Source organism: Asparagus officinalis, chromosome 3, assembly GCF_001876935.1.
Source record: "Asparagus officinalis chromosome 3, Aspof.V1, whole genome shotgun sequence".
Classification (NCBI taxonomy): domain Eukaryota; kingdom Viridiplantae; phylum Streptophyta; class Magnoliopsida; order Asparagales; family Asparagaceae; genus Asparagus; species Asparagus officinalis.
This window is the reverse complement of record NC_033796.1, coordinates 44,981,390-45,037,686: the sequence shown is the minus strand read 5'-3', so window position 1 is coordinate 45,037,686 and position 56,297 is coordinate 44,981,390. Positions and strand designations below refer to the sequence as shown.

Here is a 56,297-nt window from a genome sequence, read left to right as displayed (position 1 = left end):
GGGAGAGAGATTAAAACATCAGCAATGGGGTATATATACCCTCTAAGAGACTCAGCAAAAACACCCAAAACAAAAGACCAAAAAGACCAAGCCAACGGTACAAAACTAGCCGTTTGGAAACAGTAAAAGCCATCGTCCAGGTCGACCGATAAATTCTGCTCGGTCGACCGGAATGGAAAAGTTGGTCGACGAGCGGAAATTCGGTCGACCGTTATCCAGGTCGAACAACGAGAACCACAAGCTGACGCATCTTCGGTCGACGGGTGCGGTCGACCGATGGAGCTCTCGGTCGAGCCGAGCCGGTCGACCGACAGACTCTCTGTCGGCCAATGCTGAAAAACAACTGATCGGTCGACGCGGGTCGGTCGACCGAAATCTGACACAGCTGAAAACCTGATTTGCTGATTTTAAAAAGCTGTTTAAAAAATATCAAACAAATTCCAAAAATGTAAAACTTTGGGGAATGATTGTAGACATGATAATAAACATGCTACAACGACTGGTTTCGGAAAAAGACTTCCCAAATGAAAAAAATATCATCATTTTAAAAAATAGTCCAAAACATGAAAATATGAAAATTGATATTTTGATATTTTGACTTAACCAACTTTTAAAACTTTGTGAAATGTTTTTGTAGACTTAGTAAAACATGTATAAACTGATATTGAAGTCTATAAACTAAGATACAAATATTTTCACACAAATTGCATATTCTAATGCAATGTTTCAAAAACATAATAGAAAATATGAAAATATAGAATTTCATATATATAACGCATAAAAACTCAAAACATACGTATGTATATATATAAACTATATATATTGCATAGAAACAAAACTTATATATATATATATGACTATATATATATATTATACGAAGAAACGCCATAATATGTGTGTGTATAGATATATGAGCTTAGAGTATAATAACACACATAATATAAACTCCTAAACTAAATTACCGCAAGCTAGATCTTGATCTTCAATAAGCTCTCTAGGTAATCTCGCGGATGAAGCTTTAACTTGATCTTGAACTTTGAATAGCAAGGCTTCACGCGACATTTCCGCCAAACCTCCTTTGGATATGATCGTTGAAAGCGCCAATCCATCCATCTCGCAAGCTACGTCTGATTTGTCTATAACAATCATAGGCATGCACAACACACTAGACAAACAACATTAGTAATAAATTGTTTGTTAAACATCATCAAAACAAGAAGGCCAACAAAACCCTCACCCACGTGAACAGTATTCCACCGCCGTTATAGTATTCTCTGCTACAGTGCCTTTTTTTCTTCATCTTTAATCTGGCACGACGTCGTCTTCTATCTTGCGAACTCGCTCCCGGATCCATCACCTTAGCTTTGATACCACTTGTTGGGGAAATTTAGTCTCCCCTCCTACTACGATTTGCACAACTTAGAAGCTAACCCACAATCAATAATATATAAAATAACCACAATCAAGAAGAAAGAACATCGAGATTTACATGGTTCGATCGAGCAACTTCGACCTCCGTCCACAGGCAACAATACGATAAATTCACTATTTATCAGGGAGAACTATAAGAGAAACCACTCAACTCTCGTCTCTCAATCTCTCAACCCCACATACATAATTAACTCTCATATTATCTTCAAAAACCACTCCTTACAATCTTTTAAACTGATAAAGACTGCGAAACTCTCTCCCAATATTGTAATCTTTTACACGGATAAAGACCACGAAACTCTCGCCTCTTGCACAATATTCTTAAATCAGCATACGCCCTCTGTTAACCCTAGATTACAAGAATATTTGCTATCTCCCTTCTCCTTGGTTTTTCCTCCAACGATAGAAAAATATATATAGGGAAATCAAAACCCTATCTCTTGCCTAACTTCCTAATTAGAATATGATTCAAACTCCTAATCATGATGAGACCCAATCTCCTAATCATGATAGATCTCTAACCTTATCTAATTCTCATAAAGTTATACAAAGAATCAAAGACACAATCCTAACAATAACTTCACTTTCAACTGTTTCCTTACTACCAATAAAAAAAAGTCGCATCAGGATTGCAGTTGCCTATAATTAGAACATTTTAGGTTACTTTCAGCTATTTCCCTACTACTAATTAAAAAAGTCGCACTAATTAACATTATAACTGTAGTTGCATATAATTAGAACATTTTATATTGCTTTTAGTTGTTTGTTTCATTGCTGCTAATTAAAAAAAATTAAGTCGTATTAACTAACAAATGACAAATATGAACCCTCTACATCATTAATGGCGGTGGATAAGTCTAATAATGAATCAATAATATTTTCTCATTATATGCACTAGTGCGTACCCCGTGCAAAACACGACCCTCTGTTTTTTTAAGCATTGTATTTTGAATCTGTCTCCCTCTAATGTTTAATATATTTAATTTAATCATTGTATGTTTAAACTAAAAACTATATTTACTGTAGCACGGACAGTAAATTTACTCTCCTAAATCTAGAGGAGGATACCAAAACTCAATAGTTATAGTATTTTTACTATAATATTTACTGTAGCATGAACATACCCTACGTAAGTATGAGAGGAGTAGATGCTGCGACGTTTCTCTTTAATTGCGGAGCCGACTTAACGAAACAATGTTACTGGTCCACATAATAACTACTATCAATACTTAATGTACGTAATTTGATCCTGATATTACGAGAATTTCGGATGATGTGGCATGAACAGCGAGCACTGTTCCTTGAATTTTGATGTAGTAGCACATCCGGCTCCTAACGCGTTCGCACGTGCATGCCAAGGGTCGTCGCGTCCTTTTCCTGTGTACTCTCACGTGTGGAGCCGGTCCATTAGCTAGACTAATTAAGAACACATGTGCATGTGTGGGGACACGATGTGACCTACGCGCACGCGCGGAGATGTCTGACTCGCAACTATATGTGCGAATTTTCTTCCGTGGCTGTTTCTTTGGTATTTCGCTCGCTAGCTATATATTAAAAGTTGCCGCTCTTCGTCGGCGAAAAGCGACGTATTTCGGCAATTTAATTATGATCGCTTGATGATGGTAACGGACGGCTGTGGATCCTAGATTTTGATGGACCCCACGTGTAATGTACGACAAAAATGAACAAAAAGTACGTTCAACTTCAGGGAAGTGACTCAGAAGTTGCAATCGTCCGAGCGTCAAGTTGGAGTAACGTTTGACCTGGTTGTTTTGGTGGGATTACCCGGATTAGGGTTGAAGTTGGGTTAATTAGGGTGGTCTGAGTTGGTCTGGTTTGAGCTTGGAGCACTTATTTGAACCGGCCGGCCGGTTCACCTTATTTGTGTTTTTTTTTTATAATTAATTTGTTGTTAACAGTTTTCACAATTAAATTTTATCTCTTACCACGATTAGTTTTAGATTTAAATAGACAATAATGATGTATTCGTGGTAGGCAACCTAGCTATCAGAGGAGTCTTCTTCTTTCTTTTAATTTGCATACTCCTTTTACTCTCAAATTAATTTTGATATATTTTGATATATATATATATAAAAGGAATAATTGAGTCGGATTATAATTGCACTGGGAGTGTCTTTAATTAGGGGTCGACTAGGCCCATCCTCGTGCGTGCTTTGACATAAAACTAGAGATATCTAGCAGTAATTGCTAATTAAAGGAGCATCAATATGTATATAGACCAATAGTTTAATTCATAAGAAAGCTAGGTTTTCTATTGAACTGGAGTGCCACGTGTGCATGTGTTGAAGAGATATCTTGGAAGCAGGTCTTGGGTCTGAGTATGGAGCCTAAATGATCATATTAGATTAATAGCAGATATGGACTGATAATATATATAATAGCGGTTCTGAAGGATCATATATTAATTAGATTACTAATAAACGGAGACTAATAATAGTGGTTCTTACAGGTCGATCAGTCATACAAAAGTCAATTAGTATTTAATAGTTCTTTTCTTTAAAGCAATTAGCTCTTTAGTCATGAACCGGACCAACAAATTAATTAAAGAGGGGTTTATTGTTCAACAGCAAGACTCAACCCCACATATATTGTTCTGATCGATCGATACCGTACGTATCTTCAACGTACGTAGCTACTGATGATATATACTTGTCGTCCAATCTCCGAGTCTACTCAGATTTCAACATGGACCCAAGCAAAGTCATCTTTGTATGCGCCCAATTACTTGTCAAACGTCAAAACCGACCGAAGCCCCCCTTCGACCATCAAAGCGACAACAAGACCAAACACCAATATATATACAAATTAAAAAGAAATAGTACGTGCACTTGAAAACAGAAGAAGAATCCTAGAAACTCCCCTATATCCTCCTCCTCCTCTCTCCTGGCCTCTCTCTCTATGTATATAATCAACACTCATCAAGTTCAATTGGGAGAAATTAATCTAGCTAACGAAATTTATTATCATGGGAAGGGGAAGTTCAATTATGGATCAAAGGTGCAAGAAGCATCCAAGCCACAAGCAATCCAAAGGAGTTTGCCCATCATGCTTAAGAGAAAAGTTATCTCATCTCTCAACCCTTTCCTCCTCTTCAACCACCAACCTTTCGAGTTCAACTACTTGCTCTTCGCTGTCTCCTTACTCGTTATCAGACTCTAATCTCTCCTCCATCGCCACCGCATCTCCTCCTGATAACAAGATTATGACCAAGACAAAAAGCTTCTCTTTTCTACTTAAAGGGTTGAATAGTACTAGCAAGCCTTTGAAGAAGAGTAGGTCTTTGGCTTTTGTGGTGGAGGAGGAGAAACAGAGGGATAAGAAGAAGAAAGGGAAGTTTTGGTCTACGTTGTTGAGGAGAAGATCGAAAGAAGAGGATGGGGGTTTGACGCACTCTAAGACAGTTAAGGGGAGGTCTTCCGCTAATAAGTGGATGCTGTTCTCATAGATTTTGCTAATACTTTGTTTTTCTTTGTGTTGATTTTGTACATATAGAAAAGAAAATAATAAGTGATGCTAGAGAAAAAGATTGAAAGAAGTTGTACAAGGTGATTGGGTTTTTTCTAGCTAGGGTAAATTACACAAAGCTCCAAAATACGTTCAGCATTTTGTAGTAAGCCCCCATTCACTTTCAAATCGCACTAAACCACAATGACTTTTGGATATTGTAGCAAAACCCAATAAGGTTTTGTATTTTTGCGATAGCCCGTACAAATTAGAACCAAAGGACGACAGCAAGGGACATTTTGTTGTTGGGGGTTTAGTGGAATTTATCCAAAAAGATATTGGAGATTTTCTGCGCAAGTTATTGGGATCAGTTAACTACGAATTTGGAAGTTACTGGTGGCTTACAGCAAATAGCTGAAATTGCTTAGGAGCCTAGTGTAGTTTACACTTTTTCATATACTATTTTTCGTGGAAAGTATTATGTATAAGGAGAAAGGTAAATGTGTTGGAAGGTTATAATTCAGATTTTATTGTAACTAAAAGTGGAAAAAACGGACATGTTTTTTCAATATTATAATAGAATTAGATAGTTGTTGTTTGATTCAATTTAATTATGGGCTTTGCTTTGGTGCTCCTAAAATCTTTTATTAATTTATTTTTAAAAAAGGGTAAATTTGGAAAAACAAAAAAATCTTCGTCCCCACCAATTTCTCATCCACAGAATTCCATCAAACGCGTATAAATCCGTTTAAATAGAATCATAGGTGAATTACGCTAAGAAAATTCCTTAATAAAGATATCAACAAGAGATCTAACATGTGATTGAATGCGATACCAGGAAATTGGATCCGAAGAAAATCGACCATCAACCATGTTGATGAACTTAAACAAAGCAATCATGTTCATTCAAAATCTCAGTTGTTTAGTTGAAAATTAATCGAATGAAGGTTCCCAAGGCCTAAGAGAAAGCCAATTAATGCCGGGCTCATACATACAGTTCCTCCATGCAAAAACAATTTATTTCCAGTCAGATTGGCCCGGTGGCGACACTCATGATCTCGGGCTCAATACTCTAGAGAAAGAAGACGCTCGTATGAAGTATTTCATAGGATCGATGACCATATCAAAAATTAATTTCCATTAGGTTTGACCATCCGCTCAATGAATTAGGGGATTGGAGAAGAAAACCACGTCAAAAAAATAAAGATCCCGAGAGTTTTTCATTAGTTGGAGAATTCTAACTACTTCCTATTTATCTTCTCATTTATACTTCCTAAAATAACCTTTTTATCTAAGTGAAATTACTTTTTTGGGTGTGGAACTACTGTCAACTATCTTATCCCTCAAATTTAGGATGTGAGAGGGATTTTTAAGGAAACAAACTACACCAACTGCTTGGGAGCACCGAAGCTGTTGGCTTTAATTATTTAATCCTCCTAACGAACGGTAAGAAATCTAGGATTAATTATTTTATTGGGACGCCTAAGACTTGTAATTACCACGTTTTTTTAGAGTCCTAAAAGCAATCTTACGAGGGGCGAAAATAGGAAAACAAAGGTGCTAGAATATCATTAATTAAGTGAGAAAGTTTGTTGTTGTTGAGAACTCTAGAAAAAAAATTGAAAACGAAATTTCCTTTTCCTTTTTGAATGAAATAAAGCACTACAAATTAATTAACAAAAATTAATGAAAGCTTAGAAGTCCCCTAAGGCAATTAAATTCTACTATAAGCTGGTGTTGGGCTCTGATACCACTTGTTGTGCGCGGAAGCCACCAATCGTTTGTGCTTCGAGGAACCAAACCAAACGCCGAGAGAGAAAACCAAACAATGCAAAATAACGGCACAAACACAAACAACCAATTTTTACGTGGTTCGGCAAGTTGTCTACGTCCACGGGGGTAAGAATGGGATGTGTTTTCACTAATAGAGAATGAGAGTACAAACTGAGATTACAAATCACTCAAAATAATCCAACTAATCTCACCAACAAAACTCTCAATCTCTCAAACAATAACCCTAACCAATAGATCAAAAAGATCTCTCTTTTCTGTGCTCAAATAACCCCAAAACAACCCCCCTTGTTTGCTCCAAAGAAACCCTAAAACGTGGTTGCTATTTATATCAAACAGCAATCCCAAACAGAACAGGAAACCGCAATCAGGCCCAAACCCGACTGGCGGTCGACCGTCGAAATCGTCGCGGTTGACCGGACAGAACGACAAAAACCAAAAAATACATTACAGGGTTCACGGTCGACCGCACTTGATGCCGTGATCGACCGGTCAGAAAATCAAAAAACACCCTGTAGTCGTGCACGTTTGCGGTCGACCGTGCCAAAGCTCGTGGTCGACTAGCAAGCACCCAAATGCCTGTCTGCATCAAATTTTCTGATCTTCTCCAATGTTTTCGTCGTTTCTATAATTATTCACCTCGGTGAAGTTTTCCCAAACTGAGCTGATACCAACCAAACCAAATGTCCCACTTGTTATGTCCAGTACGAAGTGAAACAAATTTATGACAATGGACTTAATCCACAACAAGTCGAGAACCCAAACAAGAATGCGAACAAACTCCAAATGTTAGTATTAACTCACCAAATCGGCTGCATCATAAATGAATGCCTACGTAACCTCTTGTCCAAAGAATCAAGCCTCACGTAGTTCACCCAATGGCCTCTAAAGGTCCTCAATCCAATAGAAGAGTTCTCACTCTTCACCAATAAATCTGCGGCTGATAGCTCTCCCAATGACCCCAAAGTGAAACAAACCAAACACCTTCACCTGAGGTGAACCAACGACCATGTCCATATCCAAACTATGTCCACCAGCTGCACTCGTATCAACCAACTCATCATCTGCATCCAAATCAACATGATCCCCAAACTGTGTCACCTCAGCTAGAATCTCAAACGATGTAGTATGATCTAGAATATGTGAAGTAATCTTCACCCAATATGAAGTAACATCACCCCCACCCGCTGTGATATCCCAACGATCTGATCAACACTCTCCACCTGTCGAGAGACAAATATGACATACCTGCTCAGAATAAAATCAAAAGCCAATACCTGATAATCAAACACGTCTCTGAATCCCAAATGTGCACTTGGATCAAATCTCACATCCTTGATGTGACCATATGCTGGGCGACCAAATATTCGAAGTAACCCAATATCTGAAGTAGCTCCACCAGATCCAAAATCTCTAAACGCGACAGTCGGCAACCTATGACTAAGATGACCCAAATATGTCGAAGCCCACCTTCTTTCCATTTTTTGAAACTTTATATGTTTAATACTCTTCAAATCATCACGTATCTGGGAACATCTGAACTGAATATGACCATTCTCTCCGCAATAATAGCACTTCTTTTCACTGTCGTCTCGGGCTTGAGATTTTGACCTTCCTCGATAACTGTCATATCTCTCCTTACTCCTCCCTCGATTAGAATCTTCAAAAGCTAGTGTACTCTCACCACTATTAGATGCGCTCATCTTTCCTATCATTCTTTCATTCTCACGTAGGAGTGGTGTCATATCGTCGAACTTCAAAGTTTTCTTCCCTACAATTATCGTCTGAACTAATGGCTTGTACGACTTCGGCAAGGAAGACAATAGGAGTAGCGCCCGCTCTTATTTTTAATCTCCTCATCAATATTCATAAGTGTGCAAACTAGATGATTAAAGGCATTGATGTGATCTTGAATTACAGTCCTTCTTCCATCTTCAACAAATAATGCTCCATCCTCAAACACAATCGGTTGGTCATCGACTTTGACGCATAAATCCCCTCGAGCTTTTCCCACAACCCCCTTGGTGTGGTCTCTTGCATAACATTATACTTGATCTCGAGGGCAAGTACCAAACGAATTATGCTAACCACCCTCTTTTGCATGAAACTCCATTCAGCATCATTCATCCTTCAGGTTTCTTCTCCTCCAAAGTTTGATCAATACCCTGCTACACAAGAATATCTTGAACCGTGTACTACCATATTGCAAAATTTGTCTTACCATTGAATAGCGGGATATCAAACTTCGGTCCCAAAGAAGTTATTATCCTCTAACCACAATCGAAATTCAAATTAGTCACTGTAGAGATTAAATTTGATAAAACTAACATAAAAAACGAACTCAACATATTGAAAAACCCTAGGAATGACTCCTGGATCACCAAAATTCGGCTTCAAATCCTCGAATAAAAGACAAATTAATCTCAACCATTGGACCCACGTGAACAGTACCCCCACTACATTATCGTCTCTACAGTAACCTTTTTTGCCAATGTCGATCACTGCGCTTCGACCGCTGACGCCTTCACGAATCGCGCACCGATCAAACCTCTACGAACCGTCAAACCCCCTCTGATACCATTTGTTAGGATTTTTAGATCTCACAAAAACCCTGAAAAGCCGCCAAACGCAGCAAATAAAATCACACAAGATTTAAGGTGAAAAACCCTCAACAGCGAAAAACCATGGGATTAAAATTAATCCACTATCACCTCCAAATTATAATTTTTTGCACGGACCAAGACTGCCAAACTCTCTCTCTCTCTCTCTCTCTCTCTCTCTACACTTCTTAGTTTTTTTCTCTAACAATAGAAGAATATATATAGGGAAACCAAAACTTTATTTCTAGCCTAACTTCCTAATTAGAATAAGATTCAAACTTCAAATCATGATAAAACTCAAATTCCTAATCATGATAGATCTCTAACCCTATTTATATCTCATGAAGTTATACAAAGAATTAAAAACACTATACTAACTTGGAGTTTGAGTTGATACCCAATAGATCCATCATCTTTGCCTTCCATATCATCCAATTGCGGCCATTCAAACTGATTATTCGAACGCCACCTATGGGAGTCTCCATCTCAACACAAGAAGATTAACAATCTTGCTCTGATACCACTGTTGAAAAATAAATAGGACAACAAGACCTTTCCCGTCTTTGTGATGAGATGAGAACCAAAAAAAAAGGAAAAAAAAAAGAGAAAAACAAACAGAGAGAAAAATTGCACACACACAAAATTTGTCAAGGTTCAGCTAAATTTGAGCCTACGTCCTCACCCGTCCATTCTTCACCGTTTCCACTATAATCAAATGAAAGCTTACAAAAGATCTTCTCTCAAATTGATATAACTTAACTTGAGGATCACTTTCTCTCAAATTTACTTGAGGATTACAGGTTGTATGTGGTGTTTCTTCTTGTTTCTTGTTGTTAATTTTCACCATCTCCTGTTTATTTATAGGGAGGATATGCCTCTTGGGTACACCACATTCGTTGCATGGAGAAGTCCAAAAATCAGCTCTTCATTCTCCCAATACATGGAGAAAGACAATACATGGAGAAAGATAATCTATATATGCATGCTTTTTGAATGAAAATAGGTGTGCATGCAATCAAAAATAAATCCAGAAAGCATGTTCCTTGAAAATTAATATTTAAATGGGGGTCGTGCTGCACGGAACGAATAGAAAAGAGAGATGAAAATAATATTTGAAAATTAATATTCATGTTACATTCCCCATTGTCCGGCCCAATGGCCTACATTTTTCCTTAACCTGCCTCATAAAAAGGTGACATTAGGTACAACAACCAACATAGTTGGTTTAGTGAGCCCAATTAGAGTGCCTTTTTTAAGGATTATCCGTGACACCACTGCGTCAATCGCGAAAGTGATAAATATCGAAATCTAACAAAGGTTGTTCTTTAAATTCTCAAAAAACGTTCTTGGAATCCACTAAAAACTTTAAATTCATCAAAAAAATATTAAAGAGGAATTTTATTGATAAAAAATTATGTCTCTAGGGCTTACAATATTCTGCTTAAATAGAAAGTAAATAAGACTCCTATTATGACTCAAACTTTACTAAAAAAAAATAACAAAACTCTTCTTAAAAGACTCTCTAAGATTAGGGAAGTAAATCGGTCAAATTTGAAATCAAACCAGATTTGCTTCCTAATCAAATCAGACTCTTAAAACATTACCTAAAATAGTAAAAAACTGATAAAAACTCATATATCTCTCAATCCGGAGGGAATTTCGTTAAACAGACAACGACAAACCTAACAACAATAGGTTTGGTTGTCCGGGTCTCGAAAAAAAAGCGTGATTTACATATAAATTTGGTCAATTCTGACGTACGGTTTGAAAGATATGACCTGTTTTTTGTTGCAAGTTATTTTCTTCGGTTGGGCCAGCGTTTGGGCTTTTGACAGTCCCGCTTCTCCAGAAATATATCCGCATCATGTTTTTCATCACTAATCACTGAATATTAATTTGGATCTAGTATTTGCAATTAACAATGGTGAAAAAGGCCCCGCGTCATCCGAGAACGTAATACATAATCTTAGGGGGAGATGTGTATAAATTCATCTCATATGTTATTGAATTATGGATCCGAAAAGTTTACAAAGTATACATCTATTTCCACATAGAGAGCTTAAGATGGGGTTCCACACGTAGTGAGCAGACAGGGACGGGACGGAGCGCATAAATTGATTCAACAGTTGGGTGAGATTGTGAGCTTCCATACTGTACGACATGGTCACAACAGTTAACACACGGTTTAAATTAGGTCAAGAAAAGGACTCTGAGTTTAATATGGACATCCCTATCTAAATGCTTGGTTGCATCTCAAATAAGCTATATTTTAAGTCACATTTTAAGAAATTGGGATTTACGAACTTTTAAAAAACTATCTTATAAGTTCATATAAAAAGCCACCAAAAGCTTGCATAGCCTATAAGCTTAAAAAGACAAGCCCTCCCAATCACCCTCTATATTTCAAGATGGCACGGGATGAAGTACATGTGTAATTTGTCAGCCACTTTATTTTATATGTGTGGTTGCTATGGCATGTATTTTGTTCCTTCTTTTTTCACCACAGTTTGTATAGCTTCTGTTCTTTCTTTCAATTTTTAATTTTGATTATTTTCTTCTCGTAAGTTTTGGGTTGGTTTCGTTAAATTCTTGTTAATGAAACACGAGCGGCAGTACCCATCATTATTCTGAAAAAATTCCTATACATAGTACACAAGAATTTGCATTACACAGGTTAGATTTAGTTACTGTTTGCTACGGTAGCATGACCGTTATAATTTATAAATCCAAGAAAAATAGTGAGTACTCTGTAAAAAGCAAGTATATAAATATCAAATATAATTTCATCTAAGCTAATAAAATTAAGTGGCCTACAAATTTACATGTACATAAAGAATTGCTAATCCGTCAATGAAACTCCTTATATTCTAGCACCCTTCAAGTCGTGTAGAGATTCTAATTCAGTTGTACGTTTTTACCTTTGTTTCTCCATCAACTACGGTTTGGTAGATACTCTACATTTGAAATCAAGGTGACAGATACGTACGTGTAGCAGATCTTGTTTATGTATATGCTGAAATGCGTATCTAAACTGAAACAAGATTTGCATATCCAAATTAAAAACAAGTTATCTGTTCGTCTGACATTTTGTGATAAATTTGATGCTTTACCTTACCTTTGCGGGCTTTGCCCTATTTTTTTTAATCCCCTGTTTCCCAACATCAAATTCGCATTGTAATTCATAATAATAAGTAGAAAAAGTACTATATGTATATATTTTACATTTGACTTAAGTTTCAAAGTTGAAATCTTGGAGCATAATATATAATAAGAATTAAGAAACGCATGGCAGCATTGGCAGGCAACAGCATGCCTCTTCCATTAGTTAATTTTTCGTACCAATAACTTGTAAATAAGGTCTTAACTGGAGATCCACATATTTACAGCGTGTATCGTCCAACAAATTTGTGTCCCTTCATGCTCCCGTAGAATTAGCATAAATAAGATACAATTTTATAGGAATTTTTGATATGCACACCATAAATTGTAGATATTTTTTTATTTTACACATCAAATACTTGTACATGCAACCGTCCAATCCTTAAAGTCCCTAACCACCTACAGGTTGACCACCCTTTTATTTTATTGGCCGGAACCTACACTTTCACAACAATATCAATTCTTAGAAAATCTACTTCAAATTCGTGGCTGATGAGATTTGAAGCTAGATTACTCTAATACCATTTTAAGTGACCAACAATTACACTAAAACTCCAAAGTTGTGATGAGGGTTGTGAGATACAATTTTATATTCTAACACCAATAAAATTAGTTTAGAAATATATTTTGCGTTTCTTGGTTTGTAACTTCTTGAAGATATGATTAATTAAATGTATGGCTGCTACCTGGAACCAGTTACAATGTAATAAAAATTCAATCAGGTCATTGATTAGGGAATCGGCGGATGATGACATCTAGTCAAGTACATAAAATGAAACTTCTTGATGACATTGATAACGCAGCATGAAACCCTGCCCTTATCAATTGGTAATTGAAGTCTGTAAGATGATTGAAAAATATCATTTATTTTCCAATTAGGAAATTCATTGTCTTTTATATATATATTTCTTGCTACATGCCTTGAGAATCAGTAAAGTTTCATTTCGTGCTCTCCCGCATGCCTTCAATTTTATTTAGAAATAGCTCCTATAGCCAAAACCAGGCGATCATCATCAAAGAGAAATGTTTTAAATGAAAATATAGTAGAAGTGGATTAGGAAGAGTGGAATCTTTATTGGAAATTAAATACGCTAATACTACATTAATGGAAATAGTTCACATTGGTTTAATAATATTTTCATAATTCCTCGTACTTATAATCTCTGGTTGACTGAACATATGAACGAGTAAGAGTCGGCCAGCTCTGTTCCCACTGCTAGTAGAATTCATTCAAGTCGACCGTGTTTTTTGAAAGGGCGAATTACGGAAAATCCCCTAAACCTTTGCATGATTAAAAGGAAATCCTTATAAAGTTTTAAAAGTGACAATTTACTCCCTCCATTTTAATTCCTATAAAATTTACTTCGATGTAAAATGTAACATGATAATCTTATGCACTCTTATACAAACATATCCATGGTTATTGTATTAAAAATTAATGACTATAGATTCAAAACGAGGGGTTGAAGTGCTACAATTCTAAAGGCCGCAGGGTCTTCTGTTAATCATGCAAATCTCAGTGGAATATTTATTTTCTAACTTACCCAAAATAGTCAGATGCCAATAGGAGTTAAAAAGCTCAGTTTCTTCACCAACAATTAATAAAACAGACACAAACATAAACATTAATTACCATCAATTTCCTTGTTCATCAATCCTTTTCTTTGTGGCTCCTAGCTAGTCACCCTTCTAGACATCAGCACTTTCATTTTATAAAGCAACAGAGACCAAAAAAAAAACACCAACAATAATAGACAAGCGCAAAACAAGAATCAACCACTAAACTACTCTCCACCTATATATAAAGATACCTGAACGCTGAAGGAAAACAAGATGCCTCCTCTCTAAAGATCTATAGTAGAGACCATGGATAGGAGATGCTATTGTAGACAACATCCAAGCCACAAGCAATCAAAGGGGGTCTGCCCATTTTGCTTAAGAGAGAGGCTCTCAAACATCACATCATCTTCGTCTTCCTCGACTACGAATCTCTCTAATCCTTCTACGACCTCACTTTCTCCGATATTATCATCGGAGTTGGATTATGTATTTGCTACTAACAAGGAGGAGGATGAGAGGGAGAAGGAGCCATTGAAGAAGAGTAGGTCTTTGGCTTTTGTGATGGAGGAAGAGGAAGAGAAAGATAAGAAGAAAAATAATAATAAGAGGAGGAAGTTTTGGTCTAAATTCTTGGTGAAGAGGAAAGACGAGGGGGATGATAAGGAGTTGATGCACTCAAAGACAATGAAAGACAAGTACTCTTCTACTAAATGGGTTGTATTCTCTTAGCTAATTTTTCATTTTCAAATTTTTAGTTTGGTTTGTGTATGTTTTTAGAGGAAAAGTTTGTATTCTCAAAATTTTATACAAAGGAGGATTCATTGTTGGAATTATTTTGTATATTTATTAATTAGATCTTCCAAAAGATCGATGAAGATATTGAACGATAGATTTTTTTTTTTTTTGTATATATGTAAGTGATATAATTATATGCAATTTCTTGCTTCAAACTTAATTTTGACCTCTTCTTTTAAACGTTGTTTATGTTTTGCGGGTCAAATAAGATCATTTAGCTAAAATTTCTGAGATTTGGATGAAATAGTAGGAATTGATATATGGCGTGCTTATGATAACAATACCAAAATTTAAGAGATTCTCACCTCAGTTTTTTGACAATGTTTCCAAACATATGTTCATCCTATTTGTTTCTATGCTTTATGTGGATTTTGCACAACATCAATATCCACTTGAGATCGAGAATTGAGGTTTAAGACTGTTTGTTATGGAAAGCAGGGCGACAATTTGACTCTAATTACTAGCTGGTTAAAACGTTCATACATATATATCAACTAACCTAAATAATATATGTGAATCGTGAGCTTCTGTATACCCACCAATTCACATTCCGGAAGAAAAGGAATTGGAGGTCGGTAGTTTTCAACCTAAAAGTATTAGTTATCCGATCTTACATGTTGAAATTTTCAATATTATTTGAATATAAAAATGATGTATATTCCAAAAAATTTAAACATTATGTAAAAATATCCTATAAAGAGAACCACTCCGAAATCATATCAAAAGTAAGAAGATTCATGTCATGCTATATCATTTTTAAATTAGTCCAATTAATCAATATAATAGAATAATAATGTATTGGTGTCGTCAACAATCAAAATATTATCAGTACAATTAATGGCGGAGCCACATAGTGTTCAGTAGTGTCACCACATGCTTGTCTACTTTATACATGTTCTATCCATTTTTACTTGTATTTACTATTTAGGACACCATTAAAATAATGGTAGGATACCACTAAAAGAGAAAAAAGTATAAAAAATATCAATATATAATGATTCATAATATATCTATGATATACATAAGGACACATCTGACACAAAGTCTTGACCCCGCCACTGAAGAACATCAACTTTGAAATTTGTACTAATTAACACATCTTTTATTCCCCTTCTTCGTGTATTATTTTTTTTAAAGAGGGCCCCAAAGGGATTTTGTTTTATTAAGGAATTATTGATCCTCGCGTGTTGACTGTTGAGAAGGACTTGGTCAAATGATGTGTTCCATGTGTGATGACAAGTATCGGTCACCTCGTGAGAAGAAGAGTACTTAGGGGCTGTTTAGTTCCCTGTTTTTAAGAGAAAGTTTCTCTTAAAAGTCTATCAAAAGTGTCAAAAATATCACTTTTTGGCAGACTTTCAACCAAAATCTTCTTTTTTAGAGATGATTTGGGCTGAAAGCCTGCCAAAAAGTGACACTTTGGCAGGCTTTCAAGAGAAAAAAATTCTAACCAAACAGCCCCTTAATGTGTTCCTCTTGGAAAAGTTCTTATTTTAATTTTAAATTCCACAATATTATGATAAATTAAAAAGGTTGTTTCGAAGAAAATATCCGGATACAACCATACAATACATGTCCTAAATGCTCTTACATAGAATGTTTGAATTTTTTTACTATGTTATAAAAAGATCGATTTTTTCCTAGAAATCACCTTAAAAGCAGGGTAATTGTATGAAAATTACCTTTTATTTTTAATTTATGTATAAACCATCTCTAAAGTTGGTTTTTTGTTACAATCAACCACCCCTAGTCAAATTCTTCACTTAAAATCCAAAATTACCCTTAGAAAAATAGAATTTAAAGTACATGACTCATTTATTTAGTGTTTAGGTCTTATTAGGATACAATTCACGTACCTTGAACTTGAATTTTTTAAAGCTTATTTTTATTTTTCAGCGAAAATTTGATTAAGAGGTGGTTTTTGTATAAATTAAAAATAAAAAGTGGTTTCCATATATGCTATTATTAAGGTGATTTCTTGGAAAAAAAACCTAATTAAAAGGGAGTGGTTTGTTTGAATAGAAAGGGGAAGAACCATACGCAACAATTAACTCTAAACCAAGCAATATTCCATATCTTAATTGTACATAGCTTCCCAACAATCTCAGATAATGGTGCTTACTAGTAGGACTGGAATCAAATGAAATGAATATTGATGTTCACATTGTTGGATTTAATCTAATAAATCTATTTGTGGACACATATGATTAAATAAATATGTATTGCTATCTTTCAGGATAACCCACTAAAGTGATCAATTAAGTTGGGTTAATTTGGTATTTAAATAAGTCATGGGGTTATATGTGCAGATACCAGGTTGTAATTGTGATTTATTGAGGGGCTAAATTACAAAAGTACAACATCTATAAATAAGGGGTTATGGTCCCTAACCTAGGGTTACATTCTCTAATTCTCTACACCCCCATCTAGAAAGAGAAATTCGGATTTAGAGAAACCCTAAGGTTAGAAGATCATTAAAACCCAAATCAAGATTTCTTCTATGGATTCAGGTATAAACTTCCGCCCTTTTAGATTCTTGTTAATCTCTTTGAATTAATCATGGTTATATGGTTTTAGATCTCAAGTTTTGGTTTAGATCCAACAAGTGGTATCAGAGCCACCTTGATTAATTCTTAGGAATTTAAGTTTTATTGGGTTTTTTGATCTTAAATCTCTGGTTAAAGATTCAGTTTTGTTTTTCGGATGAACAGTAATTTTTTTGTTGTTCGGATGAACAGTAAAGGTTTTTTCGGATGAACAGTAACTGAAAAATCATCGATGAACAGTAACTTTTTGGATTTTTTTCTTCAATTTTTCTTGGTCTGGATCTGATTTTGAAAAATAAAATCGAGGAATTTTTTTTTTTGGTTTGTCGGCGGCGGTTTCGGTTTGAAACCCTAAGGGTTCGTACGTGAAACGTGCCGAATATTAAGGAGGTGGTTACCTCAAATTTTGGCTAAGCTGAAAGCTTCAAACGAACCTCGCGTTCGTTCTAAGGTGAACCTCGCGTTCAACTCAGGTGAGCGTCAAGCTCAATTTTAACGAACCTCGCGTTCGTTCTAAGGTGAACCTCGCGTTCAACTCAGGTGAGCGTCAAGCTCAATTTTAACGAACCTCGCGTTCGTTCTAAGGTGAACCTCGCATTCAACTCAGGTGAGCGTCATGCTCAATTAAGTCAAACCTCACGTTCGTGCTTCAGTCGAACCTCGCGTTCGTGCTTCAGTCGAACCTCGCGTTCATTTTTTTTAACGAACCTCGCGTTCGTTCTCAAGTTGAACCTCACGTTCATTTTTTTTAAACGAACCTCGCGTTCGTTCTCAGACGAACCTCGCGTTCGTGCTTAAGTGAGTCTCGTACTCAATACAGTCGAACCTCGCGTTCGAAGTTAAGCGAACTTCGTGTTCACTATGGTTAATCCTCAGCTTTTCATGGGTCCACTTTGGTATACTTAATTTATTCAATTAAGTTATGGGCCCTAATTAAGCTGTGAGACCCCAATTAAGTTTTTGGAAATTCAGTTGATTTAAATTTTTTAATTTAAATCTAATTCGGTTTTTAATCAATTATTTAATTCAAATATTATGACACTAAGGTATTAAGGTTGTCTCTCACTCCAATTGATTAATTGAAACAAGAAGTTGCCAAAGTAACCTCTCTTGTGTAGATTGTTCATGAGGAATGTGAGATGTTTGTGTGTATGCTTTCGTGTAAATATTTAATCGGCCCAAAGGAAGGTTAATATTTATTTAGACTGTATACACATCTGCGATGATAAGCGTGTGACAATTATAAGGTTTACATGTGAATAATGAATCGATCCAAAGATAGTTTCATTATTTGACATGAGTTATTGTCAATGTTTGATCATTGCAACAAGGTATCACTTACAAGTTAATATTACTGTCCAAAGACTTGATATTAATGTTGTGCCGGTATCTTGGATGGGGATTGTCATTATTTGAATTTTATTGATTATGGTTATTGATGTGAGTATTTTTGTTTTATTTCAGCTAATGCATCTGCTGCAACAATTTCTGCTAACATCAACTCAATTCCCATGCTAAATGGGACAAACTTCAAGGTTTGGAAAGAGAACATATTAATTGTTCTTGGCTGCATGGATCTTGACTATGCATTAAGAACTGAACAACCCCAACCTCTCAATGCGGAAAGCACTCCTGATGCAAAAAAGGAGCATGAGAAGTGAGAGCGTTCAAATCGCATGAGTCTTATGATCATTAAGCGTGGCGTTCCGGAAGCCTTCAGGGGCATAGAATCCTAAGGGATTACTAAGGCTAAAGATTTTCTTGCCGAAATTGAGAAGCGTTTTGCTAAAAACGATAAGGTGGAAACAAGCACGCTTTTAGCTCTCTTGATTTCGATGAAGTATAAGGGCAAGGGAAACATCAGGGAGTACATTATGGAAATGTCTCATATTGCTTCAAAACTTAAGGCACTTAAACTCGATCTTTGTGATGAGTTATTAGTGCATCTGGTTCTGTTGTCTCTTCCTACACAGTTTAATCAATTTAAGGTCAGTTATAACTGTCAAAAGGAGAAATGGACTCTAAATGAGCTCATTTCATACTGTGTGCAAGAAGAAGACAGGTTGAAGCAAGATAAGACAGAAAGTGCTCATTTGGCCTATGCCTCTAAGGATAAGGGCAAGAAAAGGAAGAATGATAAGGAAGCTGCTAAGGGTCCAGTTGAGAAGAAACAACATAAGGATAATCAGGGTTGTTTCTTCTGTAAGAAGCCTGGACATGTAAAGAAGGACTGTACAAAATATCACGCCTGGCGTGATAATAAGGGTACGTTCCTTGCTTTGGTCTGTTCTGAAGTTAATTTAGCTTCAGTACCTAGAAACACTTGGTGGTTAGACTCTGGTGCTACTACTCACATAAGTGTTTCTATGCAGGGTTGCCTGAGCTACCGAAAGCCAAGTGATGTTGAAAGACACATCTTTGTGGACGACGGACAATCGGTAGATGTGGAAGAAATTGGGCACTTTAGGTTGTTGTTAGGAATTGGTTCTTATTTGGACTTAAAAGATACTTTTGTAGTACCGTCTTTTAGACGGAATTTGATTTCAGTTTCTGTATTGGACAAATCAGATTATTCTTGTTCATTTGGAAACAATCAATTCAGTTTATCTTTTAATTCAAATGTTGTGGGAACCGGTTACTTGAGTATTTATGACAACCTATATTTGCTTGATACAATTGCTTCTTACAATGAATCCTTGCATGTGGAATCACGTGGTACTAAGCGTAAATTAAATAAGGAAAATTCGGCGACATTATGGCATAAGCGCTTGGGTCATATCTCAAAATGTAGAGTTGAGCGTCTTGTGTCTGATGGTATTTTGGATTCCCTTGATTTTTCGGACTTCGACGTATGTGTTGAATGTATCAAGGGAAAACAGACCAAAGTGAAAAGATTAGGTGCCAACAGATCTTCGGATGTCTTAGAATTGATACATACGGATATTTGTGGGCCATTCCCTACGGAATCCTGGAATGGTCAACAATATTTTATATCATTCATAGACGATTACTCACGTTATGGGCACCTATATCTTATTCATGAAAAATCTGAGTCTCTGGACATGTTCAAAGCCTATAAAGCTGAAGTTGAGAATCAACTCAACAGAAGAATTAAAACCGTTAGATCTGATCGTGGTGGTGAGTACTACGGTAGATATGATGGTTCAGTGAACAACGTCCAAGGACCATTTGCTAGATACCTAGAGGAATGCGGTATCGTCCCACAGTACACTATGCCGGGTTCACCTAGCATGAATGGTGTAGCTGAAAGACGAAACAGGACTCTTAAGGATATGGTAAGAAGTATGATTGCTCATTCTTCTTTACCAGAGTCACTCTGGGGAGAAGCACTTAAGACAGCAGCTTACATTCTGAATAGAGTACCAAGTAAAGCAGTTGCTAAAACACCTTATGAGCTTTGGACTGGTCGAAAGCCCAGTTTAAAGCATTTACATATTTGGGGATGTCCAGCTGAGGCAAGGCCTTATAGGCCAAATGAAAAGAAATTGGACTCCAAAACAGTTAGCAGCTACTTTATTGGATACTCTGAACGCTCTAGGGGCTATAAGTTTTATGATCCCACTATAAGGAATATTTTTGAGACGGGAACAGCAACATTCTTTGAGGATGTTGAGTTTGGGGGGAGAAATAAGGTTAGAGACATTAGTTTTGAGGAGGAATTGGCTTCAGATCCAATCCATACAGTTACTTTTGACAATATTCAGGTTCCTATACCTGTTGTTGCTCAAGAAGTAAATCCGGAACCTCAAGATGATAATGTTGAACAACTCCCTGTTCCAGAAGAACAAACTCAACAACCTCAAGAACCAGTGCCATTAAGGAGATCCACGAGAGAAAGGAGAAATGCTATTCCGGATGATTATATTGTATTTCTCCAAGAACATGAGGAAAGTAGTGGAATGTTAGAAGATGATCCAATCAACTTCTCTCAGGCCATGAAAAGTTCTAACTCTCAACAGTGGATTGATGCCATGAATGAAGAGTACAAGTCTATGCAAGACAATAAGGTTTGGGAACTTGTCCCATTACCAGAAGGTGCAAAACCAATTGGTTGTAAATGGATTTTTAAAACCAAGCGGGATGCAAACGGTAATGTGGAGAGGTATAAGGCACGTCTTGTGGCTAAAGGCTATACTCAAAAGGAAGGCATTGATTATACAGAGACTTTCTCTCCGGTTTCATCGAAAGACTCTTTCAGAATAATCATGGCACTTGTTGCTCATTATGATCTTGAGTTACATCAGATGGATGTTAAGACTGCATTTCTCAATGGAGACATTGATGAGATGATTTATATGGTGCAACCAGAAAACTTTGTGTCAGGAGACCCAAAGAATATGGTTTGCAAATTAAGGAAATCCATCTATGGACTCAAGCAAGCTCCTCGTCAATGGTATCATAAGTTTCAACAAATAGTTATCTCGTTCGGTTTTGAGATGAACATTGTTGATGACTGTGTATATCACAAGTTCAGTGGGAGTAAGTATATTTTTCTGGTTCTGTATGTCGATGACATCTTGCTTGCCACTAATGATATAGGCATGTTGCACGAAACCAAGAGATTTCTATCAAAGAATTTTGAGATGAAAGATCTTGGGGACGCCTCTTTTATATTAGGGATCCAGATACATCGAGATCGCTCTCGGGGTATTCTTGGATTATCACAAAAGAGCTATATCGATAAGGTACTTAAAAGGTTTGGCATGCAAGATTGCAGACCAGGTGACACCCCTGTTGCTAAAGGAGACAAGTTTAGTCTCAATCAGTGCCCTAAAGGTAACCTTGAAATTCAGGAAATGCAGAAGATTCCTTATGCTTCGGCTGTAGGAAGTCTAATGTATGCTCAGGTATGTACGCGTCCGGATATTGCGTACATTGTTGGGATGTTAGGCAGATACTTAAGCAACCCTGGTATGGATCATTGGATAGCAGTCAAAAGGGTTATGAGGTATCTTCAGAAAACAAAAGATTACATGCTCACATACAGAAAATCAGAGAAATTAGAGGTCATTGGGTATTCGGACTCTGATTTTGCTGGATGCCAAGATAGCAGGAAGTCTACATCAGGCTACATTTATATGTTAGCAGGAGGAGCTATATCATGGAAAAGTGTCAAACAAACACTAGTAGCTTCCTCCACTATGGCAGCAGAATTTGTAGCTTGCTATGAGGCATCCAATCAGGGAATATGGCTGCGAAATTTTGTCACGGGACTGCGCATTTTGGAAAATGTTGAAAGACCACTAAGGCTATATTGTGACAATAAATCTGCAGTAATGTATTCCAATAACAACAGGAGCTCAACTAAGTCAAAACATATTGACATTAAGTTCCTGGTTGTGAAAGAAAGGGTACAGAGTGGACAGATATCCATAGAGCACATTGGGACAAACTCCATGTTAGCTGATCCTCTTACTAAGGGATTGCCACCTAAGGTCTTTCATGAGCATACTGCTCATATGGGTGTGGTATTATTTGAGGATATTATGTTTTAGTGGGAGTTTGTATTTGTGGTGCTTTATGTTTGGTTGTATTGTCTGATCAGAATAAAGTATTCAGTTAAGACACTCTGTTACATTATGTTTGGTTTTGACCTCACTAAGGAGGACCAGTTAAAAATAGACATGTACTGATCACATTGCATGTAATTTTCATGCTGCACATCCATGATTGATCTATGTCGTTTGATTGTATTGGTATATGTGACCATTGATGGGTCAAGTCACGATAAATGTGATGAAGGCCGCTTTGATCCTATATTGATATAGTCAATGGACGAGATTGTTCGGAAATACATTTTCAGTGATAGCAATTTTTGAGCTCATAAGGTTATACACAATTTAAGGAATCATATGGTGCCCAAGTGGGAGATTGTTGGATTTAATCTAATAAATCTATTTGTGGGCACATATGATTAAATAAATGTGTATTGCTATCTTTCAGGATAACCCACTAAAGTGATCAATTAAGTTGGGTTAATTTGGTATTTAAATAAGTCATGGGGTTATATGTGCAGATACCAGGTTGTAATTGTGATTTATTGAGGGGCTAAATTACAAAAGTACAACATCTATAAATAAGGGGTTATGGTCCCTAACCTAGGGTTACATTCTCTAATTCTCTACACCCCCATCTAGCTAGAGAAATTCGGATTTAGAGAAACCCTAAGGTTAGAAGATCATTGAAACCCAAATCAAGATTTATTCTATGGATTCAGGTATAAGCTTCCGCCCTTTTAGATTCTTGTTAATCTCTTTGAATTAATCATGGCTATATGGTTTTAGATCTCAAGTTTTGGTTTAGATTCAACACACATTTATATTTGTTTAAAGTGTTCGAATTTGAATTCATTTCTTTCAATACCGGATTGGAATTTCTTTCTATTGTTCCAAATTTGGATATGATTTTTAATTGTCCAAGTATTTATCAAATATGAAACTAAATTTCACTTGAATTTTTTATGGTAAGTAAGAAAATCTTATTACCATGTTAGGATATGTGAAGCCTAACTATCAAGCATGCCCTATACTTCAGAAGAGAGGAGGAACAAAGTTGGAACAAGAGAAACAGGATCGACGATGGAGAAGTTCAAGTAAAAACAACGAAGGAGACAGTTTTCTACATCGCGGTCGACCGGCCATGGCGCGGCGGTCGACCGACGTCGTGCACAGCTGGGTGCACAGGCCAGGAGCTCATCGCGGTCGACCGAGCATGGCGCTGCGGTCGACCGGCAAAAGTCCAGAGAGCAAGCCCAGTCTGCAGTCAGCTTCGCGGTCGACCGCACATGGCGCTGCGGTCGACCGCCCAAAGTCCAGAGAGCTCGATCAGGAATAGGATTCGTCGCGGTCGACCGCACGTGGTGCGGCGATCGACCGGAGTCGGGTTTTGGCCCAGTTTCGAATTTTAACCTGTTTTGTTCTGTTTCCTTTTTTATTGGTTAAACCCTTAAGTCTATAAAAGGGTTGATTAGGGCATGATGTAAAAAAGATAAAAAATAGTGAATTTTTCTCCTGCGGCGGCGGTGGACGTAGTTTCTCACATTGAGAAGCGAACCACGTAAATCTTGTGTATTTGAGATTGGTTATTTTTCTCTTCTCTCCTAAATCTCTATTTCCAAATCGCATCAGGGGGGTTGTGCATCCCCAACAAGTGGTATCAGAGCGACCAGGTTCGGCGCGAGCGATTTAAGGTCAGAGACAATGGGATCTGAGAAGGAAACATCCAAGATTGAGAAGTTTGATGGAACAAATTTTGGGTTCTGGAAGATGCAGATGGATGACTACCTCTATCAGAAGGATTTATACCTACCATTGGGAGAGAAGCCGACGGATATGAAAGATGCGGATTGGAAGCTATTGGATCGAAAGGCCCTTGGAGCGATCAGGTTGACCTTGTCTAAATCAGTAGCGTTCAACATCAAGAATCAGAATACGATGGCGGATGTCATGGCGGCGTTGTCCAGTATGTATGAGCAGCCATCTGCGGCGAATAAGGTACATCTCATTAAAAAGCTGTTTAATTTGAGGATGTCCGAGAACCAGAAATTCAAGGAACACCTGAACGAGTTTAACGAGATCACGGATCAACTAAACTCGGTCAATATTCAGTTTGACGATGAAATCCAAGCCCTCTTGATACTTGGTCAATTGCCCAACAGTTGGAAGGGTACCGTTATCTCGATCAACGGATCATGTGGCAAATCAAAACTGAAGTTTTCAGAGGTGGTGGACATGATTATGACTGAGGAGATTAGAAGGCAAGAGGAAGAGATTTCTAATTCAGGGTCGGCGTTGACAGAAATAGAGGGAGTAGCCGAGGAAGATCTAACTCGAGGAACGGAAGGCCAAAGTCCAGGAACCGCAAGGGCAAGAAGGAGATCGATTGCTAGAATTGTGGCAAGTTTGGCCACTATGAGAATCAGTGCCGAGAACCCAAGAAGGATAAGGAAAACAATACTGAAGCGAACGTGGCCTCAGGAGAATCAGATGATGCCCTAATCTGTTCGTTGGAGAGCAAAACTGAATTGTTGGTGCTGGATTCAGGAGCTTCGTTTCATGCTACCTCAAATAGAGATTTATTTGAGAACTACGTTTCAGGACACCTAGGAAAAGTCTATCTTGGTGATGATCAGCCTTGTGATATTATTGGCAAAGGAGTCGTGCAAATCAAGCTCAATGGGTCTACATGGAAGCTGAGTGATGTGAGACATGTTCCTAGATTAAGGAAAAATCTGATTTCCATAGGACAATTGGCGAAAGAGGGATACATATCAACCTTTGCATGTGATACATGGAAGGTTACAAAGGGATCCATGGTTGTTGCCCGTGGTACGAAGACGGGATCTCTCTACATGACGATAGATGCACGAGGTTCCATTGCAGTGGCTGAAGGCAGTGAAGACCCAAATTTGTGGCACCAGAGGCTAGGTCACATGAGTAGCAAAGGCCTAAAGGTTATGCAATCGAACGGGAAGTTACCAGGTTTGAGATCGGCTGATATTGACCTATGTGAAAGCTGCATTCTTGGGAAACAAAAGAGAATAAGCTTCAAAAGGGTTGGCAGAACTCCTAAAGAAGAGAAGCTTGAGTTAGTTCACACAGATGTGTGGGGCCCAGCATTAATTCCATCCACCGGTGGAAGGTTATATTTTGTGACCTTTATAGATGATCACTCGAGGAAGACTTGGGTCTATTTCATGAAACACAAATCAGAAGTGTTTGAAGTCTTCAAGCGATGGAAGGCTATGGTTGAGAACGAGACCGGTTTGAAGATCAAGAAGCTTCGTTCTGACAACGGCGGCGAGTATGAAGACTCAGAGTTCAAGAAGTTCTGTTATGACAGCGACATTAGATTAGAGAGGACAGTGCCAGGTACACCCCAGCAGAATGGCGTAGCAGAACGCATGAACAGAACATTGACTGAGAGAGCCAGAAGTATGCGGTTACAAGCAGGTTTTCCAAAGCAATTCTGGGCAGAAGCAGTCAACACAGCTACCTACTTAATCAACCGGGGACCATCAGTGCTTTTGAAGCACAAAATACCTGAAGAAGTATGGAGTGGAAAGCAGGTAAATCTCTCTCACCTGAGAGTATTTGGATGTGTTTCATATGTACATCTGAGTGATCATGCTAGAAGCAAACTCGATCCTAAGTCCTTAAAATGTTTCTTTGTTGGCTATGGCGGCGATGAGCTTGGCTACAAGTTCTGGGACGAGCAGAACAAGAAAATCATCAGAAGCAGGGATGTGGTCTTTAACGAATCAGTCCTCTACAAAGACCGTGATGCAGTTCAGCCCACTAGCTCGATGCAGAGTGATCCTACGTATTTTGAGTCAGATGATGCCTCAGGTGGAGGCAATCCCGAAGCTAGTTCTGATGAAGAAGAAGAGATGATGGATGAGACCACTTCAGAGGGGGCAGATGAAGATGAAGAGCCTGTTTCGCCCGTTAGAGAGTTGAGGCGGTCAGCTAGAGTCCCCAAGCCTAATCCAAAGTATCCATCACTACAGCCCAGAGCTCATCTCAACTACCTATAGAGACTGTTTCGCCCGTTAGAGAGTTGAGGCGGTCAGCTAGAGTTCCCAAGCCCAATCCTAAGTATCCATCACTACAGCCAAGAGATCATCTCAATTACCTACTTTTGAGTGACGGTGGAGAGCCAGAAAGTTATGATGAGGCTCTTCGAGTGGATGATGTGAGCAAGTGGGAGCTCGCCATGAAAGATGAAATAAAATCATTGGACACCAACAATACATGGGAACTTGCGAAGCTACCAACAGGGAAAAAGGCCTTGAGCAATAAATGGGTGTACAGAATCAAAGAGGAACATGATGGTTCCAAGAGATACAAGGCCAGATTGGTGGTTAAAGGATTTCAGCAGAGAGAAGGAGTTGATTACACAGAAATCTTCTCTCCAGTAGTCAAACTGACTACCATCAGAACAGTCCTGAGTATTGTTGCAGCTGAAGATCTACATCTCGAGCAGCTAGATGTAAAGACAGCTTTCCTCCACGGTGATCTAGAGGAAGAGATATATATGCAGCAGCCAGAGGGGTTTACTCAGAAGGGAAAAGAGAAGATGGTATGCAGATTGAAGAAGAGCTTGTACGGCCTAAAACAAGCTCCAAGGCAATGGTACAAAAAGTTTGATGGATTCATGCAAAGAACGGTTACTCCAGGTGCAATGCTGATCATTGTTGTTTTGTCAAAGAGTTTGACAAGAGTTACATCATCCTGCTCCTATATGTCGACGACATGCTTGTGGCCGGCTCAGACATGAGAGAGATCAAGAAGCTGAAGAAGCAGCTGTCGAGTGAGTTTGACATGAAGGACCTAGGCACAGCAAAGCAGATATTGGGAATGAAGATCAGCAGAGACAAACTCTTAGGCACACTACGACTATCTCAGGCCGAGTATATTCGACGGGTGCTTGAGAGATTCGGGATGAGTGGTGCTAAGGCCGTCAGCACACCGTTAGCTAGTCATTTCAGATTGACTAAGGAGCAGTGCCCCGAGACTGATGAAGAGAAAGATTACATGGCTAAGGTTCCTTATGCTTCAGCCATCGGAAGCCTTATGTACGCCATGGTATGTACGATACCTGACATTGCCCATGCAATGGGAGCTGTGAGCTGATTTATGTCAGATCCAGGAGAGCAACACTGGGAAGCAGTGAAGTGGATTCTTAGATACCTGCGAGGTACGATAGATGACTGTTTATGCTTCAGAAGAGGCAAGTTAGTTCTGCAGGGTTTTGTTGATGCAGACTATGCTGGTGAGATAGACCAGAGAAGGAGCACTACAGGATACGTATTCACTTTGGGCTCTACAGCTATTAGTTGGATTTCTCAGTTGCAGAAGATCGTTGCTTTATCAACGACAGAGGCTGAATATGTTGCTGTGACAGAGGCAAGCAAGGAGATGATATGGTTGCAGGGCTTCTTGGAGGAGCTGGGACAGAAAAGTGAGAAGAGTGTCCTACATTGTGATAATATGTGAAGCCTAACTATCAGACATGCCCTATGCTTCAGAAGAGAGGAGGAACAAAGTTGGAACAGGAGGAACAGGATCGACGATGGAGAAGTTCAAGCAAAACGATGAAGGAGACAGTTTTCTGCATCGCGGTCGACCGGCCATGGCGCGGCGGTCGACCGACGTCGTGCACAGCTGGGTGCACAGGCCAGGAGCTCATCGCGGTCGACCGCATGTGGCGCTACGGTCGACCGCTCAAAGTCCAGAGAGCAGTCCAGAGTTTTGTCTTCGTCGCGGTCGACCGCACATGGCGCTGCGGTCGACCGCCCAAAGTCCAGAGAGCTCGATCAGGAATAGGATTCGTCGCGGTCGACCGCACGTGGTGCTGCGGTCGACCGGAGTCGGGTTTTGGCCCAGATTCGTTTTTTAACCTGATTTGATCTGTTTCCTTGTTTACTTGTTAAACCCTTAAGTCTATAAAAGGGTTGATTAGGGCATGATGTATTAAGACGAAAAATAGTGAATTTTTCTCCTGCGGCGGCCGTGGACGTAGTTTCTCACATTGAGAAGCGAACCACGTAAATCTTGTGTGTTTGAGATTGGTTGTTTTTCTCTCTTCTCTCCTAAATCTCTATTTCCAAATCGCATCAGGGGGGTTGTGCATCCCCAACATACCACTAGCAAATGAGAACAAAACTGTTAATATGTACGAGGTTATGTCATCCTCCAAAACATGAGGATGCACCAGCTCAACAAAAAAAGAAACCTTTCCAACCTAATTCAGGTTAATTATCAACTCCAAGAGATGGGCAAAATTCAAAACGCATTACAAATTCCTGCGTTTAGAAACAAAAACCAGTTCAATTTTCATTGCCGAGCACCAATCACGGTTTGTTTTAGTATCCTGTATCCTTGAGATCTTGCTACAAATAATTTTGATGTCAAATTGTATCATCAGGATACATTCTTCCGCTGTACGTTAGCAGCTTCTGCTGGAAAAACAAAGTGTTTCTCATGATCTACAAGTGATATATACAAGCTGCTGCTGAAGCTTTCTTAATTGAAGACCATTAATTTTGCTTCCCATTTTTGTTTCATCCAATCAAGAGCATCACTCCCTCTTCTTCGCATAAAATGAACTTGAACAAAATTCATAACTGAAGACCACACATTGAAGTAGGAAAAAAAAAGAACAAATGGTTGACTCTAGATTCAGGTTGCAATCCACAAATAGGACACAACTCATTCCCTATAATGCCATATCTCTTCAGTTTAGTTCTTGTAGGAAGTTTATCTAGGCAAACTATCCAAAATATGAAAGCATGTGTTGTGCGCAGCGGAAATTTCGACAGAGTTTTTGGTGCACAATAAGAGAGAAAGATCCCAATAAGAATTCTCGTCTCACCAAGGAAACAAGAATCTGAAGCGAATATCTCAACAAGGTGAGATATCGACTCTTCCTCTCATCAGTTCTAGGAATGACTTGTCGAGGGATCCTAAAAACTATTACAATGGCCACAAACACAAACAAACTAATTTTACGTGGTTCGGCAAACTGCCTACGTCCACGGGGCAAGGAGGGGGAATCTACTATTAGAGAGAAAAAGAATACAAATGGATTTACAACTCTCACAATTTAAACCCTCAAATAATCTCTCACACACACAAATATCTCTCTGTTTTTCTCTTTCAACACCCTGCACACAGCCTTTGCCTCTGTCCTTGCTCTGCCGAAAAGCAACCACAGCCGCAAAAAAGGCCTTCTTGCACCCCCTCACTTCGCTACGAAACCCTAGGCTAACAAATCAATTTGTTATTTATAGGAGGGAGGAGGATATCAGGTGGGCCTTTGAGAGAGATTCCTTGATCTCGCCACGCGCACGAAGCCGCAATTTTGATTCGTGGTGGCCCCCACGCGTTGAAGACAAACGCGTCCACAATTCTCCACCTCGGTGAAGTTTTCCCAAAACTGAGCCGACACCAACCAAACCAAATGTCTCACTTGTTGCGTCCAGTACGAAGTGCAACAATTTACGACAACAGACTCAATCCACTACAAGTCAAGAATCCAAATGAGAATGCGAACACTCTTCAAATGTTGGTATCAACTCACAAATCGATCTCATCCCCATTAAAATCAACAATCCAAACCGGCTGCATCATAAATAACTGCCTAAGTATCCTCTTGCCCAAGAAATCAAGCCTTACGTAGTTCACCCAAATGGCCTCCAAAAGCCTCAATCCACTAGAAGAGTTCGCAATCCTTCTCCAATATCATCAACTCTGTGGCTGATAGCACCTCCAATAGCCTCAAACACCTTCACCTGAGGTGAACCAATGGTCATATCCAAACTACGTCTACCAACTGCACTCGAATCAAAACCCAACTCATCATCTGCACCTAAATCCAAATGATCCCTAAGCTGTGTCACCTCAGTTGGAATCCCAAATAATACAGTATGATCTGGAGTAATCTTCACCCAATGTGAAGTAGCATCACACTCTACCCGCTGCGATACATCTAAGGTCTGTCCAAAACTCTTCACCTGCTGAGAGTCAATTAACTCCCTCATCGAAGCCTCAACTAAAGTGACACAATCAGACCTATCTTCCAATAGAGTTTTACCTCCAAACACAGCAATTGAAAACTCTTTAATAGGATGACCCAAATATATCGAAGCCTCGATCAAGAAACTCTTCTGCAAACCATTGCTCAACCACAAACATCGATCCTCCTCCAGCAAGGCATGGTTCTCCAAATTTGTTATCCTATCTAGTTGCCCCAAGATTTCCTTTCCAACGAAGTGTCTCGAAATACCGTGAGCTCGGCTCCAATACAGAAATAGGTCCATCTTGTACCTCCTACCAAAACCAGAATGAAGTACCTTTACCTTTCTATCTATCTTACACTTCTTCAAACTATTAAAGACTACTAGGACTTTATCCATAGGGGATTTGGTTGCAACCCAAACACGTCTAAAACAGTCACCAATAAAGAAAACCAAACGTCTATTACCTCCCAATGATGCTCCCTTGGAAGGCCCCCAAACATCAACGTGAACACCTCCTGAACGACCCTTAGCACGGTGAATAGAGGTGCCAAACTTCACCTCGGTCTTCTTGCTCACATCAACATGTTCACTGGATTTCAAACTGCAGGTCTTCACACCCTCTTTCAATCTATGCGAGAAATCAATACTGGAATGGCCAATCCCCAAATGCCATAGTCTAGTCGAATCAATAGAAGTCGCAAGTTCTCCACCTGCCACTATACCTCCAGTCAAGTAATACAGCTTATTCCTCCTGACACCCTTCATCACAATCCGAGAGTCTTCCACAATCTTGAGAACTATGTCCTCAATTCGAACATTCAGACCCTATCTAACCAAAGCTCCAATCGAGATCAAGTTCTTTCTCAAAGAAGGAACATATCTCACATCATTTAACTCTCTAATAGTCTCGTCAAACATTTTGATGTGAATTCTTCCTATCCCAAGGATCTGGCATGCACGGTTATCAGCCATGTACATCACACCACTATCCAGCTTCTCAAAACTGGAGAATCATTCCCTTCTAGGGCACACATGATAGGTCACACCACTATCCAACATCCACTCGGATTCATCCGAATAGCTACACGTAGGACTGATAGAAAGCGAATAAATAGAGGAGTCAGAAATATTAGCATCCGATACGATGTTTGTTTCTGATGATGGTTGCTTTCCTTTTCCCTTCTGCTTATTCTTCATCAATTCGTCGAGCTTTGGGCAGTCTTTCTTCCAATGACCAGTCTCCTTGCACCAAGCATACTGATCTTTTCCTACTCTAGACTGTGACTTCTAATTCTTTCGGTTTGAACCCTTCCCTCTTGCGGCTAACGCCTCTGCTACCGACTCAGTCGAAGTCTCCTTATCATTCTTCCGAAGCAGATAATTCACCAGTGTAGCAGTGACCTCACTATACGAAAGAGATACCTTCTTATTAATCAGAGTAAGGACGAAGGTCTCATATTCCTTGTCGGGCAAGAAACTCAACAATAACAACGTCTTGTTCTCATCTTCAATTATGACATCCACATTCGCCAAATCCGCAAGAAGCTTTGTGTAGGTGTTCATGTGATCTCTAATTGAGGTTCCCTTCTTCAACCGGAAACGATAAAGTATCCTCTTCAAATGCAAACGGTTCTCAACACTCTTTGTCAGATACTTGCTTTCGAGAATCTCACAAATCTTCTTCGCAGAAGTCTCATTCATCACATCATATTTTAGATCTTGAGTCAAACAAGATCTAATCACACCACACGCCGTTCCATTCATCTTCTTCCAAACCTTCTCTTCAACGTCATCTGGCTTGCCATCTAACTCCAATGTATCCTCCAAATTATGCGCGTTCAGCGCATCCAAAACCTTGCATTTCCATAATCCAAAATTGTTTGTGCTATTAAACTTCTCCACATCTATCTTCATAGAGTGGATATTCAAACTCTGAATGGTCTTCGCGCTAGAAGCACCACCCTCGACACCCGAAGCACCTTCTTTCCCCGACATCTTTCTCAACGCACCAACGAAGGAAGAATAGATCCAAAACTGAAAAGATAGAGTCTTTACCAAAAGATCTCACATTTATCACCAAACAAAGCCCTAGACGAACCTCTAATTTGATCTACTCCTCCAAATAGCTCAAGCATAGCCCGAGCTCTGATACCACTTGTTGTGCGTAGCGAAAATTTCGACAGAGTTTTTGGTACACAATAAGAGAGAAAGATCCCAATAAGAATTCTCGTCTCACCAAGGAAACAAGAATCTGAAGCGAATATCTCAACAATATGAGATATCGGCTCTTCCTCTTATCAGTTCTAGGACTGACTTGTCGAGTGATCCTAAAAACTATTACAATGGCCACAAAGACAAACAAACTAATTTTACGTGGTTCAGCAAACTGCCTACGTCCATGGGGCAAGGAGGGGGATCTACTATTAGAGAGAGAAAAAGAATACAAATGGATTTACAACTCTCACAATTTAAACCCTCAAATAATCTCTCTCTCACACAAATATCTCTCTGTTTTTCTCTTTCAACACCCTGCACACAGCCTTTGCCTCTGTCCTTGCTCTGCCGAAAAACAACCACAGCCGCAAAAAAGGCCTTCTTGCACCCCTTCACTTCGCTACGAAACCCTAGGCTAACAAATCAATTTGTTATTTATAGGAGGGAGGAGGATATATGGTGGGCCTTTGAGAGCAAGGGCAGCAAGCTCTCTTCAGAGCTCTCAAGGCTGACGTGGTCATGGAAAACTTCTTCCCCCCTCCAGCAAGCTTCCAAACCCTCCCAAGCCTCGCTCTCAAGGCTGACGTGCCTCCTGAGAGCTTCCGATCTCCCAAGCGCTCCACAAATTTGTGGAGCGCTTGGGAGCTCCTAACTTTAACAAAAAAACCCTCCCAACAAGTAATCTTCGCAGATCTACACAAAATTGAAGTAAAAATCGAACATTTTTGTCTCAAATCGATGAGATCGGCGGCGACGGACTTCAGCTTCGCGGGCGTCTGGTCTGTACTCCGATGGGCGGCGGTGGTTGAGTCTCCGAGGCCGCGGGTTGGGGAGCCAGAGATCCGATGGTCGGCGGTGGTTCAGTCTCTGGGTTCGTGGGTTTTTGAAGTCTGGTTTGGGTTGGGGAGAAGAAGAAGAGGCATGGGTTTGGGGGAAAATGAAGAGGTTTTGGTTTGGGGGGAAATTCGTGGACAGTTCTCTGGGTTCGGGGTTTTTGACGAAGATTTTTTTTTATTGTGTTTTATTCATTGGACAGCTGAGTGAAAAAATGAACGTTTGAGTGAAAAAATGAACGTTTGAGTGAAAAAATGTACCGTTGTGTAAAAAATGAAACGTTGAGCGAAAAAATTCTTACCGTTGAGTTATGAAAATGACAGTTATGAGCTCCATTTTCTTACTGTTGAACAGTAAAAAAACCTCTATAAATTCACAATTCACAATTCACAATCCACAATTCACAATCCACACAACTCTCTCATAAAAAAAACTCTATATTTTCCTATCAAATTACAAATCTCATGGATCCCTCCCAAAACAACTACTATTCGCGCCCCCTTACCGGTGAAGGATCGACCTTATACTCACCGTTCTATACAGAAGTCGTAGAAGAAGGTCATCCCATCGAGTTATCACAATCCGCAACACAACAAGTGTCATCCCAAGAAACACCGATCATAAAGAAGAAGAAGGCTTACACGCGGTCCGAAAATTGGACTGTCCACGAGGATAAGCTTCTTGTGTCTGCTTGGCTGAACACGAGCCAAGACTCCATCCAAGGCACGGGGCAACACAAAGATAAGTTCTGGCACAGAGCTAACGACTACTTTATCCAATACTCCACCGATCCAACGAGTCGCACACCAAACCAAATGATGCACCGTTGGTCAACGATTCAACTGTCGGTCAACAAGTTCTGCGGGTGCGTTGCTCAGATTGAAGGAAGACAAAGATCTGGTACGGGAATTATTGACCAGGTAAATATTTAACTTATATGTTTTTATGTAAATATTTAACTTATATGTTTGATTATTCTAAATTTAACTCTTGTGTAGACTGCAGAAGTAAAAGAATTATACCAATCCCTTTATGGTAAGCCATTCGTGTTTGACCATTGCTGGGTTGAGTTGCGTCATCACCAATCAACACTCAATTTAGTTCAACGACAATACTTTGAAATGCGTCAGGCAGAGATATTGGAGAGGTGGATGTCCAAGGGTTCTTCCTAATTATCATATATTGTACTCGCATCGCATCCTCATTAGTTCTTCCTAATTATCAAATATTATCTTATATTAGATTTATGATTGTACTTGAAATTGAAAATTTTAGCATTGAATGAAAACAACTACTTTATTAAAAATAAAATTGGCATAGTACAACAACTAGAACTCCTTTTCTGAAATTACATTAGACATAAAGAAACTTAATCCTCAGCGATGGATCCCTTAAGCTGCCACAGATGCTCGATCAAATCATTTTTTAGTGATTTGTGTGTTTGCGTGTTCCTGATCCGATGATGATTTTGAATGAACTCAGTTAGAGGCACCGTCTGCACATGAGAAGGTTCAACGACTGGTACCGAATCGGTAAAGTCGAAGTTGTTGTCCAATTGACAATCACGTTCATCTTCAACGATCATGTTATGCATTATGATACAAGCTGTCATGATATCTTTCAGCACACAAGGTTGCCAGAAACGTCCTGGTCCACGAACAATCGCAAATCGAGCTTGCAACACGCCAAAAGCTCGCTCAACATCTTTTCTTGCGCTTTCTTGTTGTTGAGCAAAGTACTTATGCTTGTTTCCTCGAGGTGCTGGAATAGTCTTCACTAATGTGGACCACTCTGGGTAAATCCCGTCGGCGAGATAGTATCCCATATTATACTCGTGGCCATTGACAGTATAGTTGCACGGTGAAGCTCTTCCCTCCGCAAGTTGTGCGAAAACCGGTGAACGATGTAGAACATTAAGGTCATTGTGAGACCCCGGCAGTCCAAAGAAGGCATGCCATATCCAAAGATCTTTGCTAGCTACGGCCTCCAAAATAATTGTGGGTTCATGAAAATGTCCAGTATACATACCTTGCCAGGCAGTTGGACAGTTCTTCCATGTCCAGTGCATGCAGTCGATGCTCCCAAGCATACCAGGAAAACCTCGTTGTGAGCCTTCCTCGAGCAGGCGTGCAACGTCTTCATTAGTCGGTGCACGAAGGTATTCCTCTCCAAAGATGTTGATAATCGATCGAACGAACCTCTTCACGCTCTCAAGCGACGTACTTTTACCGATCCGAACGTAGTCGTCAACGGAGTCAGCGGATGCTCCATATGCGAGCATCCGCATAGCTGCAGTAATCTTTTGAAGACTAGATAGTCCTAACTGTCCAGCACCATTCCTCTTTTGGACGAAGTACTTGTCATGTTCGACGACTGCGTCGTGGATTCGAAGGAATAACGAACGCCTCATTCTGAACCTTTGACGAAAATAATAAAGAGGATAGGTTGGTGCGTCAGCAAAATAATATTGGAATAACCGATTGTGGCCTTCCAGTCGGTTTCGATGGAGCACGATACGTCGTTTGTGTTGAACTGAAGTTGAACATTTCTTTTGTTCTTCTTCCTTAACGACAGCAGCTCCCATAAGAAAGAACGTCTCTATCATTTCATCATCGCTAGAGCTAGATGAGCTAGACATTTTATTCTGAGAGATGATGGGTTGAGGAGAGAAGCCGTCGAATTTTATAGGCATCAGTCGGTTGACGGTCAAAGTTTGTGATACCTCGAACTTCGTGCCCAGCCTCGAAGACCGCGGGTTACCTCGAAGACCGTGTGTGCTCCCTCGAAGACCGTGGGTTACCTCGAAGACCGTGTGCGCTCCCTCGAAGACCGTGGGTTGCCTCGAAGACCGTGTGCGCTCCCTCGAAGGCCGTATCCAACGGTTAGAAATAAAATACAAGAGGTTTAAATATAATTAAAAGTAATGGGTAAAATATTAAAATAGAAGAGGGGTTTTTTTTGATATTGTTGGAGCTCCTAACTAGGAGCTTGTTGGAGCTCCATAAAAGAATGAGTGCCTCCCAAGGCTTACTTTTTTAATTTTTTATTCCAAAAAGGTTGAGAGCTCTTGAGAGCTTGCTGACTAGGACTCCCAACTGGGAGCTTGCTGCACTTGCTCTGAGAGAGATTCCCTGATCTCTTCACGTGCACGAAGCCGTAATTTTGATTCGTGGTGGCCCCCACGTGTTGAAGACAAACGCGTCCACAGCATGTTTTTGATATAGTATAACTACTCCAAACCAATTTTGTCCAAGCCTTCTTTTCACCAGGATTGATAAGTAAAGAGTAAGCTGGTGATGTGCTGAAATAAGGCTTCTCTCCTTTCCAGTAAATGTCTGAGCATCCACTCATAAGTCTTAATTAGGATCTTTTTGAACTGCCATGAAAACTGTTATCTAGCTTCAATATTCTAGAAATCGTAGGTTTTAATGTATTTTCCATGAATCCGCTTAACCCACATTGAGTCTTGCTTGAGCACAAATGCCCAGCTATGTTTGAGCAAAAGAATGAGAATGCTACCGCAAAAAATCTGCATACTATACAAAACTGATTTGATTAACTGTAGTCTACCAGCAAAAGATAGGAGCCTTGATGTTCTAAGTGATTCCCTTAGGGGGTGTTACTTGTTCAGGATTGTTTTGTAATACTAGGATTGTTGTCTAAGAATCCTACATTCTAGTATTCTGATTAAGACTAGGAGTTTTTTTGTTAAAGTCTTCGACTTTTATGAACGATTTTTAAGCTTTTGATTGGATTCTTGGACTAAATGTTAAGCAACTATTAACAAGCATACCTACTATCTTATTAAGTTATTAAGAAAATATAATTATTATTTAATTAGTAATTTTCTATAATTATAATTTTAAGATTAAAATTTACTTGTAAGATGTATATTTAAATATGTAAACATTAAATATAATACAACAATTTGTCAAACATTCACTATAAATATAGAACTATTTAATATGGAATATTTGATACTTTACTATTAATATATGAATTAATTATATTTAATACTACGAATTTTCTATATTTCTTATCTACTAGTTAAATAAATATTAAATATATAAATAGTATATTTAATAAATTATTTATATATTATGATAATTAATAAATATATTTAAAATAAAATATATTAAAATATTAAATGTATAATATTAAAATAAGGATAGAAATGATTAATAATAATAAAAATATTAAAGAGTATAAAATGTTAAAGAATATTTCATTTTAAATGTATTAAATATATTTAAAGAATCTCATTAAAAAGTATTAAAATTAAATATATTAAATAATTAAAATGAATATTTAAATCATTTAATATTTTCTTAGATAAATTTTTAAATATTATTTATATTTACATATTCACTATTTTTCTTATCTAATATTTTCTTATATCCATGTATTTAATATTCATATGAAATATCTAAATAGTGTTATAAATTTAAGAAATTCTAAATAATAAATATATTTAATATTAAACTAAATAAATTATATTAAGTGATTAAATAAGATTAAATAATATTAAGTATAAAAATTATCAAATAATATTTATAATTACATATATTTCAATATTTAAATTAAAAATATTTAAAATTGAATATGTTTGATATTTATTAAATAAGTGTATAATATTTAATATTAACTAGAAATGTTTGGTAGGTATAATTAGTTTGTTAAAACTATGCCTCAAAACCATCTGATTGTTCAAAACAGCCAATGGATCATCGATGGTCAATGAGAGATCATCGATGGTTACTTCGATTGTTGATGGGCTACAGTGAACAATAGGGGATTTTGAACCATCGATTGCTTGTAGGAGATTATCGACGGTCATGTTTGACCATCGATGGTTACAACGCGGATTGTAGTTTTTGATGATTTAATCTCAGCCATTCGTTTTTCTTTTGGTCTCACTCCTATCAAGTTTTGGATACCCATTTTCTGATCTAGTTTTTTCTTTGAGGATTGAAGAATGAGAGTTTGAGGGTTTAGGTTTTTGCCTTGTTTTTGTACTCTTTTCTCTTTTGATAGTGGAATTTTTTTCAATGCCTCTGCCATGAACGTAGCCCAAATTGGATGAACCATATAAATCTCTATGTTTGCGATTGCTTGTCGTTTATTCTCTTGCTTGTTCTTCGTAATTATTTCTGCCTTATTGTGTACTTGTATTAACAATCTGGTATCAAAACCTCGGTTGTGATTTGTTTTGTGTGCAAAGAAGATGTCTGTGAAATACAATGTAGAAAATAGAGAAAACCCTAATTGTTGTTTATTGAGATAACAAGGGAGATATAAATAGCCATACAAATAGGGTTAAGGTTAACGGGTAACAGCCCATTAACCCAATACTTAATTTAACACTACCCGTCAAGCTGGAGCATAGATATCCATCATACCCAGCTTGTCACATATAGTAGAGAACACCTTTGAAGAAGTAGCATTGGTAAGAATATCAGCAAGTTGCTGTGAGGACGGAGTGAATATGAGAGATACTATCTTCTTCTCCCAAGCATCTCTGACAAAATTACAGTAAACTTCAATATGTTTTGTCCTCTCATAAAACACAGGATTCTGTACAATATAAATGGCAGACTGGTTGTCACAATACATTGGCATGGGTCTAGGCTGAACAAAACCAAGCTCTGTCATAAACTTTCGTAGCCACACCATCTCACAAGCAGTGTGAGTCATTGCTCTATATTCGGCCTCTGCACTAGATCGTGATACTACATCTTGTTTCTTGCTTCTCTAAGTCACAAGATTACCTCCAACAAAAGTACAAAATCCTAAGGTCGACTTTTGGTCTCTCATGTCTCCTACGTAGCCAGCATCAGAGAAAGCCGAAATGTGAGTATGCTCATGCTTCTTATATTGCAATCCCTTGCCAGGACAACTTTTGACATATGCCAAAATCTTCAGAGCTGCTGTCCAATGAACCTCTCTAGGTTTGTGCATAAACCTGCTCAGTACACTTACTGCAAAAGTAATATCAGGTCTGGTAACTGTCAAATATATTAGCTTCCCAATGAGTCTCCTATATCGTCCAACATCATCTAGTAAAGAGGTATCATCACGCCACAAATCAACATTTACCTCCATTGGAGTGTTTGCAGGTTTGCATTCCAAGAGACATGTTTCTTCTAGTAAATTTAGCACATACTTTCTTTGGGACAACAACATGCCATGCTTTTGATATGCAACTTCAATCCCAAGAAAATACTTTGGCTTTCCCATGTCCTTAGTGACAAAATGACGGTTTAGATACTCCTTAGTCTCAGTTAAGGCAACAGAGTCACTCCCAGTTAGCAAAATATCATCAACATATACGTCTAAAATAACCAAACCAGTAGTTGTGCGTCGAAGAAAGACAGAGTGATCAGACTGACAACGTTAGAAACCAACACTAGAAATAACCTTGCTGAACTTATCAAACCAGGCGCGAGGACTCTGTTTTAACCCATAGATGGCCTTCCTCAGCCTGTAGATAATATTCTCCCCCTGAGCAACATACCTAGGAGGTTGCTCCATATAAACCTCCTCGTCCAAATCACCATAAAGGAAAGCATTCTGCACATCTAGTTGGTGCATCGCCCAATCCATATTAACAGCTAGAGAGAAAAGAATTCTGATGGAGTTGAGACGAGCAATGGGAGAGAAGGTTTCAAAATAGTCAATGCCATATGTCTGGGTATAACCTTTTGTAACCAGACGAGCTTTATATCGGTCTACAGACCCATCGGGGAGATATTTCAAGGTATACACCCATTTTCAACCAACCACAGTCTCTCCAGTAGGAAGAGAGACCAAATCCCAAGTCCCTCTAGAAAGCAGTGCACTCATTTCCTCATCCATAGCCTGCTTCCAGGCTGGTACTAACATAGCTTCCTCATGTGACCTGGGTATAGATACAGTGGATAAGGACAAAGCAAACTGACGAAAAGATGGGGTGAGATGATCATAAGAGACAAAAAGAGAGATCGGATATTTCGGGCAAGACCGTTTACCTTTCCGAAGAGCAATATGAATATCCAAGTCAGAAGGAATAGAAGTCTCAATATGAGATGGACCGGCAATTGGAGATGAAGTGTCAGTAGGAGCAGAGTCAGGAGCATGTACTTTTGTGCGGCAAGAGTATGTCAGTAGAGGCTTCGGTGCAGGAGCCACAGGAGCAGGTAATGGAATAGTAGTAGGAGCAAAAGAAGGTAGTGGTACATGTGGACAACTAACAGTAGTAGAACCAGAGGAAAAATATAGGATAGACTCAAAAAAGGTAACATCAGCAGACACAAAAAAATTCCTGGTTGACGGATGATAACACCTATACCCTTTTTGAGTACGAGAGTATCCAACAAAAACACACTTAATAGATCTAGAAGACAACTTATCCAAACCAACTGTCAAATCCTGAACAAAACATGTACAACCAAAGACGCGAGGAATCATAGAAAATTATTTTTTATGAGGATGAAGATAATTGAATGGTATTAGACCATCAAGGACAGAAGAAGGCATGAGATTAATCAAATAATAGGCAGTGAGAACAACATCAGACCACAAATACTTTGGAATATTCATATGTATCATCAGTGTTCTGGCAACATCTAGAATATATCTATGCTTCCTCTCAGAAACTCCATTTTGTTATGAAGTGTGAGAGCAAGAAGTTTGATGAATAATACCATTAAGAGCATAAAATTTTGAAACATCATTTTTCATATATTCCAAAGTATTATCAATACGAAGAATACGAACAGAAGCAGAGAACTATGTTTTTATTTCATTATAAAAGAGCTCAATAACGTGCGAGACCTCAGACCTCTGTTTTAACAAATAAAGCCATGTCATGCGAGAGAAATCATCAACAAAGATAATGAAATATCGAAAACCGTTCACAGAGGGAACACGATAAGGACCCCAGACATCAGAATGAACCAACTCAAATGCAGAGCTACTGCGTTTATCGACACGACTCTGAAAAGTAGCACGATGGTGCTTACCCAGTTCACACAACTCACAACCTAAAGAGGAAATAGATGGCTTAATAGAAACTACCGATCTAAGTTTTTGTAGGGAAGGATGACCCAGACGTCAGTGCCACAGTAAAGTAGATTCAGGCTGTGATGCAACAAGACCAGTCTCTGGCACACTGTCATCCAAATAGTACATACCTCCTTGCTCATGCCCCAAACCAATCGTCATCTCAGTTGCTAGGTCTTGAAAAACACAATAAGATGGAAAGAAGGTGATTTTACAGTTATTTTGTTTTGTAAACTTGCTAATGGATAATAGGCTAACAGGGAATTTGGAAACGTATAACACATCAGTTAGTTTTAAAGATAAAGTAGCATGAACTACTCCATCACTACGAACTGGAGAAAGTGTACCATCAGCAATCCGGATAGCGGGAAACTTAGCAGAAAGATGTAAAGATACAAAGTGATCCTTTATACCTGTCATATAGGATGAGGCTTCAGAATCTAGTATCCAAGGTTTGTGAGAAGAAGCGATGTAAGCATCCATACCTGAAGAGGATGCATGAGTAGCAGAGTGACTGTTCTGAGAGAGTTCTAGCTGGCGTAACCTCTCATAATCTGCTTGAGAAATCTGAATAATAGTAGCAATAACAATTGGACCACCAGAAGTAGTAGCAGAAATAGACGAGTGAGTTGACTCGGCGTCAGCTACCTGGGCCCACTGAGGTCGACCAAACTTCTCCCAACACTTCTCAGAAATATGTTTGGTTCTCCCACAGTGACCACACTAACGTGAGCCCTTATCAGATTCACCTTGTCTCCCACCAAAGGAGCCACGTCCTCCCCCTGAATCACGACCACGACCGCGGCCTCTGCCTCGACTAGAGAACATGGCAGACTGATCCATTGTAGGTGGAGACGGTGTAGTAGTATCAGAAGTAACACCAGTAGAGACATGCATGACTCTGGAGAATGTAGCAGTCAGTGAGGGAATGGTATCGCCACCCAATATCTATCCTCTCACCTGGGACTATAAAGTAGGGTGTAATCTAGAAAGAAATTTGGACACTACCAGGTCGCGGTGATATCCCAACAGCATCGCTGCATCAGCTACTGCAGGTTGATGCATCTTCAGTTTATCTATCAGTCCCTTCAACTCACCAAAGAACTCCGGAACTGACTTATCTCCCTGTTTGAGTGCAAACAGTCACTAGATCTCAAATACACGGGAGGCATTCTTCTCATTCCCGTACATAATGTTCAGGTTGTCCCACATCTCCTTCGCAGTGGTTAAGAACATAACACTGCTACTGATCTGTGCTTCCATACTGTTGAGAGTCCCACATCTCCTTCGCAGTGGTTAAGAACATAACACTGCTACTGATCTGTGCTTCCATACTGTTGAGAAGCCAAGTCATAACACAATAATCAGACGATCATAACACTGCTACTGATCTGTGCTTCCATACTGTTGAGAAGCCAAGTCATAACACAATAATCAGACGATAGCCAGGTATTGTAGGTAGGATCTGTGGTGAGGGGTGGAGATGCCAGTAGATGTGGTAGTTTGCTCTGATCGCCAATGAAGATGTGGAGAGCTTGTGCCCAGAGCAGATAGTTTGCACCATTCAATTTAATAGTAGTCCCCAAGACTACCTTGGGCGCAGAGGTCTCACCAGCAACAATAGAAGGAGTAGTAGAGGAGGAGATGTCCGACATCGAAGTAGTAGTCATTTTTTTAGCAACAATAGGAGACAGATAGTAGTCAAATAGGCAGATTAGTAGTAGAGATCCGTTCTTGAAACATAAACCAAGAGCAGATCAGGAGTAGGATTAGAGGCAGAGTGGTAGATAGTCATGCCCTCACGCCGCGTAGGCGAGATCACCTGAGGGAGAGAGCCCTAGCTTTTGTTTGCACAAAGGTTCAATTTTTATAATCTTGTTTCTTGAATGAAACAAGAATAAAAGTGAAATATCTTAACAACGTGAGATAGACACTCTTCCTCTCATCAGTTCTATGACTGAAATATCGAGGGATACAATTGTCATCTCATCAGTTCGAAGACTGAGATGTCGAGGGAATAGGCAGCACGCTGTAGGGGGGCACTGTAGCAGCAACACTGTAGCGACGGCGGCATTGTGGCGGTAGTGCCGGCGGCAAGGAGAAGAGGCGGCGGCGGCTAGGGTTTTTGAATGAGGATTTGTGGCGGCTAGGGTTTCATGCTCTGATACCATGTAGAAAATAGAGAAAACCCTAATTGTTGTTTATTGAGATAACAAGAGAGATATAAATAGCCATACAAATATGATTAAGGTTAACGAGTAACAGCCTATTAACCCAATACTTAATTTAACATACAATATTAAGAAGTTCGACTATGATGCATCACACCCCGGGTCTATTGGTACGTGTAAGCCATGTGACCCACTAAATGTAACGCGTTGTTTAGCTCAATTCACTAACAAAATCGACTAGCCGATGTTACACTTGAGTCTTATACTTACCTATTTAAGCCACTAAAATTTTTACTTATTTTGTAATGTAGGACTATCCACACTTGGGCATCACAATCACCCTACCTTATAAAGGCAACATCCTTATCACGTCATGATAATTGGCATATTCCAGTATCGCTATGCAATACGAACTCTAGAGGTGGCTCCTATGGCCTCTAGAGGTGGCTCCCACCACCCTCACATATTGTAGCACTTAGTCTCTGTTTGGGGTCAAAAGTTGATGTTTTCATTGGTGATGAACTCATTACCATTTTAGCCATTACAATAAGTTCAAAAAAGAAAGAAAGTTGATCTTTTTATAAGATCTCCTTACAGAATGAAAATAAAGATTACAACTTTGTCAAACAACACACAGCAGATGTTTATCGCCTGCTATTTGCGTGGGAACTTTGCCTGTGCCGGGGACGTTAATATCCATGGACAGTTGCGGATCAGATCCGATTGATAGATTGATAATCAAAGCTCCTACTTCACAAAGGAAGTATTCGCAGAAGTGGTAATCCCGGCCAAGCGAGATTACGACTCTTCTCGGGATTAAGACCAAGCTTAAATCCGGATGAATAGGGGGAATAGGTCTAATATCTCTCAAACTCTCTCTTTTTTATTGAGGAACTTCGCCAAGATCTGCTAACCCTCTGAAATTCGTGCTTCACTCTCCAATTTCGCAGCACCTCGCCCTGTTGATGTCCGCCCTTGTGAAATGAGCTCCTAGGCCTGTATTTATAGGCTTCGGTTGGGAGGTTTTTGGATAAGAACGATGGATTTGGCCTTATCCTCAGTTGACAATCATGTAACTATGTTTATAGATAACATCTAAGCAGTTAGGAACCTCTGGAACAGAAAAAAATCCCGTGAAAACTCGTCAAAATACGTTTTTGGGTCGAATCTGGCTGAACCGGGTACAAAACGAGTTCGGTCTGGATCCTGTTTCGTCAGTTCTACGTGCATTCGTCGCTTTTTATTGACTTGTACACTTGTTTGGCGGTCATAAAAGATGCCTATGGGTTGCCGCACACAAGCTCAGACAAAGAGAAGGTGCGTGCGCCTCCGGATGGTGACATGAACGTCGTTATCCGAATCAAAGGGAGGATTATCCAACGCCTTTACAGCGCATGAAGCGGGAATCGACAAACTGGTTGAGTGCACGACAAACGAACCACCCACAATGGAAAACGCCAAGGTGGGGACTTGCACGCGTTAAATCAACTCAAAGCGTCACAACGCGCCCAACGTCAGTTAACACGCACTCATCATTCAGCCTCGTGCATGTCACATCAGTGCGGGTCATCAGTTCACGATGGCCGTCAATCAATGTACATATTAAATAACTTGCGTGGAGCATACAAGTCAACACGACGGATGACGTAAACAAAAACGGGAGAAACTTACAAGTCCCGGGGCAAGGATCGGAAAAGTCTAAAAACACAAGAAATCAGCGAAGACAAAAGATCTCAGCGCGGCCGCGCTGGACGCCGATCCAAACCGACCGCGCCCGTGCGGGGTCGGAAATGGATCCGGCACCCGCGCCGCGCGCAGTCGGAGATGATCCGACCCGCCGGCCCCGTGCGGGTCGGAATCAACCGACCGCGCCGGCGCGGGTCGCGAGCACAACCGACCACGCCGGCGCAATCAACCGACCCGCGCCGGCGCAGACGTGTCGGACAACAACGGCCGGACCCGGCGCCGGCGCGGGTCGGTTCCATCCGACCCGCACCCGCAAGCGCGGTCAGACTATTCCTGGGCGCCTGTTTCGACGGGCTTCCGGTTTATTGATGGGTTTTTCTCGAGATTTGTTGGTTCCAGAGGGTTCCCAACTGACTGAATTCATCTACAAACGTGGGTGTAGGCCTGTTGTTAACTGCCAAGATAGAGCCAAGATCACTTGTTCTCATCCAAATAATCCGCTTCCGAAAGCCTATAAATTACAAACCTAGGCCTCCTTTCAGGCGGGGCGATGATTATCAGACGAGGAGCGTGCGGCTGCCGGATTGTGGAGTCAAAGGAGCACGAATTTCAGCGAGGGTTGACAGATCTTGGCGAGTTCTTCGGCATAAAGAAGGAGAGTTCGAGAGATCCGACGCCCGTTCCCGTCCGTCCCTTGAGATTAGGCTTGGTCTTAATCTCGAGAAGAGCCCTGATTTCGCTTGGTCGATCTCAGCGCTTCAAATCAAATACTTCCTCGGTGAAGACGAAGCTCTGCCAAATTTTTCATCAACCGGATCCAGATCTAAGGCGGTCCACGGATAAACCCCGGCACAGGCAAAGATCCCACGCAAAGCAGCGGGTGATAAACGTCCTCTGCGTTTGTTTTGACGAGAGTTGTAAACTTTTGTTTTCATTGTGTAAAAGTCTTATAAAAAGACAATCTTTTTTTGTTTTCATTGTAACGATTGAAGTTGTAATGAATACCGCAATGAATACATCAATTTTCGACGCAAACAAACTGGCGACCACAGTGGGAGCCAACAGCTTCGCTTCCGGAGCTGTCGTGTCGCAACCTCGGATCTGCATCCCGGTTGAAGAAGTGGTCGAATACGAGTTCGACCAACTGAAGTTCGAGGAATATCTGTCGTCCTCCTCCTCCAGATCCTCCGCCTCTCGCAAGCGAAGGAAGATCAACGCCCCCGTTGTTGCGGTAGCTGAACCTTGCAACGTCCTTCCGGCCTCCAATGAGTCTGGATCTGCAGATCGCCACCCCTCCTCAATCAAGGAGTTGAGTACAGAAGGCGCGCCTATTTTATTGAAGAGAACTCGTCAAAGGCAGCGCCAACACTGTGCGCGCCAACTCGCTAGAGCGTTGGAGTCAATTGACGGGATCCGTTACGAGGCGGATCTAAAAATTAGGCAACGCCAAGCACCCCAACAGCGGACAGATGTCCTCCCCTCCAAACCAATAGCAAACGAATGGATCCAAATCAAAAAGATCCGTTCAACTCTGGAGGAGCGAATTCAAAAGCGTCGCAAGCTTACCCGCACGTGAATTCTTGTGCAAAAAGCACAAAAGATGCAGAAGAAGGACATAGCTAAGAAACAACCAAGACTGCATCAAACTTGGAGGCCAAAATCCAAAACGGCAGCCAAAAAGATCGAGAATCGCTGGTCACTTGAATCCGACCCGTCGGCGCGCGGGTCACTCCGATCCGACCCGCCAATTTGCAGGTCACTTCAATCCGACCCGCCAATTTGCAGGTCACTTCAATCCGACCCGCCCATTTGCAGGAAATCGCAGGTTACTTGAATCCGACCCTCCACTTCGCAGGTCACTTGGATCCGACCCTCCACTTTGCGGGTCACTTGGATCCGACCCTCCACTTCGTGGGTCACTTGGATCCGACCTTCCAAATCGCGGGTCACTTGAATCCGACCCTCCAACCCGTCGGTCACTTAAATCTGACCCGTGCCAGGGTCGAGACAGAAGATGTTCTGCACCGGTTACGTCGATCCCTTCGAGTTCCGCACCTCTGGTGGAGCCCCACGACAACATGGATTTGTCCCGATTCAAGGTGAGGATAGTTGATCGCCTGGGTTCTTTGCATGAGGATCGAGGCAAAGTTTTAATAGAAGGACACTTGGGTCCGATGATTGAACCCCGAACGACTCGTCGAGCTGGGGGTCGCACATGCCCTCACAACAATTTCAAGCCTTCGTATAAAGGGAAAACTCCAGTTTTTACCCACCTGGGGGTGTGTATTAAAATCCAATAGCCCGTCAAAAGTTCACGCTTACAAATGCGTGACTCTAAACGCGTGACTCTTGAGAACGCCAACAAGGAGTTGCATACTCAGAAGAAAACGCGTAAGATAAACGAACGCATTATACCTGAGGATTCATGTAAACAGTCGATAGGTTACTCCGACGGCAACGTCGATGAGTTGTACTATCGGGCTATGGGTATGAACAAGTCTCGGAAAAGAAGCACCCCGGAATTGGAGTCTCACTACCCGTGCGCTAAGATAATCAGGATAGTATTATCAGCATGTAGTTGCCCCAAGACCGCTCCGCAGAGGGTCTCGGTATTTGAGAGGATCTCCAACGGAATAGCTAAGTCCAAACCAAAGCGTCTCCGTAAGAAGCGATCGGCTGTTCATGATAACGAACTTCCAAAAGTCACAATTAACATGGCTGATAAGGGAAAGTCGATTCGACCTTCTAGTTCTGACCCTCTCGTATCGTATCGTCTGACTCGGCTACGCGTAGGGACCACCAGACGTAGGGACTACCAGAGAATGCGGAGAGGTTTATCATCGGATGATGAAGTATCAGATGCTAACTCGGCAATCGCTTCTGATAATACGGTATCCAGTCCGGGACAATCTCGCGAAGTGTTCATGATCAACACCGAGCAGATCGCCAAAATTCTCAAGGATGCTCTAACCAAGCAGAAAGAGGCATTCAAGTTCGAAATGGAAACGGCTATGCGGCGGATGAGGGAAGAACATGACCAACAAATCCGAGCTTTGTCGAATCAAATTGGTGAATCCAGCCGTCGCAACACTGCTAACCAAGCAAATAGCGATTCAGATGTGGATGAACGCCTCAATGCTGATAACCAACGTCTCAATGCTGATGACCCTCCCGTTGACCAAAACGCTGGGGGTGGTCTTACTAAAAACGACAGCACTGTGGGTGGACCCGTTATTCCTCTTAAGAATCATCCTAGGCCCGATACGAGCGAGAATGAGAAAATAAAAGATCTCGAGAGCAAAATCAACGCTCTAATGTCTGCTCGAGAGGTGAAAAGGACCGGCATTCCATGTCCCTATCCAAGAGAATGGGATTCGATCCCGTATCCGACGAAGTTCAACCTGATTAACTTCACGCCGTTTGACGGGAAGGGTTCACCCACTCAACATCTGATCTACTTCAAGTCCCACTTGGGCATGATCTCCGGCAATGAAGCCTTGATGGTTCGGTCATTCGTTGGCACCCTTCGCGGGCCGGCCTTCGATTGGTACCGCCGTCTCAAGCCCGGAAGTATTAACAACTGGGACGATATGGAGAACTCATTCCTTGGTAACTTCTTTGATGACGACGACGAGGTATCCATCAGGATACTTTTCGATGAGAAACAAGAAGATGACGAGACAGTCGACGACTTCGTCAAGCGCTTTCGGAATAAAGCAATGAACTGCCGAGATCCGATCACGGAGGACTTCATCCTCCAGACATGTCATAACAACCTATCTATTGAGATATTAGAAGTTATGGGAGTTGCACCGTCCAACACTTGGAAAGAGTTGAAGACGCGTGGAGAGCGGGCCGAACGCTTCCTCCGAAGGAAGAAAGCCGAGAGGAGCCAACCGACGGCGAATCTTCCGAACTCAAACTTCGCCTCCCATAGTAAAGGGAAAATACCTGCAGCAGCTGTTGACGCCAATCATACGTCGCAACAGCAACCCCGAAGATAGCAGAAGACTTCGGGTTCAAGACCCCAAAAAGAGTACTCCTTCAAGGATGAAGATGTTCCGGCTATTTTCGAGTCCCTCCTTGAAAATAACAAAATTAAGCTACCACCTATCCCAGATCAGGAGGAAGCTGATAATACTACAGATTCGAAGTACTGTGCGTACCACAGGAGGATCCTTCATCCTACCAAGGCTTGCTTCACTCTTAAGAATAGCATCCAAACCTTGGTTGAAGTCGGCGTTATATCGCTCAATTGAGCCGAATGAACACTCCGACAAGTATAAGAGTATAAACTGCTTCTTAACACTCCGACAAGTATAAGAGTATAAACTGTTCCTTTCAATACTCTAATATGTATATGAGTCTAAACTGTTTCCTACCATTGACGGGAAGTTTCTGAAGAATTTTTTATATGTAATATTCTTAAGGATAACCCGGTCATATAACTAATCATAATGTCACACCCATTTTTGCAAAGAAAGCTGGGGGTGGATAATTCATGTAACGGGAAGTTCCCGGAAGAATGTTAAATGTAATATTCTTAGGGATAACCCGATCATTATGAACAAAATGATAAACATTAAACTCCTATTATGATTTCCGAACACTCTTTTGCTGAGATGAAATTCGATCACTTCATTGGATCAATTTTCCCTCACAAAACTCTCACTGGTGTTTGACGACTCATAGTCTCCCACCACAGAGTCCCCCACCGATCAGACTAATTGACGGTGGGACCACCAAAATTCTTTCCTGTTTAATCCATTCAAACTTTCGCTATGTTCGTGCACTCAACACTTTCATGGTTAGAGTCCGGATATAATGCTTAGAATTTTAATCTGTCAATCCTTGATGAATTGTCAAACCCCTTCGCGTTAAGTCCTTATCACTTAACACCAGGAACCCCATTTGAGTGATTTGTACAAGTCAACACCCCCACTATAATTTGTACTCCCACTCCCATTTGGTCAAACCTTCTTACAGTTAGGACCACAACCAAAATCTCCTCTCGATTCCTCCAATGAACGAGAGATCCACAAATCGAGCGGTCAAATCTTCCTACAGTTAGGATCGTCTCAAACATCCCACTCGGTCAAATCTTCCTACAGTTAGGGCCAAATCCAAAATCTCCTCTTGATTCCTCCAATGAACGAGAGGTCCACTTTCAAATCGAGTGATCAAACCTTCCTACAGTTAGGGTCATCTCAAACTCCCGCATGGTCAAACCTTCCTACAGTTAGGACCAAAACCACAATTCACTCTCGATAAACGAGAAATTTATCTTTAGTTCGGTAATCAAACCTTCCGACAGTTAGGGTTATCCGAATCTTGTCGATTCTCGGAGTGGAGATCCCACTCTTAGTTTCACATTCCCGGATTCTTAAAGTGGAGATCCCACTTTGAGTTTCCTTTTGCAACTGGAGATAGAATATAAAATTCCCACCCCGAGTCTCCTTTCCAACTAGAGATAGAATATAAAATTCTTCCTCTTCAGCTTTGGGAGATAGAATATAAAATTCTTCCTCTCCCGCATCGGGTTCGTCTTTGCCCCAAGAGAAGACAGCACTTTTTCAACTCCCAAAATCCGTGCCTCAAAGGTACGGGGAATTTTATCCCGAATCCTAAGTAGGGATAAGTCAACGCCTAACACGCGTCGCCGGTTTAGTCTTTCACCGATTGAAAAAGATACCAGAATCCAGTCTGGGGCATTTTATCCCGAAGCCTAAGTAGGGATAAGTCAGTGCTTAACCCGCGTTACTGGGTGGTTCGTTCCCATAAAAACGACCGAGTCTACATATTCAGCATCGTAGCAACAAAAATCCATGTCTTTTATGCATGGGGAATTTTATCCTGAATCCTGAGCAGAGATAAGTCAATGCCTAATACGCGTTACCGGTTAGTCTTTTGCCATGAAAAAGACAAAAGCCCACATATTCGACATTGTGGCAGGCCGTTATTAATAACGCCGAAATCCGCGCCTCACACGCGCGGGGAATTTTATTCCGAACCCTAAGTAGGAATAAGTCAACGCCTAACTCGCGTTGCCGGTTTAGTCTTTCACCGATTAAAAAAGACACCAGAATCCAGTCTGGGGCATTTTATCCCAAAGCCTAAGTAGGGATAAGTTAGCGCTTAACCCATGTTGCTGGGTGGTTCGTTCCCATAAAAACGACCGAGTCTACGTATTCAGCATCGTAGCAACAAAAATCCATGCCTTTTATGCATGGGGAGTTTTATCCCGAATCCTGAGCAGGGATAAGTCAACGCCTAACACGCGTTGCCGGTTAGTCTTTTGCCGTGAAAAGGACAAAAGCCCACATATTCGACATTGTGGCAGGCCGTTATTAATAACGCCGAAATCCGCGCCTCACACGTGTGGGGAATTTTATTCCGAACCCTAAGTAGGAATAAGTCAACGCCTAACTCGCGTTGCCGGTTTAGTCTTTTACCGATTGAAGAAAACACCAGAATTCCAATCTGGGGACTTTTATCCCGAAGCCTAAGTAGGGATATGTCAGCGTCTAACACACGTTGCCGGGTAGTCTATTCCCGTAACAATGGCGAAGTCTACGTATTCAATATCGTAGTATCAAGTCTAAGGGAGTTCATTCCTTTAGCACAACGTCACATGCGGAACGGACTTAAACAATCCGCATGCTAGCCCGACTCAAACGGTCGTCGGTAAAGGCACATCAAACCCGTTGAAGGCTGAGGGTTTGCCAAAAACCTTAAAGTCTACGTCTGATACACGTCGCTGTTTAGTCTTTTCACAGGAGAAAGACGAAGTCTACGTATTCAATATCGTAGCACTAAAAGAGTTAACTCTTTTAGCATAACGTTACATGCGGAACGGACTTAAACAATCCGCATGCTAGCCCGACTCAAACGGTAGTCGGTAAAGGCTTATCAAACCCGTTGATGGCTGAGAATTTGCCAAAAATTCTATAAATGCGAGTCATTGACGTATCAGCTTCATTAGTTGGTCTCATGACTTGAACATCCAACAAACTTCAGGATAAGATCCACACGTGCAGATGAATCAGCTTTAATAGTTGGTCCTGCAGCCCAACATTCGGGACCTTCACGCTCCAATGCCTTAAAAGCTTAAACTGTATAGACTCCAGCAAACGTACGAGTATAAACTGTGTTAACGCCGGTCAACGCGTTACAGTAAAGATCGATGACGGTCAACGCATCAGCAATTTCGTCAAAATAAGGCAAAAGATGACTCCAAGGATTTCAGTTACAATCAGATATGAATTCCCGACGGAGAGGAATAGTTCAAAGTCAACTCAATGGCACGAGCTAAGTTCAGAAACTTACACACCAATCTTAGTTCAAGATTTCGACAACGGTCAGACGATAAACGCAGCGCCGGAAGAACTTCATCTATTCGACGGAACAATGAATAGATTGAAGGCTGAAGAAGTTAAGAATTGAGGTAGTTAAAGGTCGCTCTACGAAATAGAGGAGATGACCTATCTTATGCAAAGCATTCCAGACTCCTCTATAAAAGAAAGAGTCTGAAATACTTTGGAGGGGGTATCTGTAGGCGTCTAAAAATGCCTATGGGTGCCCGCACACAGCTCAAGACAAAGAGAAGGTGATGAACGTCGTTATCCGAATCAAAGAGGATTATCCAACACCGACAAGCGCATGAAGCGAATCGACAAACTGTTGATGACACGACAACGAACCACCACAATGGAAAACGCCAAGTGGACTGCACGCGTTAATCAACTCAAAGCGTACAAACGCGCCCAACAGTCAGTTAACACGCACGCATCATTCAGCTCGTGCATGTCAATCAGTGCGCGCGTCAATCAGTTCATGATGGCGTCAATCAATGTACATTAATCAACTCGCGTGGAGCATACAAGTCAACACGACGGATGAGTAAACAAAACGGTCGAAACTACAAGTCCCGGAAGATCGGAAAAGTTGTAAAACACAAGAAATCAGCGAAACAAAAGATCTCAGCGCGCCGCGCGGGACGGACCAAACCGACCCGCGCCCGTGCGGGTCGGAATGATCCGACCCGCGCCGGCGCAGGTCGGAATGATCCGACCCGCGCTTGCGCGGGTCGGAAACAACCGACCCGCTCGGTTCCATCCGACCCGCACAAGCGCGGGTCAGACTTGTCCTGCGCGCGCTGTTTCGATCGGGTTCGGTTTTTGATGGTTTTTCTCGAGATTTGTTGGTTCCAGAGGTTCCCAACTGACTTGATATCATCTACAAACGTGGTTAGGCTGTTGTTAACTAAAGATAGAGCCAAATCACTTGTTCTCATCCAAATAACCACTTCCGGAGCCCTATAAATACAAACCTAGGGCCTCCTTTCAGCGGGGGCGATTGATTATCAAGACGAGGAGGTGCTGCCGGATTGTGGAGTCAAAGGAGCACGAATTTCAGCGAGGGTTGACAAATCTTGGCGAGTTCTTCGGCATAAAGAAGGAGAGTTCGAGAGATCCGACGCCCGTTCCCGTCCGTCCCTTGAGATTAGGCTTGGTCTTAATCTCGAGAAGAGCCCTGATTTCGCTTGGTCGATCTCAGCACTTCAAATCAAATACTTCCTCGGTGAAGACGAAGCTCTGCCGAATTTTTCATCAACCGGATCCAGATCAAAGGCGGTCCACGGATAAACCCCGGCATAGGCATAGATCCCACGCAAGCAGAAGACCGATAAACGATCTCTGCGTTTGTTTGATAAAGTTGTAAATTCCTTTTTTTATTTTCATTGTGTAAGGAGATCTTATACAAAGATCAACTTTTTATTTTATTCGAGTTTATTGTAACGACTAAAGTTGTAATAGATTCGATAGCAATGAAAATAGCAACTTTCGACGCAAACATACACTTCACCGATTAGCTTCATGCGTTTCGTGAACGCGCAAGTCTCTTGACGATGACTGACGGGCGTGCATGCCACTTGGTTCGCCGTTTCGCTGGCCGATGAGTGTACGGGCCGCTTGGAGCTGGCTGATGAGTGCGCGGGCAACATAGAGGTGGTCGGTGAGCGCACGGGCCACTTGGTTCGCCGTTTCGGTGGCCGATGAGCGTGTGGGCCACTTAGCGGTGGCCGGTGAGCACGCGGGCCACTTGACGTTGGCTGTTCCGGTGGTTCGTCACCACATCATTAATGGTTCGCCGATTCATTTCATGCGCTTGTCGGCATCAGATGATCCTTTTTGACTCGGATAATCCTCTTCGACTTGGATAATGACGGGGCAACATGGAGGTGGCCGGTGAGCGCACGGGCCACATGGTTCGCCGTTTCGATGGATGATGAGCGTGTGGACCACTTGGCGGTGGCCGGTGAGCACGCGGGCCACTTATACGTGTGTGTGTATATATATATATATATATATCGGAAACTAAAGGTATTTGAAATTGAGCAGCTAACTGCAAATTGACATGGATACAAATACTTTTAATCAAGAAGGTAGAAGAATTAGTTATATGGGATTCCGATAGTCAAGTCCCTAAAAAGTTGTCACATGTACATCCAAAGCTTTGTAACTGAGTATATTGTATAGATATAAATAAATATTGCAGATAAATATGGTAAATTTCGCAAAAACTTACTTCAACTTTGGGAGGGTTCCAAGCATGAAACTCATTTGACCTTCCCACCAACCCCCGTGAATTTTAAGATGCCTCTATGTAGACTTTCAAATTTTCAAATTTTCCTAAGGAAGCATGACTGCTCATTTGGTATGCAAAAATCAGGTCAAGTGAGGATGGAATGGAGTGAGAGTGAGAATGGAATGCTTATTTCTATTTTCATGTTTGGGTGTGATTAGATGACAAAGTGGGAATGAACTTCTGTTTTTATTTTCAGTATGGATAGTTAATAAAAATTTTGAAAATATTTGATATGTATATTAATTTAAATTTTTTTCGTTCTAACTTAAAGTGGAAATGCCCTACTAACTAATTGGGAATATTCACTCCCACAAAATATGGGAATGAAAGAGAAGCGGAAATGAGCATTCTAGCCTTCCAAAAGAATGATACATTCGGTATGTATGAATGAGAAGTGGGAATGAGCATTTCATTCTCACTCATTTCCTCCTACCACACGACCTATACAATAGTGACGGCCCACCACCGGTTTTTTCAGACTAGTTTGTTGATCCATTAACACTTTCACGAGGGTCAATGGAAATTTTGGAAGTTTAGAGAGATTCTTGTGAGATGCATTGACATTTAACTATATTCGCTTAAAGGTCACTTACCAACATATGTAAAATTAGATGAAAATTGGGACTAAATTGTCAGGTTCCACCAAGACAAGTTTTTCATGCACCAACTCAACTCGCAAAATCCTAGCTATAAACCTCCAAAAATAAAAATGTGGATGTCAGTAACAGATCAGGTAATGAATAATCAACAACAATCCATATACTGTAACCGCATGATCACTATTAGGAATAATATGTGGAAGTCACTTAACTGG

General features: G+C 40.4%; 4 protein-coding genes across 4 annotated transcripts; 2 read left to right on the top strand and 2 right to left on the bottom strand.

Annotated features, from left to right (window-relative positions):
- On the top strand, positions 4,338 to 4,987 carry LOC109832253. Its single transcript, XM_020399679.1, has one exon. The coding sequence runs from the start codon at positions 4,418 to 4,420 to the stop codon at positions 4,895 to 4,897; it is 480 nt and encodes a 159-aa protein (XP_020255268.1). The 5' UTR covers positions 4,338 to 4,417; the 3' UTR covers positions 4,898 to 4,987.
- LOC109832252 (ataxin-2 homolog) lies at positions 14,086 to 14,836 on the top strand. Its single transcript, XM_020399678.1, has one exon. The coding sequence runs from the start codon at positions 14,313 to 14,315 to the stop codon at positions 14,733 to 14,735; it is 423 nt and encodes a 140-aa protein (XP_020255267.1). The 5' UTR covers positions 14,086 to 14,312; the 3' UTR covers positions 14,736 to 14,836.
- Positions 35,308 to 36,397, bottom strand: LOC109835037. The gene has a single exon (XM_020403036.1). The coding sequence runs from the start codon at positions 36,346 to 36,348 to the stop codon at positions 35,308 to 35,310; it is 1,041 nt and encodes a 346-aa protein (XP_020258625.1). The 5' UTR covers positions 36,349 to 36,397.
- On the bottom strand, positions 39,690 to 40,541 carry LOC109835036 (uncharacterized mitochondrial protein AtMg00810-like). Its single transcript, XM_020403035.1, has 2 exons — positions 40,340 to 40,541; positions 39,690 to 40,270 (listed from the first exon to the last, which is right to left on the bottom strand). The coding sequence occupies exons 1-2, from the start codon at positions 40,539 to 40,541 to the stop codon at positions 39,690 to 39,692; spliced, it is 783 nt and encodes a 260-aa protein (XP_020258624.1).

What these genes read in the sequence shown, in the direction of transcription:
- LOC109835037 (XM_020403036.1), bottom strand. Translation starts at nt 36,348, where the DNA reads ATGAGGCGTTCGTTATTCCTTCGAATCCACGACGCAGTCGTCGAACAT.
- LOC109832253 (XM_020399679.1), top strand. Translation starts at nt 4,418, where the DNA reads ATGGGAAGGGGAAGTTCAATTATGGATCAAAGGTGCAAGAAGCATCCA.
- LOC109832252 (XM_020399678.1), top strand. Translation starts at nt 14,313, where the DNA reads ATGGATAGGAGATGCTATTGTAGACAACATCCAAGCCACAAGCAATCA.
- LOC109835036 (XM_020403035.1), bottom strand. Translation starts at nt 40,541, where the DNA reads ATGGATTGGGCGATGCACCAACTAGATGTGCAGAATGCTTTCCTTTAT. An exon ending in CAAGGTTATTTCTAGTGTTG is followed by an intron (nt 40,271 to 40,339) that starts GTTTCTAACGTT and finishes TGGTTATTTTAG; the next exon opens with ACGTATATGTTGATGATATT.